The sequence below is a fragment of the Phyllopteryx taeniolatus genome, chromosome 17 (genome assembly GCF_024500385.1).
Source record: "Phyllopteryx taeniolatus isolate TA_2022b chromosome 17, UOR_Ptae_1.2, whole genome shotgun sequence".
Lineage (NCBI taxonomy): Eukaryota > Metazoa > Chordata > Actinopteri > Syngnathiformes > Syngnathidae > Phyllopteryx > Phyllopteryx taeniolatus.
This window is the reverse complement of record NC_084518.1, coordinates 20,677,379-20,730,395: the sequence shown is the minus strand read 5'-3', so window position 1 is coordinate 20,730,395 and position 53,017 is coordinate 20,677,379. Positions and strand designations below refer to the sequence as shown.

General features: G+C 42.7%; 7 protein-coding genes across 14 annotated transcripts in view; 4 read left to right on the top strand and 3 right to left on the bottom strand.

The window, feature by feature from the left end:
• Window positions 1-4,550: 4,550 nt before the first annotated feature.
• Window positions 4,551-10,109, top strand: hmgb1a (high mobility group box 1a). The gene is made up of 5 exons (XM_061750745.1): window positions 4,551-4,708; window positions 6,331-6,511; window positions 7,830-7,975; window positions 8,036-8,210; window positions 9,468-10,109. Exons 2-5 carry the CDS (start codon window positions 6,365-6,367, stop codon window positions 9,621-9,623), a joined length of 624 nt encoding a protein of 207 aa, XP_061606729.1. The 5' UTR covers window positions 4,551-4,708; window positions 6,331-6,364; the 3' UTR covers window positions 9,624-10,109.
• A 976-nt stretch (window positions 10,110-11,085) lies between these two features.
• On the top strand, window positions 11,086-20,300 carry ubl3a (ubiquitin-like 3a). Of its 2 annotated transcripts, XR_009785032.1 has the most exons (6): window positions 11,086-11,783; window positions 16,785-16,893; window positions 17,076-17,162; window positions 18,286-18,347; window positions 18,960-19,037; window positions 19,510-20,300. XR_009785032.1 is itself a non-coding variant. In XM_061750750.1 (5 exons), the coding sequence occupies exons 1-5, from the start codon at window positions 11,757-11,759 to the stop codon at window positions 19,560-19,562; spliced, it is 354 nt and encodes a 117-aa protein (XP_061606734.1). In that variant the 5' UTR covers window positions 11,349-11,756; the 3' UTR covers window positions 19,563-20,300. The 2 variants fall into 2 exon arrangements, 1 of the variants encoding a protein (XP_061606734.1); XM_061750750.1 differs by lacking the exon at window positions 18,286-18,347 and having other exon boundaries at window positions 11,349-11,783.
• A 4,282-nt stretch (window positions 20,301-24,582) lies between these two features.
• On the top strand, window positions 24,583-26,711 carry LOC133466760 (olfactory receptor 1E16-like). Its single transcript, XM_061750744.1, has 2 exons — window positions 24,583-25,002; window positions 26,051-26,711. Exons 1-2 carry the CDS (start codon window positions 24,583-24,585, stop codon window positions 26,621-26,623), a joined length of 993 nt encoding a protein of 330 aa, XP_061606728.1. The 3' UTR covers window positions 26,624-26,711.
• On the bottom strand, window positions 26,384-28,206 carry LOC133466765 (cytochrome c oxidase assembly factor 4 homolog, mitochondrial). 2 transcript variants are annotated; one of them, XM_061750752.1, is made up of 3 exons: window positions 28,023-28,206; window positions 27,442-27,762; window positions 26,384-26,521 (listed from the first exon to the last, which is right to left on the bottom strand). In XM_061750752.1, the coding sequence occupies exons 1-2, from the start codon at window positions 28,079-28,081 to the stop codon at window positions 27,483-27,485; spliced, it is 339 nt and encodes a 112-aa protein (XP_061606736.1). In that variant the 5' UTR covers window positions 28,082-28,206; the 3' UTR covers window positions 26,384-26,521; window positions 27,442-27,482. The 2 variants fall into 2 exon arrangements, with proteins under 2 accessions (XP_061606736.1, XP_061606735.1); XM_061750751.1 differs by lacking the exon at window positions 26,384-26,521 and having other exon boundaries at window positions 26,772-27,762.
• A 5,903-nt stretch (window positions 28,207-34,109) lies between these two features.
• waif2 (Wnt-activated inhibitory factor 2) lies at window positions 34,110-37,479 on the bottom strand. Its single transcript, XM_061750743.1, has one exon. It carries the CDS (start codon window positions 37,293-37,295, stop codon window positions 36,261-36,263), a length of 1,035 nt encoding a protein of 344 aa, XP_061606727.1. The 5' UTR covers window positions 37,296-37,479; the 3' UTR covers window positions 34,110-36,260.
• An 8,289-nt stretch (window positions 37,480-45,768) lies between these two features.
• On the bottom strand, window positions 45,769-51,841 carry smyd4 (SET and MYND domain containing 4). The gene is made up of 10 exons (XM_061750727.1): window positions 51,619-51,841; window positions 50,857-51,010; window positions 50,679-50,768; window positions 49,676-50,522; window positions 48,568-48,753; window positions 48,342-48,502; window positions 47,410-47,545; window positions 47,228-47,344; window positions 46,523-46,646; window positions 45,769-45,945 (listed from the first exon to the last, which is right to left on the bottom strand). The coding sequence occupies exons 1-10, from the start codon at window positions 51,750-51,752 to the stop codon at window positions 45,819-45,821; spliced, it is 2,076 nt and encodes a 691-aa protein (XP_061606711.1). The 5' UTR covers window positions 51,753-51,841; the 3' UTR covers window positions 45,769-45,818.
• Window positions 50,883-53,017, top strand: part of LOC133466750 (replication protein A 70 kDa DNA-binding subunit-like) — a 16,640-nt gene continuing 14,505 nt past the window's right edge. For 5 of the 6 annotated variants that reach the window (XR_009785029.1, XR_009785031.1, XR_009785030.1 and 2 more), the window contains exons 1-4: window positions 50,883-51,022; window positions 52,502-52,549; window positions 52,741-52,822; window positions 52,894-52,999. Coding sequence is in view for 3 of the 6 variants with exons in the window: in XM_061750726.1 (XP_061606710.1) it covers window positions 50,981-51,022; window positions 52,502-52,549; window positions 52,741-52,822; window positions 52,894-52,999 (278 nt within the window). In the remaining 3 variants the exon portion in view is untranslated. Of the gene's footprint in view, window positions 51,023-52,048; window positions 52,201-52,501; window positions 52,550-52,740; window positions 52,823-52,893; window positions 53,000-53,017 lie in introns of those variants that run through there. The other variant, XM_061750725.1, reaches the window with a different exon arrangement.

Here is a 53,017-nt window from a genome sequence, read left to right as displayed (position 1 = left end):
GATTCACCCACATTTATTAGCAATGCTCACCTCTTTTTTTATTATTATATTTAAAAACAAAGTATGAATTCTGCCATCTTACATCTTTATCTTCAGTGCTGCGCATACATTGCTTTTCTTTCTGCTTCCTTTGAAGGCATTCTAGAGCGAGGAAGAGAGAAGTCCAATTGATCTGATTGGGTTGGACGGACTGCAATGTGCATTCACGTGCTGCGGTTGTCCTGCTGGTTTTATTTCATGGAGCATTACATTTTGCTAACGCAGACCCGAGACAGCCTCTTGTAAGTTTCTCAAGTTCCAAGTAGCGTTCTTGTAGGCGGCAGTGACAACATTTTTAGGCAGACACAAATGACAGCGCATCACATCGCTCTTGTTTTCATAGTCCATCCATCCATTGTCTATACTGCTTATCCTCTCGGGTTGCAGGTGATCTGGAATTCTAGTGGTAACGTTGGATGGGTTAAACAGAGTGAAGTGACACAAGTATGTCTGACAAACCAAAATATATTTTTTAAATTATTGCCCAAGCAATAATACATATCTCAAATCCTACTTGGAGCCAATATCATCAAGCAGTTGTCTCAAATATGCAGATGTATTCAATGGCCGAGTCCTGTTCATTTTGAGCTGGACAACACAGTGGCACCTGTACAGGCATCTCCACGGAACGTCCCAGTAGCGCTCAGAAATGCCGTCAAGGCTCAGTTGGATAAACACAAGAAGGTCGGTCATATAACAACTACTGTATATCTCAACCTACTGAGTGGATCATCAACATTTGAATTGTCAAACAGCTAGAAAAGTTAAGGATTTGCATCGATCCCAAGTCCCTCAACAAAGCTTTAAAGGGGTCCAATATTATGCCCACAGTGGATCTTTACGTTTGACGATGAATGTGATGCTTTTCTACAACGTATATTGGACAGAGAAAGCAGCTACATGACAATATTTTGGTATTGATGATTGAAGCTCCCTTTCGGTGCATCTGTGGACCCAGAGGTTTATCAGTGGAGACAGCATGAACTTTTGTCTGGACTCAGTGCTGTTGAGCCAATAGCTGATGACATACTGATTGTTGGCTGCGGAGACACCGATGCAGAGGCTGACGCCGATCACGACGCTAAACCGATAGCACTGATCTGCAGATGCAGTGAGATCAAACTGAAAAAGTTCCAGTTCAAAGTCAAGGAGGCGAAGTTCCACAAGCACTTTCTGACAGCGGCCGGATCCAAAGAAGATCAGGGCAGTACAGGATAAGCCCTGCCGACGCTAAGGCAGTCCAGAGATTGATAGGATGTGTGACCTATCTTGCAAAGTTTTTGCCCCGCTTATTGGAGTTGTGCGAACCTTTGCGACGACTGCTGGACAAGGACGTGCTACGGCGTTGGCTGCCCAAACCAGACATCAAACGACTGGTCACTGCAGCACCGGTCTTGAGGTACTACGACGTGACAAAGCTGGTCACTATTCAGAATGACGCTGGCCAAAAGGGACTGGGTTGTCGCCTCCTGCAAGAGGGACAGTCAGTGGTATTTGCATCCCATGCACTGACATAGACTGAGCAGGAGTATGCACAGATTGAGAAGGATTGCTTGAGAACTGTACAGTAATTGCATGCCAACGCTTTCACTGTCACCTACCTGGGCCCGACATGCACATTAGCAACATTTTAGAGCCACTCTACATACACACCAATAGAACCGAGGTAGCATACGTTCCGTCTGCACCCTGAAGAGGGCACAAGAGATACATGTATCAGGCTATCTAAATTCACTAGCCAATGACTGACCCAGAAAAGAAAGCACACAGCTGATGACAAATGCCTACAGACAATAAAGACAGTAGTCTTACAAGGGTGGCCTGAACACAAAATATGATGCTCCCATGTGTTTCTAGTCATATACTTTGTCTGTACTATTAATTGTACTTATCATGTCTTGTTTCTTACGTATACCATATTTGCACTACGTTTCTACTGCTAAAATAGCAATGTTGCTGCTCCTGTTCATCGTCTTGTCACTCTTATTTCATACTCTGTATATATGTATATCTTTTGACATATTCCACTTGCATTCGCACTTTCTGCTCTCTTTGCACTTCCGTGTAGATGCTAAACTAGATTTTGATGTCTCAGTACTTTGTGAAACGACAATAAAATTGAATCTAATCTAACAGAATGTGCCTGTCATATGTCCATTTGAACACCAGATGGCAGTATTCAGCGTTTCAATGAGGCCTCGAGTAGTTAAACCTGCTGACGCAATGGGTTGGAAAGCCTCAGTGATTCATGGGGGCTTCACATACGGTCTAAAATCTTACACCAAACTATGTGCTGACCGCAACTCTATAAAAAAAAACAAAAAACATTACCATTCAATAAATGGTAGCCTAATGGTTTAGGGCAATTTCAAGATGACCGCTTCTTGTCTGAAATGTGTTTGCAGTATGGCATCGGTAGTGGTTTAATACTACCATTGAAATCGAATGGGATTTGGTTCAGGGCTGTTGAGCGAAACTATTCATGTTTCGGCGCACCCCCAATTTGAGAGTCCAGTGCACCAACTGCTGGGTTAAAAGCCTGAACCGCGAAATTATCAGACAGCAAGCTGTTTAATAAGGATTACAAGGAGTAACGTTTGATTGGCACAGCGCGAGCTGACATCCATTTCACTCACTCTCCCACTCTAAGCTCCAAACTATCTCCAAATTCTAGTATACAAACTATAAAATCTTTGTCTAAACCATGAGCTGATCGGAACTTTATCAAAAATAAAATTTTGAATGGAGCCAGAGGGGTTTATATTGCTGTCAAACCTCGCTGCAAAATCTGAAGGGCTTCCTGAATCAGTCACGTGGTACCATAGATATTGTATATAAGACTTGACTCACTTATCATTTATGTCTGTGGTACAGCCAGGAAGCGAGGCTTCGGACGTTTTCATTTCCGGGCCCTCCCCTAAATGAATCAATACTCGATACACACTTTGCAAAAACATCTCCTCCATTACCCGACACATGCTTCAAAGACTCGGCACATCTCTTAACATCACTACTTTTTTGTCAGTGTCAAAGCGTATGCTAGTAGTAGTAGAACATTTGAAGAAAAAATCTTCTGGTGTCCCCCAGGAGTCTGTCTTGGGCTCCCTCCTCTTTATTGCCTGCATCCTACCTCTTGGCAATATTTCCCATAAATTCAACTTACACTTTCACCGTCACTCTTCCGCCTTCCTCCCTTACTGCCTGCTTCTCTGAACTCAAACACTGGTTCTCATCCAACTCTCTACAACTCAACAGTGATAAAATTGAAATCCTACTCATTGGTAGCAAGTCCATGCTAGCCAAAACAGACAGGTGGCCTGCAGCCTCCTGTCCCAGCTGACTTTGCGCGAACTGTGGGGTGCACCCCGGACTGGTTGCCAGCCAATCGCAGGACACATATAGACAAACATTCACACTCACATTTACACGTATGGACAATGAGAGTCCTCAATGAAGAGGCAGGTTTTTAGAATGGAGGAGGAAGCCGGAATACCTGGAGGACGGGGGGGGACAAAAAACACCAAGCATGGGGAGAACGTGCAAAGTCCACACAGGGAGGCCAGAGCCTGGATTCAAACCCCCAACCTCAGAACTGCGAGACAGCTGTGTTAACGACTAGGCTCACGGTCACCATGCAATTAAATTTAGCGTAAGGGTTTTTTTGCTGCTTGAGTGTACAGACTACTGTCAATTATTATTAATATTATTATTTCGTTGTGTCAATTATTGTATATCAGGGGTCACCAACACAGTGCCCACGGGCCTGTTCTATAAAAGTAGCTCAGTAGTGATAGGATATTGTGGAAAATTTTGTGGAAATAAAGCATTACAAATTGGTATTTATCTTTTCCTACCTTAAATCATAATTGTTAGAAACCATTGACATGGTCAGTGTCTGCACATAGATGCATATCATTAATTATTAATATGTAATGAAAGGTAATTTGAGTACATTTGTTCTTTCAGAAGTGTGTATCAATTAACCAATACACAAGAAGTAGCTCTCACTTTTAAAAAGGTTGCGGACCCCTGCTAGCTGTATGCTGTGCAGTAAATGACAGTAAAAAATCCTTTTTACTTTTGTACTTAAGTGTATTTCAAGGTATTTACTTTTTTTAGTTTTAGTGAAAGGAGATGAATGGGTACTTGTACGTTTCCCCCTTTTTTAAATTACTCAAGTATTTGTACTTCTTTTAGTTAATTACACAATGTGAGTGCTGTACTTAGGCCAACTCTATTTATTTGGGGAAGGAACAGACGCTCGTCCGTGACAGGAGTGAGACCCCACGAGGGGCTCGGCTCCCGGCGGCGTCGCCTCGCCTCTTCCACTCAGCCACAGTGGATTGAAGAGTCGGGCAAACCCACACAGTGAGCGCACAGCAGCACCAGTGCGAGCAGCTCCGGCGTGCTCCGCTCCCACACAAATATTTTCATATCCACGCGCCCCCGGAAAGCCCCGTGACGTGAAACGGAGCCCACCAATGGCCACTCGTCTTCTATTAGGACAATGAAAAGGCCGCAGCCAATCGGTGGAGCGCCAGGCCGCGTGCTGACCAATCGCGTGTGAGCTCCGTCGAGAGTAATGTTAGAGAACGGAGGAGTGAAGACACTGCGTATCGCTCACACAACAGCCATTGCCGAGCATTAAAAGCCCAGCCACAGTCGTTCGGTAAGTACCACACACGGCGTCATTTCGAGTCTTTAAACACCACGACGACCGGAGCAATCCAGAAGATCTCGCGACTCTCACGTCTTTGATATCTGTTTGCTGTTTTGTCGTCTCGAAATGGCTGAAAATCCGAGAAATGCAGGCAGCTGAGGTTAAAGAGTGACTGACGAGTCGCGGTGGTAATTGTGAACAAATTCAAATATTCGCGTCGGGCAAACTCGACGGTGAACCGCGGATTTGACCAAGGCGAAAAATTTTCACTATTTTTCTGGTATTGTGTGTCCAAAATGGAATATGGATGTCAAGCGGTTACCTCGTCCAAAATCCGGGAACGACGTCTCGTCAGTGGCGACAATGGTAGCAGATTCGCCGTTAACATTAGCCCACAGCCGCCAGTCATGGCATAAAACATGACGGAAATGTGCGAAAAGTGTACAAAAAAAGGCAAGAAAGGCGTGAAAAGACACCGGGTTGTGTGTTTGTCTACTTATTTGGCCTCCAAAAATTTATTAAAAAAAAAAAAAAAAAAAAAAAAAAAAAGACGAGCCTCATAGCGAGCTGTGCTTTTAACTGTAATGGCTGACTATTCGCATTGGGAAACGAGGCAAACGGCGACGAGCAACTTTTTTCGAGCGGCTTTTCTCGCCCGCGGAGCCCGCGACGGAGGCGTCCGACGGTGTTGAACGCTAGACGAGACCCTCGCGGTCGCGACAGCGCTTCGCAGGGCTCCGTGCGGCGTTGCGGGACCGCGCTACGGGTGTCCGAAGCCGAGCGGCTCGGGCTGCACCCTGCGCCTCCAACACAAAGAGAAGGGAGCCATATCCTCCATGAAGACGAGAGCGGCCATTAGGAGCTCATAGAGAGCCGTTCAAGTGCAAGTCAATGGAAGCCAATGGTAGCCAATGGAATACGCTGCGAGGTATGGAAGAGCAGCGGGAGGACAGCGGACAGCTCGCCGGAGCTTTCGGCGGGACCCCGAAAGCTCGCAGCGGGCCTGAAGGAGCAATTTGAGGGGCACTTTCTTTCATAGCGAGGCCCTTCTCACAAAATGGAAGAAGAAATATTGTCGTCGTTGTTGTTGTGTGACCTCCTTTTCCCCGGAGCGCCTGCATGAGCACCGAACTACTCGCCGACCACTCCTCCTCCTCTTTCCAGCAACTTTACGCCGCTTTAACGGCGATATTTGAAACAATAATAATAAAAACATTTTTAGACGATTTTTGAAAAAAAAATTGTTTATTTTTTTTTTTTCGACTGGTGTGACAACGCTTTTATAATAGTGTTGTTTTGTAATAAATACAGTCCTTTATGTGTGGTTTTGTCTTTTTGTGTGTGTGATGTGCTCAACAACCGGAGCCGCATTTGTTCATGTTTTTTGATCGTAGCTTCCGACGTCAATGTAAAGAAGTTGCCAGCATCACAAAGTGTGTTTGTGTGCGCGCTTTGTCCCGCGACATAATGAACACGTCGCCCGCATTAATGAATTCATATTTACATTTATCACAGTAGTTGTGCATCAACTTTCCCCCCCCTCCCCCGCATTTCATCTTTCATTCGATCGTTCTTAAAGGTCATTTTAGTCCATATTTCCCCCACTTCTAACCCAGATTATTGGATTGCAGATATTGTTTGGCTTCAGGTGTTTTCCACGCCAGGATGAGGAAAGATCCGACAAAGCCCAGGGGCAAGATGTCCTCCTACGCCTACTTTGTGCAGACATGCCGGGAGGAGCACAAGAAGAAGCATCCCGACGCCTCGGTCAACTTTTCCGAGTTCTCCAAGAAGTGCTCCGAGAGATGGAAGGTAACCGCAGCGCCCACGCCAGCCGGGTCAAATAGACCCACGCTGGCTAAATGAGTGGTTGACATTTGTTTTGCTTTATAGTTAACCTGTCCCAACGCTTTAATGGGAACAACCATGATTTGATAGTACTTTATAATTTCTGTGATTTCAATGTCCTGTGCGCATCTATTTTTGTTTCCGATTTCTTTAGGATCAGTTTGACCCAAGACTGTTTTAGTTTTTATAAAGCCTATAGGAAGTATATTTGGGTAGTTGAAACACAAACATTTGTTGTCAATTAGAATTGTCACTTGTTGACTTTCAGTGCCACAATTAGAATTGCTCGGGTCAGTTTGATCGAGGGAGGGCTGTATATAACAAATGCGTTGAGTGCATTTTATGTAGATAACCAGCAATCAAAGTAACTTGAGACAAACTTGTGTTAAAACAATTTGTTGAGAATTACTCTCCAGAGGTTCAAATTGCTCGGGTCAAATTGACCCGCAAGGATAAAATGAGTTTCAGGTGTTCGGTGGGTTAATGTCTCTAAATTAATTGAATTTTCATACTTGATGACTTTTAGTCTGTTTAATGGGGACAACTAGGATTTGATATTTTTAGTCAGTTTAATGGGGACAGACAACTAGATTTGATATTTTAGATTTTTCTATATATTTTTTCATTGTCCTGTACTTGTGTGTTGTCATTGGTGTCAATTTGACACAATAGTTTCAGTTCTATACAAAATAATATATTTAGGGATACTTTGGCAGTCAACAAATAACCGACACATAAACTTGGATGCTTATCATTGGGAGAGGTTTAATTGTTGGGGTCAATTTCACCCAGGGCTGCCTTTAACTGGTACAACATGTAAAAAGATACAGATAGGGCAACTTTTAACCTATAGACTTGGGTATCATTATTTATTCTGCAGGTTTTAATTGCTTGGGTCATTTTGTTTAAGTTGTATGAAACATTTAAGAAAACAACTTTGGGGTTATGTATTCATTCAAAAGTGTTCTGAATTGCTCGGGTCAATTTAACCCAGGGTTGTTTTGGCTGTATTGAACTTAAATATTTAGGTAGTCAACTATGTAACCGACACAGATTTGGGTACTTTTTTTTATAAATGGATCACGTCAATTTGACCCGGGCATTTTTCCAGCTGTATTAAACCGAAAATAAATAACTATTTAGGACTACTTGGGTAACCAACACAATTTACTGAAGGATTAAATTGCCTGGGTCAATTTGACCCAGAGGATACAAGTTGTAGTTGGTAAATTTGACGGCATCAGTAGGGTTCACAAATGTTTTCCCACGCCCTACTGCGCAGACCATGTCCAACAAGGACAAGGGCAAGTTTGAGGACCTGGCCAAGCAGGATAAGGCTCGTTACGAGCATGAGATGATGAGCTACGTGCCGGCCCACGGAGGAAAGAATAAGAAGTTCAAGGACCCCAACGCTCCAAAGAGGCCCCCGTAAGTGTGCCTGCTCCCCCCAAGTCCAAGTCGACACTTAAAAAAACTGTTTTGGTGCAGGTCTGCCTTCTTCATCTTCTGCTCCGAGTACCGTCCCAAGGTGAAGGGCGAGACTCCGGGCTTGACCATCGGGGACGTGGCCAAGAAGCTCGGGGAGATGTGGAACGGAACCTCTGCCGAAAACAAGGTGCCCTTCGAGAAGAAAGCGGCCAAGCTGAAGGAGAAGTACAAGAAGGTGAGACTTCTTATTTTCCAATAATATCTATAACCTTATTTCAGAAAAAATAAAGCATTTCAATAAAAGTTTTTTTTAGTCATAAAATATTTAAAAAATAATACTTTTTTCTTGGTGGAAAAATGTGACTCTTAAACTGTACACTTTTTTTTAAAGACTTGCTTTGTAAAAGGTTTTCAGAATGATGTAAGACTTGTTCTAGGGGGGGGGGGAAGGGGGGTGGGGGTAGAGCTTGTTTTCTAGAACAAAATTAATTCCCCAAATCTACAAGTTTTTTTCCAGGTCAGAAAAATAACACATACTCTTCTTTTCCCCCTGAAACACTAGTCTTTTTAGAGATTTTCCTGAAAGTCTATTTTCTGTGGAGGAAAAATCTCATTTGAACTTTTAAGTCTTATTCTCAAAAGTAGTCATTTTAAATGGATACAATAGGACATTTTCTTTTCTTTTTTCTTTTATAATTTATTTTTTTTATTAAGTTTTTCTTCTGGAAAAAATGGTAATAGGACATAAGACTTAAAAAGAAAAAAAAATCACATGTTTTTTATGGGGGGGGGGAACTTTTTGTGACAAAAAATAAGGCTGAACAATTGGGACATTTTTTTCTTGGAAGATTTGTTTTCCTTCCTTGATGAAAGGAACAAAACAAAAGAAATCCCTGAAAATCAAGTTTAAAAAAGTGAGGTATATTCTGAAAAAGTCTTGACTTTTTTTGAAGAAGAATCATCTTTTATTGTCATGAACATGCATGCATGCACGCACATGAAATTTGTTCTCTGCATTTAACCCATCACAGTGAACACATACACATACACACTGGAGCAGGGGGCAGCTGAAGCGCCCGGGGAGCATTTCGGGGTATCGGTGTCTTGCTCAAGGACACCACAGCCGTGAGTCCGGAGGATGTTGGCGGATGGTCCAGTCGGGGTTTTGAACCTAGGTCCCCCACGGTGGCAGGCGATGATCTTAACCATTGGGCCACGGCTGCCCGTTTTACCTTGGGGGGGGGGAGGGTGAATTATTTTTTCTTTCACAAAAGCTAAAAAATTTCCTGATGTCCAACATTTGCTTTTTTTGGGGGGGGGATTCTGTAATATGTGCCTTTTTTTTTTTTTTTTTTTTTTTTTTTTTTTTTTTTTTTTCCCCCATCTCTGGCAGATAAGTGATGAAAAATGTTCCTGACAAATAAATTGGAACAAATAGCTAAACTGGATTTGAAGCCGAGCCCAACCTGACCATGTCATGTTGCGCGTTTAGGACGTGGCAGCGTACCGCACCAAGGGCAAAGCGGGCGGTGGTGGTGCCCCAGCGGCCAAAGCGGCGGCCAAGGCAGCAAAGGACGATGACGACGACGATGACGACGAGGACGAGGATGACGACGAAGATGAGGATGATGAGGACGACGACGAGTAATCGGTCCATCCCGGTCGGTCCCGGTCATGCGGCGATGGTGGTGATGTTGTTGTTTGTAAAGCATTTAAGACGCCCCGTGTACACACTTACAAAAGCAAATCCATTTAGTCGCATCTGAGGGGCGGAGGGTTGGACGGTGGTGTTAAAAAAAAAATGCAGAAAAAGGCTGTGTATATCACTTGTTTTTATGCTGTACAGTTTGTTTCTCCTTTTTGTATAGTTAACACTACACACGTCTGGTGTCCATGTCCTCCTCCTCTTACAGTATTTAGCCTAGATGTGCACAGCACATAAAAAAAAATTTGATCTTATGAGTGTTTCTCTGTTTTTCTGTTTTCATTTTATCGCTGTTGAACGTATCACTTTTATTGATCTTTACGTACCACTGTCCTAGCAACATGAGAAGAAATGATTTTAAAAAAAAAAGCCTCGTTTATTGTTGAAAGTTTAAATTGCTTCTGATGTCAATAAACATTTTTTGTAATATGTCGTGTTATTTCTGTGATGTGTGTGTATCAAGCTACGTGGCTGACAAAAGAAAAAAATGTATATTGTGGATTTTTGGGATATATAAATGTATAAATTTGCTTAAGTGATATAAAATTATACTGTACATATGTATACATATAAAAATCTATTACAAATATAATTTTCTATTTTTACACACAAATTAATACGTCGATAAATGGTAACAGCAGCCGTTTCACGTCATCGGTCTTTGGGCCACATCTAGTGGACAAACTACCAACAGTTCTGTATACCGTTATGCCGCCATCGAGTTGATCCAAGCTGGGCATTGTGAAGTGCGTCTTGTAATATCACAACCGTCCATCAGATGTTGCTGTTGTACAAAGCAAAAATGGTTGTTACGGTTGTAAGTGCGAGTCCGATGAAATCTCACGAAGACAGATGACCATGAGTGAAGAGTAATGGGTTAGGGTTGGGAAGTGAAGGAATGACGTAGTGAATGAATTAGTGAATGGCTGAAGTGAAGAAGGAAAGAAGTGAATGGTAAATGGAGTAAACTAATATGAAAAAGAAGTGAAGTCGTGAAGGAATAAACTAAAGGAGGGTGAAGTACTGGGTGGATGGACAACTGCTCCCGAAAAAAGTGCATACCTAGGACAATCGAATTACCTGTTCGGTAATGGTGAAGAAAAGAGTCAAGCAGCGCAGATAAAAATCATCTACCAGAAAGCCAAGTAGCCTTGATTTCAAAATAAAACACGTGTGATCATAACGACAATAATCCTTTACGTTCACATTACATGTATCTGTTAAATTATCAAAACAAATTTCAGCTCATTCTAGGGTTTCGACTAAACGGTTTGGAGAGGCGAATTTAGAGAAAGCGAGCAGGAACGATTTATGCTGAAAACGGAATAGGATGTGTCTCGTGTGGTCGTGCCTCGGAGCTTTGGCGTGTCGTCGATGACAGCCAACAGGCTAACAAGCTAACTCGCCAATCAAGTCACCGTCAGTCCAAGCGGTGACGTCGTCGACGATCGAGTCCGGAACGCCGAACACCTTTTTTTTCCCCTCCCGTTCGCTTTCCACGTATTTTGTCAGCCTTTTTTTCCCCTCACGTCGTTTGACTTTTCCATCCGCGGGAGAACGATTCAAAGAATGTCCTTCTGCTTGTTTTGGTTCGGCATGGCGTAGCTTTCTCTTCCTTGTTCTCATTCCTTCGTTGTCTTCTTCCCTCTTCTCACGGCGGAACGGTGTTTGAGTTTAGGGGGGGGGGGGGGCAGGGGGACGACGACGACGACCGCGACGGCGGCGGTCCCCACAGGGCAAAAGCGTCCGAAGAAGGTTGCCTTGCGAGCGGACTCTGCGACAGACATGTTGTCGACGCTTGCCTTCCTTCCGAGCTAGTTAGCAGAAATGTCGGCGCAGTAAAGGACGAACCTGGACCGAGCTGGACGTACCTGGACGGACGCAGTCTGGCTCGGTGTGCTGGTCCTGCCTGAGACTAGTCGGCGCGGACAACTTAAGATTTGTTAGCCTGCTCCCCTTCAAAAATAAACAAACAAAGAAATAGACAAAACATTCACTTGCTGACCATCTCAGGCAGTGGCCGTTTTTGACCCGAGGTACCCGAAGTTGGATGTTTGGGTTTGAACGACCTGCAAGATGACATCCAGCACGCCAGCAGACATGGTGAGCTTTATTTCTCATTAAAAAAAAACACACAAGGGTTTGCATGATTACACTGTCTAACCTAAAGTGTTAAACGTGTTTTCATCACTCAACTGAACATTAAACATCAACCACAATAAAACAAATAATACAAAATGAAATAATAAATGATTATAGTAATCCCCCTACATTCCAGACCGCAGTAAGTGAAATGCGCGGTAGACAAATATACTATTTAAATACTGTACACCCTAGGCATGCTTTTAAAGCATGTACGGCACTTACATTTTTCAAAGATTTTTAAACTCATATAAATGCATATATCGAGAGAGTGAGCAAGAGCAATGGATAACACAAAAATTGGACAACAGTGTTTTAAAATGTAATAAACACATCTGCGGTTTCACGGGGCCACAAACCTTAACTGCGATATAGCGGGGATTACTGTACCTCTTCAAAGAAATAATTACTAAATAAGTAACGAAAGAAATAAAATATTATTTTCTAATTCAACTATGCAAGATAAGCTGTCAGCGCATTGAATTGATTGCAACTGGACTGTTCTGTTTCTCTTAGGTGTTTCGCCAGGCTGCATCAATTCATTCAATAAGGCTTCGTTAGGACGCACTAGCAAGGGTTTGTGTGGAAAACTCAACTATTTATGCTCCATTTCAGGGGCAGGCCCACACCACGTATGGAATCATTCTTTTGGATTGCAAAAAAGGGGGAAAGCCATTAGGCCACCTGGCCAAGAGGCCATTCATTGTCTGTCCACAAGGATCGGTCGGTGGAAACTCCCTCATTTGCTATTCCATTCAGTTGTAAAGTGCTCGTGGAGTTACCTCATGGTCAAGGAGGCCGTTCATTCATACTGTGAATGGCAGCAGGTGGACAGGTACCTTTTGTACCTTTTGATATCAAATGGAAGAGCATTAAATTGTTCTGTCTGTAGCTATATGCCGCACATAGATGGAACAACAAATATATATTTCTGATTTAATAAAAAGGGAGTTGCGTGAATTAGCGGCACGATTTCTTGCCATGATGTCGCAGTGCGGCCTTCTGCTTCGCCGCCCTCGCCGTCCATTCGCGTCGGCGTCTTTGAGCGGCGCGGTCTCTATTGGGTCAACTCCCGCGCTCCTGCGGGTTGAAGCTGATCTTCGGGGAAAACAGCGGGTCCATTAAGCCGCGGGGAGGAAGCTAAGTGGCGAGGCGACTGCGACGTACGCACACACGCGCATACACACCCAACGCACACTTACAGTAGGTGCACACACAACTCAAGTGTCTAAAAATAGCACGACATCATGGATTATGGCTATAATCACGTGTCTTATTTCTGACCTCTAAAGTACAAGATGAATCCTCAAAGGCGTTCGTGTGTTCTGTGCGTTGTAACGGCAGCTAACGGGAAACGCCAATGTGTCTTTGATGTGTTGACCCATTCTACGAACTGAGTTGCGTGTCTTGATATTTAGGCGTGGATTTAAGGTTTGGATTCAATTTTATGAAGGGAGTTGTGTGCCTTTTGATTTGACTGTGGTACAAAGGCAGTTGTGCGTCATTGATCTTTTGGCTTAAGGCAGTTGTCTTTCTCTGTTGTTTTAACTCATGTTACGAAGGGAGTTGTGCGTCTTTGGATTTTTGACTGGCCCCCTCGCAGACTTTGATTGACACATTTCTGGGAGAGTGAAAAGAACCCGACACGAGTGGGACTTAGCCAGAAGGGTGGAGCGGGTCGCTGAATGTGTGCGTGTGTTTTCATGGCCACGCTGACATGCGCGTGACATCATCTCAACCCCGCCCAAGGGTTCATGTGCTGTCACGCGTGTGAAGTCCCACATTGACGGACAAGTACACTACACACAGTCATTGTTTGATTGCGCAACCGATTGTGTACTCTTGATCGCGTGTGATGAATAATGACATCCTGTAGTTGGACCCTTCCTCTTCACACGTCTACCAACGCTCCTGCTGTCCCTTTGGCATTCCGATTGTAACAAAACCAGCAACTTGTGGGTCTTTGTGTGTGCGTGTGTTTTTAAGTGGAAATTCTCTTGAGTGAGTGTTGGCAGGTTGTACCTCACTCGGGCGGGTCCAAAGAATGTCTGACTTGTTCATCTTTTTGGGTGGTGGGGGGGATCTGTTTTTAGAGGAAACCTGTGGTCTACTTTCTCCATTATTCTCACTCTGACCTGCCAGGATGTGCAAAAACACATTTTATTATATTTGTGTAGCGACGAGCACGGAGAATAACGGGAAATATACATGGTGCACCGTCACTGTAGGGAGTCTGAAGACGTGTGTGTGTGTTTGAGAGAATCTTGTGCGCGTGTGTGTGTCTATGTATGTATGTATGTATGTATGAAAGTGTGTTCGTGTGTATATCTTTTGTGTGTGTGTGTTCCCGAGAGTGTGTGTATTGGTGTTTATGCGTGTGTGTGAGAGAGTCTTCCTGTGTGTGCGTGCGCACATGCGTGTATGCCATCTGGTAAATTCCAGCGCAGAGGACATTTTTGCTTGCCTGCAGTCGCGCTCACACACACGCACACACACACACACACACTCTCCCACGCACACATGGTGAGCTATGTCCTTAAAAATCAGCGTTGTGGATGCAACTGTGGACTTGGGGCCTCTCTTCCTCCCTCATCTTCCTCAGTCCTCTTTCTCACTCACGTGTGCGTTTGCCCTTTAAATGTCCGCTCGGACCCCAGCGTGTGCCTTTTGGTAGCGCTGAAAAACAAAACTATGCGCGAGTGTCGAAGGCTGCGATTCGTTTGAAGTAACCAAACATTAAACTCATCATCTAGTTTGGTCTGTACTCTCTTCAAACCCCAGCTGGCACACATGTTTTCACGGTTTAATTAGTAATGTGGAGTATTTACGTCATATTTCAAATTTACATCATATTCAAACCTGTAATGTAGCAAATGTATTTGTCTGAGAAAGACTCCTCATGAGGATGCTTGTGAACAGTGTTAAAGGTCAGTGGTGCTAATCCTGCCTGCAGGCCGTCTTGGGCTCGCCGCAGACTTCCTGCAGAAAACGAGGAGGAAGGAGGCAGGGGAGGGTCTCCTGGGAGCCTGTAGGATGGGGAGGCAGCAGGAAGTGACACCGATTGAGTGAGAAGGAAGTTGTTTTTAGCATTTGAACCACCAGCTTTTGTAAGAAACAAAATACAATGTGTACTTTTCGCTTATCCAAGTGCATTACACGCTGTAAGTCACAGTGTAGCGCTTTTTACCCGAGTACTTACGGTGGTGCGACTTCACAATAAGAGTACTATGTGTAACATTTGTTACATGTTGTGTTCAGTGACACATTTGTTGCTACACAATCTCTCGCAGATGAGTAGATGCGGTGTTTTAAACATATTTTCTTAGGTAAATACTTAGTAGGTTTAAGTAAACGGCATCAAATAAAGAATATATGCACATTTACAATATTACAGGATGTTTTGACATCTATGGTTTAGTTCCCCTATATTAAGGCCATATTGCACAGCCGTAGGGTGTCTGTCAGTGTGTGTGTGTGTGTGTGTGTGAAAGGGAGCGTGTGTATTAGTGTTTATGAATTTGTGTTGTGTGTTTCTGTTCTTTTTTCAAATTAGAGTTTCACCATAAGGTTAGGGATAGCTAAGGTTACGGTTTCAAACTGCAGCTATTGTTTTAAATTAGGGATAGGGTTTCAAAGTGCGGTGTCAAGCCTATTAGGGATTCACTGCAAGATTAGGGTTTGAAAATCAGGTTGGGGTTTTCAAGGAAGGCAGATGCATGTCTACAGACACTACAGTACGTATAGTCAATGTGTCTTTAGAGTGCATGTCTCCAGGACACTACAACAGGAAGTCATTAGTGTCTCGCTCCACAGGAAGTGGTCACAGACTTTCACATCAGCCCATCTCATGGTTAATGCTTGACAAGGTCCAGCAGAGTACAGGAAGTGCGCTCGGAATTGATCTGAGGCTCATGCCCGGACTCACCAGTAGCAAACATCAATATTAGCTTTAGCTCACTGAGCAGCGGTCACGTTGTTCCGTCTTAGTGTGTCTGTGCACAATACACACGCACACAATGAAGCAGGAGGGTCAAGGTCCCTTGTTTTATACTTGTTACGTCAGTGGGTTGGCGGCGGTGTTGACATCCTCAGTGATGATGTCATCACAATTGGCCGCTGGGGGTGCGCAGCCGAGCATGCACGTGCTGTGTGTTTGCATTCACGCGTGAATGCGTGACACCCTGCAGGAGTTGACTGTTGACTCATTATTAACAGTTCGTCAAAGAAGCTAACACTAACTCATAGGAGGTAACGCAAGTTAACACAAACTGACGCAAGCACAATGTTATCGGAGCTCACACATGCTCATGGGAACTACCGCAACCTAACACAATTTTGGAGGAGCTGACAGAAGCTACCACAAGCTAACACTATCTTATAGGAGCTAACACAAGCTCCTATATGCTAGCACAAGCTAACTTTAGTGCATAGGTGCTAATACTATCTTATTGGAGCTATCACAAGCTAACAAGCTCATAGGAACTAATACAAACAACACAAACTCATAGGAATTAACGCAAGATAACACAACCACAAGATCATAGGCGCTAACACAAGTTTAGTAGCTCATCGGAGACGTCACAAGCTAACTTGATCGTAGAAGAGAGTACAAGCTAACTATCTTATAGAAGACAACACAGGTTTATAGGAGCTGACACACGCGTAACAACAGTGCATAGAATCTAATGAAGTTTATGGGAGCTAACACAAGCAACTTGAAACATTCACTTCCCAGGCGTCTCCAGTAAACACGGTTGTGCCCCAGGCCTCAATCCTGGGTCCCCTCCTCTTCATCTCAAATTACATTCCCATTGACGATTTCTTCTGCCAATACATCCACTTGTACAAAATGATGAAAATACTCAGTTTTGCCATGAAAAAATATATTTTCTAAAAAGGAATTGCCTCTCGTTGTTATTGTTGATTGTCTTTGTGTGTGTGTGTGTGTGTGTGTGCTTTCAGATTAACCTGCGACTCATCCTGGTCAGTGGGAAGACTAAAGAGTTTCTGTTCTCTCCCGACGACTCTGCGGCGGACATCGCCAAACACGTTTATGACAACTGGCCAATGGGTGAGCTGGTAACTCCGCCTTCCTTACAATACTCCTTCAGTTGTCTTTTAAAGGCAAATTATGATATTTTGCGCAAATAATGCTGTTTTTGAATTCGCTGCAATAGCATTTGATGTGGCAAAAGTTGTGTAAAAAGTCAGAGGAAAGAAAGAAATGTGCACGTGCGTGTTTGATGTTTGCAGACTGGGAGGAAGAGCAAGTCAGCAGTCCCAACATCCTCAGGCTCATCTACCAGGGACGCTTCCTGCACGGGAACGTGACGCTTGGAGGTACGCACGCACGGACGCTCTCACACTCTTATCAGACACACACTCTCACACACTCACTCTCGCCAAAGCTCACTCTTGCACGCCTTCATTCTAGTACACTTTCCACACACTCACTCTCACACTCTTCCGAGCACACACATAGTCTCCCTGACTCTTCCACACTAACTCACTTTCATTCTCACTCTTCCACACACCCTCACTCACTCGCTCTGTCACTCCCTGTCTCTCTGTCCCTCTCACACATTCCCTCACTGACTCGACACTCACACACACATCGTACTCTCTCAAACAATCTCACGCAGTCACATACTCACACTTTTACGCATTCAAACTCTCGCAATCACACTCTCAGGAAACAAACTCAGACATACTTTCTTTCATACTCACACACACACACTCACGCATACTCATTGTCTCGCACGCTTTCACCCTCTCTCACATTTACTCTCACACTTACACAAACCCTCTCACACTCAGGCACACACACACTCACACTTTCACAAACAAATGGACACTTATACACACACACACACATTCTGTCACACTCTTTCAAACAAACACAAAGGCTCACACGCACACACATGTAAGCAAGCAAGCAAGCGCACACACACAGTGTTGTTGGAAAGCTCTTTGCTGTGTGGCGTGTGTTTTTTTTCCCCCCGAGCAGCAGAACAGAGGAAGCTTAGTGCTCATGACAAGCGTCCTTTGAGCCAGACAGGAAGTGGAGCGGGGAAAAGAGAGCGCGAGTCGGGGACACGCAGTCCGGAGTTGACTTTGGGTGTCGGGGGCAGACGCTTCCTTTCTGACATTTATCCGGATCTGCACCAAAAAGTATTTATTAGTGCAATGGCAAACAAAGAGTTTTCCTGTCAGGGTTTGCCTTAAATACAATGTTTTTTGTTCATATGAAGAGTAAATATTACCTTTTAAAAAATAGTAGTTTACCATTAAATTATAATATTCCATTTTGCCTCAAAATATATTTTTCATGTAACTATATCAAAACAAAATGCAATATGTTGCCATTAAAACACTGTATAATATACCAACAGTAACCAAATAAATGCGTCACAAGCACATTCATACCACACTCTCATTGGCCAACTCCCATGTCACTCACCAGGCCGGGCCCTGTCTTTTAAAGCCACGCACATCCAAAGTCACAGCACAACAGACCTGTACAAGGTGAGGATGGCGACCCCAAGTGGACAGAAATAACAGCTGCACCTCACATGCAAATTATGTATGTATTGTATTGTCATGCAAAATAAATTTTTATACATTTACTTGAATATTCCATGGGATGATTGGTAGAATAATCGATTCTAAAAAAAATTATTCGATAGCCCCAGCCTTAATAGGAAGTGTCATAAAGCTTTAAAATATATACAAAGAAGAATATATATATATATATATGGTTGCTACTTTGCAGATTTTCATCAATAAATGAGGAACTGCTGCAGTTAGGCAAAGCAATTTTTATATTTGCCATTAAAACACTAGTAACAGCAATTTTTAATTTGTTCTCAAAAATGTAATATTTTGCCCTGAAAACAGTACACTATTTGGTCATTAATACTCAATTTTGCCTCGATTTTAGTATTTAAAAATTAGAACACTGTTCAGTCACAATATTACAATTTGCCGTTGAAAGACACAAAAATGCTCTATTTTGCCTCCCAATAGTATATTTTACCACTAAAATGCCACATTTGGTCACAAAAATGTAATATTTTTTTAATTTATGAAAACACTTTGTTGGTGTTTACCATGTTTGTGTTTGTGACTGCATGGCAGGCCTGAAGCTTCCTCTGGGCAAGACCACCGTCATGCACTTAGTGGCCAGGGAGACGCTGCCTGAGCCCAACTCCCAAGGTAAACAACTGCATATTAGTCATTTATTTAACCATAAAACTATTTACACATAAAACAATCAGATTGGTAATTATATACATAGAAAACATCATATTAGTCATTTTGGAGATTTTGTTCCCAAATCTATGGTTGTAATCCACTTTTTTTAGAGGAAAAAATCCAAGGGTCCTGTTGATGCATTCATTCAAAATCAAGAAAAGTGATCAAAACGTAATCAAATGTAATTAGTTATATTACTTTGGGTAAAGTCATTGTAATAAATACACAACAAATACATTTTCAACAGTAGCCTGTATTTGTAACCAACTACATTTCCAAAGTCATCTTCCCAACACTATCCGTGGCCCACATATATTTCATAAATTTTCTTCCGCTTATCCGAGGTCGTATTATATTAATATGTGTCACCCGTTGAGAATCACGGGTTTAAAGGGTTTCCATACTATATTGACAAGTGGGTTTCTGTGTTCAGGTCAGAGGAACCGGGAGAAGAGCGGGGAGAGTAACTGCTGTGTCATCCTGTAAATGGAACCCTTTAAAACCTCCAATTTGTCATCCGGACCCCCCGACCACCACCCTGCCTTATTGGGTCCGTCCCCACTATCTCGTGACAACAACACATCTACATTGGGCCGCTAAACTGAAGTTTGGAGTTTGTTTTGTTATTGTTTCTATTTTATTTGTTTTCCCCTCAACACTGTAAGCCTACACACACACACAGACACATTGTGTAACTGGCTGGGAGCTGGTTGCCACGGTGATGCCTTGTTTTTCCTTTTTGAATTCTAACAAGTGCACTAATATACCAAGACACACACACGCGCACACACTGGTGGCCATCTTGTTGCCAAGAAGAAGAGACGCTCCACAACAGTGTTGTCCTCAATTTGGTCTTTTCTCTTTGTGAATATTCATATTTTTCTTCTAATTATCATGAATTATTAATGACATCCATTTTGCACAACACAAGTGTGTGCTACTTAGGCACATTCGATAACAACCGTACGTATAAGTGTATGTATGTATGTTATTTGTATGTAAGAGTTGTTCTGCATGTACTGTATGTGTGCTTCGCTTCTGGCCTCATGATTGACAGATTTCTTTTGACGTGGGCTTGTTTTTTTTTTTTTTTTTTAATTATTATTGTGAATTGATCAACATGATCATTTATTGCAATCACGTGTACATGAAATCAACATTTTCAATTATAAATAGCTCCCCCCACACACACCTGTAAACTAAATAAAGCTTATTGAAGTCTCATATGACTGATGACTTGATTTGCTGATCTCAGTTCAGATTTTAAAGGCGTGTAAACCTCGTGGCTTTTACTGTGTTGGTTAAGTATGAACTCATATGTGTGTGTCGTAAGATTTAACAGGCGATGTCATATCAGGTGTTTACAGTACATGTAATGATTACACACTATGTACACTTGTCAACAATTTTCAATTCAGCAAGATGACTGATTACTGTAGCAACAGATATTAACTAGAAAGTTAGTCATTCAGTACAGTGAGAATAGATTAGTAACAGTAACGTGGGCGCTGTGCAGCATTAACAGAGTTGAATTGTAGACTACTGTCATTGAGAATTACAATAAGTAATCACTAGGGATGGGCAGGGTACCGATACCAGGCTTCGGTATGGGGCCGATACTGGCTTTATTTCAAGCTATCTGGTATGTGGCAGGGTAGGAAAGACGCACCCGGCCTCCTTCAACTAAGCAGAGTGCAACTGCGCCATACTGCAAATTGAGTAGCCAAATCATTTGGGGATTTTTAATGACTTGAAGGACAAACATAGTATAATATTACAATTTTCAGTGATTTTCTGTGGGGGGGGGGGGAATGCACAAAATGAGTTTTTGTACTGTGTTGGTTTGCTGTTCAGCAGCTTCGCGCCATCTTTGAATGGTATTTTTTTGTGAGAGAGCCCTTTGCACTGTACAAAAAAAAAACTATATTAAAAAGCAGACACGCACCCATTTTGTTCATTTTTAAAATGGCTCTTTTGTCATCCGTCTGGTCAGGAAATCTGCTGTCCTGTGTGGCCTCCTGGTAAAGCTGCAGAAAAACTGTGGCCCCCCCCCCCTCCGTTATTTAAGTTGCCTATCCCTGAACTACTTGTTACTGTTGATTGAAGATACGAGTTACTCGATGGTCACTAGTTATGATGTAAACTTTGTCGCTTCAGTAATTGCGTACTGTGAGAGTCAAATGTAGTTAACTTGAGTACAATAAGAGAAGACTTAAGTTTCAGTAACTAGATAGTTACTAGTACTTAGTTATTGTGGACTGAAATCACTCGATACTGGTAACTAGTTAGTAAAGTCTGGTAACTAGACAGGGATACAGAACTTTGTAGTCACAGTGAGTATGAGCAAGTGTGTGTGCGTGTGTTTCAAATGTCACCTAAACTGCTACAATTTGCTTATGCTGCCACCCTTTGGTCAAAACATGTAACTGCAACATAAGCAAAGGCATTTTTTGAGGTACAGTATTGAAATGACAACAGTATCCAGACAGCCGCATAGCTTTTAGGCTGTTCATGTTAGTAGCATAACTTATCCATTTTGCAAAACCAACTAACAACAGCATAGCATCATTTTCGGGATATTTCTTTGTTTGCCTTGGAGTAGACAACAGTGTTTTTGGAGGGATTTCAATGAATATGCTGACGGCCGCACAGCTTTTAGGCTGTTCACATTACTAACATGAAAAATAGCATTTTTGGTTTGCTAGTTAACAACGGCATAACATTATTTATGGATAATACAATGTTTATTATCAGACAAAGGTTGATTTTTGAAGGATGTAAATGAGTGCGTGCTGCTGCAAAGCTTTTTGGCCTGTTAGTCGCATAATGTTAGCATTTTTATTTAGCATTCTTTCAACTACAGATATCATTCGAGCTTAGAACTAGTTTTCGCCGCGACAAGTTGAAGGTTTGTCACTTCACTATGGTGTGAATATTTCAAAATAAACAGTGTGACTGTGTGTGACTGTGTGTGTGTGTGTCACCAGAGGCTCAATTAGTGAAGTCGCGAAAACCCGGAGGGAGCACAGGTGGAAAAACAAGCCACCGTCTCTGGAGTGACTCTCTGACACATTTGTTTGTCTACTTTAATGACTCCCTTCTTCACCAAAATATGTTTTTTTTTTTGGTTTTTTTTCTAAATATTGTTGATGACATATCAAGTCAGCAGCAGCTGCTTATTAATCTTTAAAATAAGTCTTTAAGTTGCAATTGATTTATAATTCATTTATAATATAATCTAATAATTATTTAAATTCGGGGGGGAAAATATATTGTATGTAAACATATTTTTCAAAAAAAAAATCAATCCACCAATTTTGTTTGTGTGAAATAAATAAAAATGATTTACTGTATGTGTAAAATTGTTTATTTTACAAATATATTTTTATTGTTATAACAAATTAATGATCCACTTATTCAACAAAAATAAATACAAAATGTTCAATATACAAAACTGTAAGCATACAAAATATTTCAGTAATAGTTTTAGTTTCCAATTTATAATAAATCCATTTACAAATTATTCAATAAGTGTAGTAAAACGTGTAATGTTTCTTATTCGTGCACCTTTCTCACAAATATTTGCATTTAAATGTTTTACAAATTAACCCATTATTTCCCAAATGTTCCATATACTGTTTATGTATAGAAATAATTAACAAATATTTTTAGTTTTCAATTTACAATAAGGCGGCACAGTGAACGACCGGTTAGCACATCTGCCTCGCAGTTCCGAGGAACCGGGTTCAAATCCAAATTAATTGAAGACTCTAAATTGCCTGTATGTGTGAATGGTTGTTTGTGCCCTGTGATTGGCTGACATTTCTATGATATTTATCTATCCAAACAACAAAGGTTCAACAGTTATCATTTGTGAATTTGAGTTATAAAAATCCACATTTTCATATCTGTTTGAATATAAATGTAACAAGTTTCAATTCATTTTCTATAATACAATGAGACTATAATACAACCAAAATAAAAAAATATAATGAACTAAAACACTAGATGGTCACTTCATTAGGTACGCCATCCAAACATGAATCATTTTCACTTCTGATGGAAGATGTTTATTATGGTGCCTGCCGTTTCTAATATTAGTGTTTGGAGCGTGTCACAATATTACTAACAGCTCACAGTGCACTTGCAAATCTCTCTGGGAAAGCTAATTATTAATGATAACTCCTAATAATAAGTCCCGTGGCATCACAGGCAAGTTTGCTGTCTCGGGTGACCTTTTAAGTGAATTGACAGCATTAAGTGTCACAATTACAAGAAACATTTTGGGCCATTCCACTGAATCGCTGCCATTTGAGTCCCCAGGAAATAAAGTGTGTAAATGCACAATAAAATTAACTGTAAAATGTCCTGCACATTGCTCGGATTTCATATTTAATAACTACAATTTACAAGATGAATTTAAACTACCTTGAACACTAGAGGAAAAAAAACAAATAATAATAATAATTTAAATCCTTTAGAATTTCTTTTTTTTTTTTTTTTTTTTTACAATATTGTGTTACTCCTTATGACAACTATACCTTGAGTTTATTATATTTAAAAAGAACAATTTAATTTAAATTAACATTTTGGTCATATCAATGGGTTTTTACTCAGTAAACACATTACCCCCTCTGAAAAATGTGGAATATTCCGCAAGTCACATGGTCCACAGGAAGTCATTCAATTCCTCTGCAGTCCAAAAGTAAATTCACTTATTTACTTTTCTGTATTGATTATATTTTAAGTATGACTGGGATTGTTAAACTCTTATCACAGTCCTGTTACCTAAAATATGTTTGGGATGTAATTGGTTCATTCTTAAAATAGTTTTTTTTGTTTTTGTTGAATTGTTGTAATGTCCTTTGTGTCAACAAGCTATTAGCATAAATGCTATATGGCTATATTTCCTGCAATGTACTTTTTAAAAAAATAAGTTGCCTGAGTTTAGCCATTTTGAGTGTGGTTATGATCAGACTTTGAGTTGAAAAACGACAGAAATGTGAGTTTATTTTGGGAGCGTTACAAGAGGCAAATGGCACCAATTCAGTGGAATGGCGCAATTATTTGTGAGAAAATGTGCTAAATCCTGCATTCTTCAGGTAGAGTAAATATTAATACAGTACAACGTTCCTTTGATTGCTGCTAGGATGAAGCAACAATCTGTCTGTCTGTGCGACCGTCCGTCTGTCTGCCAGCCCCACTAGGATTCGGTGGTTAAGTTTAGCGTTAGCGTTAGTGTACGATTTGGAGTTTAGGGATATGCTCGCTACAACTTGAGGGCTCGTTGTTGTCGCTTTGTTTTTCTCGTCAAGACACTCAAACATGTTTGTTGTAAAATGGTCGCCAAGGTTACGGCGGCAGATCTCGCTGTGGGATTAAAAAACTTGTTTTTGTTGTTTTGAACTAAAGGGGGTGGGGGGTGGGGGGGAATCGGGGCTCCGCCGTCCTCTCTTATAGGCCGCGCTCCAGAGTCAAGATCCAGTCGGGCTCGGAGTCCGGGACCATGAACCTGTTCAATCCGGCAGAGGACGAGAACGTGTCCATGGTGCACCCCGAGTACTTCATCATCAGCGGCCTGTCCGGGGTCCCTCACATCAAGCTTTACTACGTCTTCCTGTTCCTGGTCTACACGGTGTCCGTGCTGGCCAACGGCACCGTGATGACCGTCATCTGCCTGGACCGGCGGCTGCAGACCCCCAAGTATGTGGCGGTCTTCAACCTGGCCTTCGCGGACCTGTTCGGGAGCTCGGCCCTGGTTCCCAAGCTCCTGGACGTGTTCCTGTTCGGCCACCGCCGCGTCCCCTTCCGCAGCTGCCTCACTTTCCTGTTCTTCTGCTACACCTGCTTGTCGATGCAGTCCTTCAACTTGGTCGCGCTGGCCTACGACCGGCTCCTGGCCATCATCTTCCCGCTGCACTACCAGGTGAGGAGCAGGAAACAGCGCTTCATCTTCTATTACCACAAAACCTAATAAACTGCAACCCTAACATCTAACCGTTCTAATCCTAGTCCCAACAGTGCACTACGAGGCTGAGGTTTTTTTTGGGGGGTTTTTTCCCCCCCCCCACATTGTGACAGTAGCATGTATCAGATTTTAAGTTTCATTCAACAATGACAAATTGAGTAACGACACACAAGCGTATTTGAAGTGCCTTGTGATATTGCACTATTATCACATGTGGCCTGAGTCAACTCGATGAAGGGACCTTTGACTTATTGAAAAAAATGTTTGCAGCCCTTTAGGGTTTGTATTTGAGGACCCTTGCCCTCGGACTGACCAAACTGCAACACTAACCCTCGTTCAAAGCCTATACTCACCTTTCCCTACAGATGGGAATCAAAAACCCGTTCATTTCTAGAACCCGTTCCCAATAATTCAATTCCTAGGAATCATTTGTTAGCTCGCCTGAAGACTCCGCTTATCGATTCCAAAGAAACAGCGTTGGTTAATTGACAAGGGGTTGGCCGCTGGTGAGGCCGCTTAAAGCACCGCGATCTGGGTCACGTCGCAGAGAGAATAAGGAGGAAAAAATGTTGAGAAGTGTTGGGTGTTAGTTCCCAAAGTGTCATATATAAGGGAAACTATTCAAGTAGAAAAAATAAAATCTAAATCTGGACGTGGTTGGTTCAAAGAGATGATATCCTGGCAGGAATGTTGAAAGTTAAAAGCTTTCTTTTGAGTGTTCTCAGTCTCGGTGTTTAAAGTTGTTGTATCAGTTGGGCTGGAAAAAAAAACAAAAAAAAAATTTTTTTTCATTTTTCTCCAGACTAAGAAGAGTGGACCTGGACAATTAGTTAATTGTTCAAGTGTTCTAGAAATAAAGTTGAGTTGAGAATTTCGCAAGGTGCTCTGATATCTTGAAAGGTACGCAAAAAACTGCATTGAGTTTTTTGGTTTCTTGACATACTTTAATCGTGTAACGGTCCTGAAAAAGCACAACGAAATGACGAGGTCGCTGCCGCTCGACCAGGTGAGGATGACGCACCGCTTCATGTTGTCGCTGATCCTGAGCTTCTGGCTGCTGGTGGCGGTCCTGGTGGCGGTGGCCACGGGCCTGCTGACCCGACTGTCCTTCTGCAAGTCGGTGGTGATCAACAGCTACTTCTGCGACCACGGCCAGATCTACCGGCTGGCCTGCAACAGCCACTACCCCAACTACGTGGTGAGCTGCGTGTACCCGGTGGTGATCTTCTGGCTGCCGCTGGCCTTCATCCTGCTCAGCTACGCGGCCATCGGCTGCACCCTGGCCAAGGTGGCCCCCGTCCGGGAGCGCCTCAAGGCCTTCCGCACCTGCGTCGCCCACCTCTCGCTGGTGGCCATCTACTTCATCCCGCTGCTCATCACCTTCACGCTGATGGAGAACATCCACCCGGACGGCCGCATCGTCAACCTGTCGCTCACCTCCGTCTTCCCGCCCGTGCTCAACCCCGTCATATACACGCTGCAGACGCAAGAGATTAAAGAGTCGCTGAGCAGGCTCATCAGGAGCACGCGACACGGCAAACACGTCAGACCCTCAAAAGTGTGGACGGTGCTCCAATAGGACGTGCAGTCACAACTCCACTTACGAGCGACCCGACTCACGAGTTTTCCGAGATGCGGAGCGTCGCTCGGCCGATTCTTTGCGATACGCGCGCTACACGGCGGCGACTCAACTCAATTTGGGAGAAAGTGAACAATTCTTCGAAAAAGAAGCTTGAAGCTGTTTATTGCCACTCCCAGTCAAAATACACTGTCAAACAAAACAAAAATAGAGATTTACACATTGTGTGTTTAATGCCTGAAAGTCCGCTAGCTTAATGCTAACACACAATGAAAAAAGCCATAGACGGGCTAACCAAACTAGCGTGGATGTTGCGGTAGTTATAATGCTTCAAGTTTAAGCAATGCATATTTGAACACAAATGGTAGCAACACTTGTAGACAGACAACATAATATTCACAGGCATTTATTCTTTATCCTCTGTGAAGAATGACTAATATTACTGCAATCTTACTGAGCAGTTGTGTGAGCATCTTCTTTGTTTATATCTGGATGTATATTACTACTGCATGAATTTCAGAAATTATCCAGTTTAAACATTTGTTGTTGGTACATTGAACATGTATCTACACTGATAACATGAAATCAGATTTGTTGATTGTGTTTGTGGTATGTTCAGACATACGTACATATCTGTCAGATCTTCATTTAATCTTCTATTCGAAGTGTTTTCAGGGTTAGAAGGTGCACAACCAAGTATGGTTCAGAGCTGATCCAGATTACGCATTTATACACAGTGAGCATTTTTTCGACATTGATAATTTTGATTGTGTTTGCAGGCTCTGAAGGTGTCGCGTAAAATTAAGTTTAATACAGACCTGATCCTCTGGTCAAGATCTGTTGTCGGGTGGGTGTGATCTTAGGTGGACGTGGTCTTGCTCGTCCGCCGGCCCTGGCTTAAGTGTTCCTGCCGTGCCTTGTGGTAGTCGCTCATGCATTTTTTGAAGGCCCCCACGTGGCTCTGGCACGCTCGCCAGTCCTGATGCTCGGCCATGCAGTCCTGCAGCGCCTCGTGCAGATCAGCGCAGCCCGTGCGAGAGATCATTTGCTCCACAGGGTCTTCGGCTTCTCCGTCGTCATCGCTGGCGCCCGGCATCTTCTTCTTTGCGCTTCGGTCGTGAGGAGAGGGTGATGTCATTCTGTGCAGAAATGTCACATGTTGAATATTTCTTTCAGTTTAATAATGCCATTTATGTCTAACTTCCTCTTGTGTTAGTTATTTAATGTCATCCATGATTATATGGTTAACTGTTAACAATTTATCATAAAATGTGTTCGTGTTCCAAATATGGTGAACAATAACTGCTGAGGTGATTGATTGACGTAACTTGATTGATTGACTTTTAGAAGTCACCTTACGTCCGCCATGTGTTTGTTCGTTAAATTCATATTTCCGTACCTGTTATCTTTTCCCTGATTGGCTCCGTCTTTCCAGTAATCGAAGGGGGAAAAAAACATAAACACACAATCGTGAACCTTTAATTAGAATAACATACATTAAAAACCAGAAGAGAAAAGAATGGAATATGGTTTCTGGGTTACAGGGGGACACATTTAAGCGTAGGACCGGGTGTAACAGTCAAATCTTTCCTACGTGCGTGTGCATACTCAGTAAAATGCTCATAATATCAAAATATGCAGTGTTGTGATTTCGGCTGGACATAATGCATTGATAATATAGTTCATATTATTTGAGTTAAATAAAGGTGTTTTCTGGGTTGTCTTTGTGAAGAAACAAGTTCGAGACCTGGTGCAGCAGTCAAATAGTTCCCCTAAAGCACGGCCGCTTCCTTCAATGCGAATTACAATTTTACAGGCACTATACTATAGACAAGAGTTAACAAGAGCTCATAATATAATAGTATTAGTTCGGTATGGAGAAGCCGAGGCTTTCTGAAGCAATGAATCACTCTTATTGGCCTAAAATCATTCGCTGCTTTTAGCATTTGACGCACTCAAAAAGCGCGCCATCTGTTGGCTAAACCTGCGTATTGCTTTTCAAGGGAAAGCTTTTTTTCATGCCTTTCATGTGTCTCATTACGTGTTCAATAAATACTATCTGTTCAATCATTGTATTCTTCTGTAGCTAAATGTTCTAAAGTGATAAGTATATAGTTATATCGAGTGTTGCTACTATTGCATGTATGTTTGGTACGCTACTACCCTGTGACAAACACTGTAAACTTACGTATCCTTAAGTTTTTTATTTTTCCAGTTCACTATTTATGGCTAATGAATATTATCCCAAGTCCTTTTGACCACTGAATGTTCTTTCTGTAGAAGTAGTCTTTCTATGCAATGTTGTCTTGTGAATTGTGAAATAACTTAGAATACAAGTTAATACTACCTTGTGTCGACTAAATCGTTGTCTGTTCCACAATGCTATGCTCTGATAACCTGCAGAAATTAAGGTGGGCTACCTCTGTAAATATGTTCAAATCTCGACCTAAGATTTATTTTTGCACTTTGCATTTAGTTATTACCCCCGCCATCTGGAATTTGGCCTGTTTTACTGCCGTTTCTGCCCCCTGCCCTCCTGCTTGGAGAGGGCCAAACCCTGACTTTTGCTTAAACCCCTTTAATCTCATTTTGTGTTAAAATTAAGAGCAGAGGGCAGCAAACGTGCTGATTAAAAGTCGCTGGTGTCAAAAAAAACAAGAATTCCACTGGATGACATCTTAAAAGTGGATGTGTTGTACCTAATGAGGTGTCCAGCGAGTGTTGTGTTGTATGCAAATGTCCACCTGGGGGCAGCACTCAGCTATTGAGAAACGTGCAAAGGAAAAGTGCGTGTGCATGCAGACTTGAGGTCATCAATGATTCATAGTGCCCAACATCCTTAAAAAAAAAACTATCTGTATCTGAAATCAATCATAACAATTATTGATCCTCATTAGCAGGAAAGATTGCGTTATAAAAATCGATCTTCCCAGACATGATGCTAATGCGGCTCGCTAATTAGCCTGCAGTGTGTGCATCACTGGACACTTGATTAGGTACAACAACTGCATTAGTCTTGTGATAATTTTTTTCTGTGTGTGATGGCGGCTCTCATTGGGCGACCCTTGTAAACTCAAATGAAGTCTTAATGAAGTACGATGATAATCCAGGACAAATGTAGAAAGGATTAAGAAGACAAAAGAAGCTCCCAAGAGGCTTGCATGGAAAAAAAACAAAACAAATCCACCAGGTCACCTACAAAACTGCGACTCCTCAGCCCAAATTGAGACAGAATGAAAATTCCATCCAAAGTCACAGAAAAACTTTAAAGTCAATGTTGGTAAGGTTTGACCTGAGGTATGTTCTTCTTTGCATTTCAAATGTTTTCAATTTATTAGCTCATTCACTGCCGTGGATGTTTATATTCAACTGGAATCCAAGCGTTTACTGCCACCGACGTATATATTTGTAATATTTGTTTCAATGGGTGGGTGTGGAATAGCGTCTCTCCCATCTTGTCTGTGAAATTCAGGTTCGTGAAACACTGTAATGATTAACAGATTCCCGTAGATGGCGGCGTTGTATCGCTTTGGATTTGAGATCAGCACAGCTTTTGAGTAGAAGCTAAAGATGAGGCAGTGAATCGCTCCTTCGTTGTATATCTGTAGATAAATGATAATTGTGCCTTCAAAAGTCCTTTTCTTCAAGTGCCACATAAACCAAAAGTGTCACTGTTATGCTTGACAAAAAGCTTGCTTTTGCTGCTTTTTGATCAGAAACGCTCTTTCTTGTGAAAGAAGAAGCGAGTCGATTGTTTCTTTTGGTAGGTGGGTTGCTTATATTGTCACACAACACAATATACTATTGTGTGGATCTTGAAAAGTCAGTCCAAATAGTCTAAAACTGTTGGCAATATTGGGAACGCTGCTTTGAAAATGGCTCCCAGTGATCATGTTTACGTACATGAATTTTTTTTTACATTTATTCTCACATTATCGGTTAAAAAAAAAAAAGCAATCTATTTTATTATTATATTTTATTTTAGGCCACATGGTCCGCAATTTAACTCATTTTGATTCCCAATGTTCGATAACGACCATGCGTGCTCTTGGTTTAACTCGTTTCCTCCATGACACCAACAACTTTTTAATCAGCACATTTGCTGCCCTCCGCTCTTAATTACAGCATAAAGATGAGATTAACGAGGCTTAAGCGTGAACCGGAGCTTTCGTTGGTTTGTACACAAGGTCAGACGGCTCCACGTCGGCTCTCTCGTTCGCTACGAGCACAAACAGACTGAAAGATAGTGTACCCGATGATGTCAGGAGAACCGCAGAAGAGGAAGAAGATGATGGCACACTAAATGTCGAAGATGGGCATCGGGGACTACGTGAATAGCATCAAACTCGCCAACGATGTGAGAAACAGAACAGGGATCGCGATCAATCTTGATCGCAAATTCAATTTAATTCGCTAGGCTGGTCCTTTTAGTGGAAAAGACCCTGGGGACCACAAAGCAAAGACTTTGGCAACGGACCTCAAATTCTGCAAATAGGTCCAAAAGTAGAAAAAGGGGCCAAATAGGACTTTTTGGGGGCTAGCTGCTACTGTTTGACAAACCCGTCCGTCATTTATGTATCAGTGATTCATTCTTAAATACAAATTAATAGAAATATGTAAAATGATCAATTCTAACAAAATACGAATATTAAAATGATAATTTTGAATTAAAAAATACATGAAAAATGATATGGGAAAATTATGATCAGTTATCAATATTACACATGATCCATTTTAAAATATGGAGGCGACTGGTTAGAGCGTCTGCCTCACAGTTCTGAGGACCCGGGTTCAAATCCGACTTCGCCTGTGTGGAGTTTGCATGTTCTCCCCGTGCCTGCGTGGCTTTTTTCCGGGCACTCCGGTTTCCGCCCACATCCCAAAAACATGCGTGCTAGGTTGATTGACAACTCTAAATTGCCCGTAGGTGTGAATGTGTGTTACGAATGGTTGTTTGTTTGTATGTGCCCTGCGATTGGCTGGCAACCAGCTCAGGGTGTACCCCGTCTCATGCCCGATGATAGCTGGGATAGGCTCCAGCACGCCCGCGACCCAGAAAATGGATGGATGGAATATAAAATTATAGGATTAGCTATTGCAAAATATGAGAAATGATCAGTTATAAAAATACAAATATTCAAATGGATCATTATAGCAAATATAAATATTAAAAACATGAATATTGAAAGGAAACTTGGGGAATAATATATATATATTTTTTTAACCGAGGGCAAACATTTTAAAATATCAGTTCAAATTTGTACCTTATTCATGGATTGGTAGATTTGATATTTTTAAATGTAATTTTTGTTTTAAATGTTAGAATTTAATTGTTACTTACTCCACCTAAAGTTGAAATTAATAATAATAATATTTTTTTTTAAAAGTAGTGACCACATGTCCTTTAAAGGAGTCGTCCATCTGAAGTTGAAATCAAGAAATAACACTTGCTGGCACCACACGAATTTTGATCGAAGTCGCCATTTTCCTCGATGGCGTGCTTGAGCGTCAATGTCATCTTTGCGGACCTGGAAGGCGGCGGCGGAGCTCCAATTAAAATATGCAAATGACTTCGTGCACGTGTGTGTGTTAAGTCCATTAGTTCACGTGCGAGGGTGCGTGTATGAGCGTGAGCGTGTGTATCCTTCGCTGAGATGAAGGTTACACCATCATCGTCGTCGTCGTCATGGGAAACACGTCAGCAACTGTAAAGAGTGCATCGATTGCACACACACATACACGCACACACTACTGAAATGCTCTCACAACATACTGAAATATGTTTATCAGTAGTGTGCGTGAGTGTGTGTGTGTAAGTTTCAGCCATTTCAGTACTACGTAAGTGTGAGAGCATTACAATTTTGATCGCATCTGTTTGAGAGCGTTTCAGTATTGTGCAAGACTGTTTCAGTTGTCCACGTGTGAGAGTGTTTCAGTAGTGTCCAAGAGTGTTTCAGTTGTCCATGTCTGAGAGCGTTTCAGAAGTGTGTATGTGTGTTTCAGTAGTGTGCAAGAGTGTTTCAGTTGTCCATGTCTGAGAGCGTTACAGTAGTGTGTGTGTATTAGTGTTTCAGTAGTGTGTGTGTTTCAGTCGTGTGCAAGAATGTTTCAGTTGTCCATGTGTGAGAGTGTTTCAGTAGTGTGCAAGAGTGTTTCAGTTGTCCATGCCTGATAGCGTTACAGTAGTGTGTGTGTATTAGTGTTTCAGTAGTGTGTGTGTTTCAGTCGTGTGCAAGAATGTTTCAGTTGTCCATGTGTGAGAGTGTTTCAGTAGTGTGCAAGAGTGTTTCAGTTGTCCATGCCTGATAGCGTTACAGTAGTGTGTGTGTATTAGTGTTTCAGTAGTGTGTGTGTTTCAGTCGTGTGCAAGAGTGTTTCAGTTGTCCATGTCTGAGCGTTTCAGTAGTGTGTGTATTAGTGTTTCAGTAGTGTGCAAGAATGTTTCAGTTGCACACGTGTGAGAGTGTTTCAGTAGTGTTTGTGTGTTTCAGTAGTGTGCAAGTGTTTCAGTTGTCCACATGTGAGCGTTTCAGTAGTGCGTGTGTATTAGTGTTTCAGTAGCGTGTGTGTTTCAGTTACACATATGTGAGAGAGTTTCAGTAGTGTTCATGTGCGTGTGTTTCAGTAGTGTGAAAGAGCGTTTCAGTTGTCCATGTGTGAGAGCGTTTCAGTGTGTTTCAGTAGTGTGCAAGAATGTTTCATTTGCACATGTGTGAGAGTGTTTCAGTAGTTTGTGTGTGTGTGTGTTTCAGTTGAACATGCGTGAGAGCGTTTAAGTCGCGTTCTCACGAGAGTGTTTTAGGCGTGTGTGCGATACCGCATTTGAGTAGTTTTGGTGCGTAGTGTTTCAGTCGTGTATGTGAGATGTTATAAGTGTGTGTGATCGTGTGTGTGTGTGTGTGAGCGTTTCATTCGCGTGCACGAGTGTTGGAGGCAATATTTTGCTGGAATCTAATTTTGCTTGAGCCTAATTTAAAATGAGCAACAGTGCCACCCAGTGGCACATACAAAATGTGTGTTCACGTGATACGACGTGCGTGCCGGCTCATGAACGTGATCGATTACTTGATTGGAACAGGTGCGTTTGTTCGAAGGGAAAGTTTGGAGAGGAAACATTAGTCAGGGGTGGTTAGTTTGTTTGATTTTTGACACTTGTATTTTGAAGAAGTACTTTGAGTTTGGGCGAACTTATGCATGCACGCGCACAACAATCAATCACTGCAGAGAGCGTGGACCCGTGGAAAGAAAGGGACTTCTAAAGAGTAAGTCAAACGTTTTTATGTCTACGTGAGCGCGTTGGCATTGATTCTTAAGGAATGTTGAATGTGGATATCGTCGGCATTTATTAGTTAGGAAGGAAAGACTAACAAAGCGTTTCTGTTGTGTTTGAGAGCATTTCAGTCGTGTTTATGTAAACATTTTGGTCGTGTGTGTGTGTGTGAGAGTGTAATGATGAATGTGTGCTGTGTTAGCATTTAGCACTTTTATTACTTGAGTGGTGTCATCACCTGTTAATGGAAGAAAACAAGCCTTTTCACTCTCGTTTAGCCTCCTGAGAGCACTTAGACGTGACACTTTAAAAAAAAAAAATAATAATTTTTTTTTTTAATGTGAGAACCAGTAAAAAGGGGTTATGCTAAGCGGCTAATGCTAACACTGAGTTCCCATTGAATTTGAATGTGAAAACGCCCGTGATGTGCACACTGCAAAATTTTGTACTCGATCATCTCGTTAAGGTCGATTTTTGACGCGAACATCACTTTAATGGCATATTTACAAAGCATGTTTACAAACGAGCATGCGTGAGTAAAAGTCCACTTGTCTTGTTTTTTTGTCACATGCTAATTGTTTCTCTCTAGAAAGCATAACTATTGCCATGTTCATAATTGTTGATGTTGTAGGTCAGGCTGTACAAACGTGATGGATTTGTTGGCTTTTGATCTTCAATATATTTGCAACTTACATCTTAGCTTCTGTGCTACAGACAAAGCCTGACAAAGCAAGGTTATTATTATTATTAATACACATCACGGGAGGAGTGGGAGGGGCTTAATTGCAGCTACATTAGACAGATTTATTAACGTGCACACAAAATGCTAATTTGTGGCCACAAAACACTCATTCGTGCCAATGAATTAGGAACAGTGCAACCCAGGACAGAGCCCTCCCGCAAGTAACCGGAACGAAGCTCCTCCCCTCGCTTCAACTTAGTTCCTTGACACCAGGATGCCACAACATTGCGTCAAAGCAATACTTTAGAATTCTTCGGCCTGAACCCAAAGTCAGTGAATAGGCAAATTAGTTTTGAGCAAATAATGGAGGATAGGTTGCAAAATACAAAATAAAAAAATCTGTCAATAGGCAGTGTCGGGAATAATAAATCGTATTCCGTGCGCATAATATCATCATCATCATTCCTAGACTGCTGGGTCAGCAAATCAAGTGCACCTTCTTTGAACATTGCCGTTTGTTATGCTCCATTTGCTGACCCAGACCGCCAAGTTGGTCATTGCTACGATATTTTTGCGGCCTCAATTTGTCGCATTATTGACACCATTTTGTGTTTTGTGGCCACAAATAAGTATTCTGTGAGCATGTTATACTTATTTTGTGCCCTCAAAAATGTATATTGTGGCCACAAATTACAATTTTGTGTACAATGTGATGCCTGTTTCATGGCTAGAAATTTGTATTTCATTCGCACATTCTACCTATTTTGTGCCCTCAAAATGGTCTGTCACCATTATTTGTTATATTGTGGCCTTAAATGACAGATTTGTGACCACGATTGCATTTCCTACGCATGCCATAGCAATTTTGTGACCACAAATGAGTATATTGTGGCCACAAAATACACATTTGAAGCCAGAAATGAATATTTTGTGGCCACAATTATTTCGAAACGGACGTTAAACCCATTTTGTGGCCACAAACTGGTATATTGTGACCAAGATTTAGTACTGTAATCTCGTTTATCCCGGGGGCTAGGTGCCACACCACCCCGCAATAGGTGAAATGTGGAAGTAGCGACCACATTTTAAAAAAAAAAAATGTATACAAATTTTATAGCCGTTATGAACCTCCCCAGATAAATTAATCTTGCCCACTCCTCTTATAAACACTTTCTGTACTCTTACCTTTTAATCTCTTTAACATACAGTAGTACATTATGTACATTTTATTCCTTATGGTTTAAGTATTTCTTTTTTTTTTTTTTTACAGTTTTAGGCTAGGAAGCGTTTATTTTACTGTTAAAAATGACAACATATACTCAATTTCATTATATGGCAGCATATGTGTGATTATATGGGGAAAAAAAATAAAATAATCTGCAATGCACTAAATCCGAACATTAGCTGCACTGTATTTTGTGGGTTCAAATTTGTATTTTGTTGCCACAATTTAGTCTTTTGTGGAGACAATTTGTATTGTTAGCATGTTGTACCTATTTGATGGTCACAATTAGCATTTCATGCACACATATTGTCATTTTGTGGCCCCAATTTAGTATTTTGTTTGCATGTTACAGTATACGCATTTCATGGCCACAAATTATAGTACAGTAGTATAAAGTATTAGTGAAGACTGTCAGTCTTCAGTCTTTGGCTGTGCGAGAAGGTTTTTGCGGTTTTGGCACTCAGACGGCCACATTGGCGAGCCGCGGGTCCGAGTCCTGCTCGTAGCGGTAGTGGTAGATCTCCATCTGGTCCCGGCAGGCCTCGCGGATGTTTGTGACCCAGCGCTTGATACCGCCGCGGTTCAGGTACAGTACCATGAGGAACACCAGTCCGATCAGGGCCAGCACAATGCCCAGGAACACGTAGGAGACCGCCTCCAGGTTCTCGTTCAGGCAGTCCACGTCTTCGGCGCGCAGCCGCTCCACCGGGACCCCGCGCCGGGCCTCGGGTTCGGCGCAGCGCAGCAGCGAGGCGTCGGCGCACTGCGAGCCGTTCTTCAGCCACCAGTAGAACACCTCTAGCTCGCACGTGCAGCGGAACGGGTTCTGCGCCAAGTAGACCCGGGCGCGCCTGTGTTGCTCCAGGCTGCTCGTGTTCTCCCGGCCCAGACTCTGGATGGAGTTGTTGACCAGAACCAGCTGGTGCAGGTGCCTGAACGCGTCCAGCCCGGCCAGGGGGACGCTCCTGAGCCGGTTCCCCGCCAGCTCCAGCCGGTGGAGGCTGCGCAGGTCGCCGGCGGCGAGCGCGGCGGAGAGCTGCGAGGCCGCCTCGGGCACGATGGACTCGTTGAGACACAGAGTGCGGAGTTCCCACAGGCCCTTGAACGCACCGTCGGACATGCGCTCCACGCGGTTGTGGCTCAGGTCGAGCACGCGCAGGTGCGGGAATCCCGCGAAGGCGTCCGACTGGACCGCGCGGATCATGTTGGCGGAGAGAGACAGCGTGGCCGCCGCGTCCAACGCGCTGCCGTTGGCCGTGAACGCACCGCGCCGCAGCGTCGTCACGTTCCTGCCGTGCAGGATCAGCGTGGACGTCCACGCCGGGACGCGCGCCGGCACACCCGACGCTGCGCTGTCACCGTCGCGGCCGCAGCTCACCGTGCCGGAGTCCCGAGTGCACGCGCACGCCGGCGGGCACGAGTCTTCCGCGCACGCCACGAAGGCTGCCCAGCCGCACCACCACCACCACCGCCGCACGCAGGCGCGCGTCCGCATCTCTGCTCTCGTGTGAGGGTTCGCGCGCCGAGCGGCGGCACTTATCTGCTCACTCGTGCACGCGCACCCCGCCACCGCAGCTCCTCATCAGCGCGTGCGTGTCGCCTTCACGGGGGCACCGCACACGGGAGACACGCACGCGCGTGCCCACAGCAGGACTTGTAGACTGCGCGCCCGACCTCATTTTCAGGTTAGCTTGCAAAATACGGGGCTGTTTGTTGCTCAAAGTTGCCAAACGACGTCGCAGCGCGTGTGCTGACGTCGCGGAGTAATTACGTAGAACAAATCGTAAATCACTCTTGTTGACAACAAATGTTCCTTTTGTCAAACTGAACCGAAAAGTGCCTCGTTTGTTTTATGGCTGCTCGATTAGTGCTCCATTCTGGGAAGAACTAAGTGCCTTGCAAAACCAAAAGGATTATTACATCTGTTGAGGGGGGAAAAATGTCACTCTTTGAGTCAAAAGATAAAAAAAAACTAACACAAAAAGTTATTCACTTTTATATTTTGTTTGGGAAGTTTCACAATCCCAAATCAAAGTTTGCCTTAATTTGTGTTTTAAAAAATTCATTTATTAGTTTTAAATAAAGCTATTGGTCAGTTTCCGATTTTATATTGTTTATTTGAGCTCTGATGGGGGAGGGGGGAAAAATTAAAATAAATCATGGATTACTCACAAGTTGCTCAGTACTTGAGTAATTTCACTTATTCATTCTTGAGTAATTATTTGGACTACTTTTACTTGAGTCATAGTATTCTAAAGTAACAGTTTTTGGCTACTCTACCCACCTCTGGTAAGTAAGAATTATATTTAGATTAAATTGTTGATCATGACATGTTTCAATTTGTAAACCTGAAACTCTATTAAGGTTTGTTTTATTCATATTTTAACTGCAGTGCATCACCTGTGGGATGTTCCAAACCGGTGTTAGATGACCATCCCTCAACTTTCTCAGTCTTTTTCTTCTTCTTTTTAGATAACGAACGATGCTGACGAAAATCATCGTTCATTACCCAAAAATTTGACACCCTTAACAAAGACGTTGTAACGCTTAATGCCACCTGAAACGTTGCCTGAACAGATTTGAGCATTTGTATGTCGTCTGTGTCGTCCGATGGCAAAACTTGAGATCCGAGAAGCTTTTCTACCTTGGAGCTTTACTGTCGTATTCACGAGAGGACGGAAGGAACAACAAGCTTCGGATGACTTTTGAATTTATTTACCTTGTTGCTGCACAGATTCCACAAAGATTAGCATCCAATTATTGTCTGACAACAACCACAACCATTTCTTTATCTTTGTGAGGCCCCCCTCCCCCCCAAAAACAAAGAGACAAAAAAAGGTGAAATGACACCTGAATTTGTTAGGACAATCGGCAAGTACATTGTCTACACACCCCTGTTTGAACGCCAGGACCATAACAGGATGTTCAAAATCCACGGGGGATAAAGTTTTATACTATACTGGTCTTTTAATAAAAAAAAAAAATAAAATGGGGGGGGTGGGGCTTGGTTTGCTGTCTATAATTTTGAACAGTTCCAAATGTCACTAAGTTGATTTATTAAAAAAAAAAAAAACCTTCAGACCTCTGTGAGAAAGCTAAAACTGTCAGGAAAAGCCTACTGGAACATCTGAACTTGATTTGGGCTTAATCGGAGGCACTTTAAATGGTGGCAGGACTCCCATTTAAAGTTACTGTAATTGTGATATAGCGAGCAGGGGTTCTCAAAGTGTGGTGTGCTTCCTCTTGTGGTACACAGATGGATCACTGCCTCAGTACACTTCAGTTGTATTTAAATTTGCTTTTAATCTTTAGGAAATGTGTAACTTTTATTTTGGCACAACTTACTGTTATGTGCAATACTCTTTAAATGTATTATTTTTTTATACTTTTTAAAATTGTTCCTAATATTTAAAAACAGTGTTAATATTAATGATGAAAACATTTTTGAGTAATAAAACCTCACAGGCCAACTGCGCTACTTTATTTTGATGTTGGTCATGACTGGGATACTTGGAGTATTTTTTTGTGTATTTGACAACCACTGTTACGGACAATTGTATTTTATGTGGCAATAGAATTATTATATATATATATTTTTTTTTGTGCATGTACGGGGTGGATGTAGTGTTGGCGTGGGGTCTCGCTCCACTGTACACACACACAAGGTCGTGTGGAGTAAGATAAGGACGTGCGTTGGTGTGTCTGGATGCTTGTGATAAGCGCCATAAAACACCATCGAGCGCCGTAAAGCCTGTGGCGTGACAGCACCTCGTTGTGCCGTGTCCAAACACACAAGGACCACCTCTCGGGGTCTCAGCTGATTTAGTAGCCCCCGCCCGCCTCATCACTGTGGCCTGCAACTTGACGCTCAGCCGCTTCATTGATTTCCTCCGCAAAGGCTGCCGGGTAACAGCCGTGACCTTGGCCGTGATGTCTGGAGGCGTTGCTCCGCTTTTGCTGGCTAAGCGCCATATTCTCACGTTTGCGTGCAAGTCGTTTATCGCGTGCTTTTCGTTGACGTGTATTCTCCCGTCGAGACTTCTGATACATCCACCTAAACTGAGAATGAACGCAGAAACTGCAAAGAGGTGTGATTATGGAAATTAGGATTTTTTTTTTTTTTTTTTCTTTTTTTTTGCCATTGAAGTCTTTGCAAAAGATAAAACTTTACACTCCCACTTTAAAACCCTTGCCGCCATTTTACGGCATCTATCGACAATTACAAACATTTTGGTGGGCGTCAATTACGCACAAATTTGTGGCAGCGTTCGGTCCCTATCGCTGTATACCTTTTCATAATTCTACTTTATAATCCGTGGTATACCTGTATCGTTATTCCCTATATTTATTACCATACTCTATATTATTACGATATCTCGTTATACTTCAGAGCATTATTCTTTATTTATAGGTAGGTCATATTACCGTACATAATTATACCTTATATTCATTACATACATTGCTTATTATACCTTATCATGATCATTAGTATACCATATATCATGAGTATACTGTACCTTCAAATCATTATTAAGCCTTAAGTATTATTACTGCTTCATTATCTCATATAATTAAATCTTTTATTAACTTTATAGTAATTTTGCCTTAGATCATTATACCCTATCCTTATTTTATATAATTTGAAATATTCCATGGGATATTTTATTTATTGGGCACTGATGATGAAGTTAATTTTAGCTCCACATCTTTAGAAAAAAAAAAAAAAAAGTGTCATGCTAATAAATTGTAGATCTGCTTCTCCTCGTCGATCTCCGCAAATGTTCCTTCACTAATGGCCGAGTATTTTCAGCAACGTGAACGATGCGCTGCCCGTCGTACTTCATCACACTATACAGGCCTGCGACATTGCCGGCGTCGGCGCGGGGCGTTCAAGGACACTCGACGCGGCTGATGGTGTCACATCTAAACACGTTCCTGTATGCCACCGCCACGTTGCGGGACAATGACAAGTACCGCTGAGTTCAGCCTAATGACGAGCGGAGCGCCGACTAGGTATTGATTGACACGTCACATTAGCATTTAATCATGGTTAGCCTTTAGCATCGTTTAGCATAAATGAACTAGTCAATCAATCAGTGACATCAGAAACAAGCTAACAACCATTCGCTGTGTATAGGGCTCTATACATGTATATTCAGCCCGATTATAGCGTTTTGCATTACATTATGGCATTAAGCTAGTTGACTTAAAGTGAAATTAAATGGTTTGGAACATTTTGGTGTTTCAATATGCAATGTTTAATTATTTTTCGTTTGTCAGTTTTATAGTAAACTTCCACTGGGAGTGACAAATGTGGTGGCAATTTATATGGTCTCAATCTCTCCGATTTTTGCTTACTGCCGGTGGGTGTGGAACATATAAACGGGGGTTCACCGTCCATCCATATTAGTCAGCGCTAGTAAATAAAACAAAGCGTTTTCTTGCTACTGCCCGGTGCGACGCAGTTGGAGTGGAAGGAAAAATCCTCGCTCAATCTACACTTTGGAACTCGATCCGGTTCCAGGCGTCGTCTAAAAGCGATCGGCCGCCGTCTCCGGTCTCGCGCTGACTGGGCCGCGTGTCACCGATACGTTTGTGCAACCCCGCCGCCGCATCGACGTTTTGTCATAAGAGCCGCTGAGAGAAACTAAGGGCGAAGAGGGCACCCCAGAATGGAGGACTTTGTACAGGAAGCAACAAAAATGTGACATCTCCATTTTTTTTGTATGAATGTTTTTTTAAGTTAATTAGTGGTTCCACGTTGAAGCTAATAAAGTGGTGATTTGAGATACGAATTTAATTGTAATTTAAAACACTCAAATCGTAATTCACCTTTCCCCATTGAATGGAAATATTAAGCCTTCTCCCCAAAAATAGCAAAAATTTCATTTATTTTAATGAAGAAAAATCGTACTCCATAATATTGTACTTTATAAAAAAAAAATATACAGTAAGGTCATTAAACGGTTAAAAAGAACTGAACAGTTGTCCCATTTCAATTGAGTGCTGCTGTTTCTGGTGTGTGCCCGCCTTGACAACCTTAGGATAGTATAAGACAGACAGACACAGATGGATTGAGATGTCCAGCACCTCAGTACGGCACTTATATTAGTCATTCTACGCGGAGGATAAAGAATATGCGACTGAGAGTAGTGTCATCATGCCTTTCTGCGTCTTGCTACACTGTTTGTGTCATTAGTCGGTCTCTAGTTGGTTTTTGAAATAAAACCTTCATTTTTTGCTGAGATTGATGCAGTCATTGTTTGGTTTTGCAGACTTAGGAAATGTAACATCGAACAACGCCGTTTGTCAAAATGGCGCACGACACCTTTTGTGTTTGAACTCTTCAGTTGCTCGGTCGTCTCCAGAACTTTCAAGTCTGCAAAGCGTATGGGGAGGATTTAAAAAGAATCTTCAAGACTTATGAAGCCTCAACGTGACGCGGATCTTCATAAACATTCTTCATCCCGCCTCGTGAGATGGGATTTTAACTTTTTATGACGTTCGGAATATTTTCAGCCGAGAAAGATGGAAAATGGAATATTAGATGACGGTCACGTCATTATGTATGGAGGCATTATTAAACCATAGGACAGGACAATAGAGACATGCATGAAGCTTCTGGAATTTTGGGGTCATTGTTGGCAAAATGTTTTGATGGACGACTCCAAGTGGGCATTTGCTAAGCGCTATTGGCCGCGTTTGCACCGGCGTCCACCCAGATGACTTATTGATGGTGGACGGACAGGCGACACCGTCTCCTGCAGATCCATTTCGAATCCCCGCAAACGAATCCCCCCCCCCCACCCATCCTCCATCTTCCTTTCCTTCACCCGCCTTCTCCCGGGAGGCGGTGACAGGTCGTCCGCGTGGTCGTCCGCTCATGCCTTATTCATGCCATATGTTAAGAAGAAGCTGCCGGTGGATACGCGGGGCAGTCGGCTTGAACAAATGGGTCGGTGGGACGCGATCATCTGTATGATGACGACAAATATCAAATAATCATCATTGCGTGAGCTTTTTGCAAAATCCCAATGGCTGCCGTACAAACATGCAATTGTTTACCTCTGTGGAAACACAATTATTTACATCATGATCACAAATCTCCCAATTGTTTACCTCTGTGATCACAAGCATACCGTTGTTGATCTTGTGGTCACACGCATACAATTGTTACTCAATAATTCAATTATCTCATTATTGCAAACATGCAGTCGTTACATAATTATACACTTTGCAATCACATACCTTTGTCTACCTTGTGAACGAGCACAATTGTTTACCTCGTGATCGGACATTTCTCAAAGTATTGAAAATATACCTTTTTTTTAACAAAGATGCTACTTTTTTCGAGAAAATATTGTTTTCAATTATCCAACATTTCTGGAAAATGTAGTTTTATCTTAAGTATCCATCTTTAAAAAAAATATATAAAAATCAACTTCTTTGAGAATATCATGTAAAAAATATACTTTCCCCAAAATATAGATTTTTTTCCCCTTTATGAATGAAAATTTTATGTAAATATTCCAAGAAATGTCTGCCAAAATATAACCCCCACCCCTGTCAAATAGACACCACAGGACTGCTGATGGTGCACATTTAATAGAAAAAGAAACAAACATCCCCCAGGGCACTTTTCTTCTCCGTATTTATTTATTTTTTCTTGTCAGAGGGTCACCTTTTGTTATTGTTTTTTCCTCCCTGCAGGGAGCATTAGCGACAATATCTTTCCTGGTGTGGAGCCCAGCAATAAGCGTAAATGGAGCAGCGGTGAGTGCACGCGTGTCAAAATGAAAAAGATTTGCTGAGTCACAAGGTGAGCGCCCGAGGCCCAGCTGGACCAGTCGCCGTCAGTCACGTGTAGCCAATCACGCGCCGGCGACGTAAGTGCGTCTATTGTCCTATTCGCCCAAGAGGAAGAAACATTTTGTGAAGCGTGTGTCACATTTTTTGGACGCTGTTAAACACGCAATTCTTTAGTTGGTTGAAACCGTGTAGGAGAATAACCTTGAGCCACATGCTGCTTCACCTCTGCTACCTGACCGCATGTAGCAGCCTACAAACGAAAGGCTTGTCAAAGTCAAATGATGAAGTGTACGTAGTGTGAGCATGTGTAGCATCCGTTTGCGTGCGTGTGTGCGGTCTTTCCTCGCGTTTTCATCACAATGATAGACGAGCGTGTCAGTTAGTCCTGGGCCGTCCGTCACGTCAGTGCGTTCACGCCCGACATCCATCAGGAGATTCTGGAGCGTGTTGGGAAGGAAGGTCGTCACCTTTTCAAAAATTTGCGGGATTAATGTTTAAAAAAAAAAAAAAGGAAGAGACTACATTTAAATGGAAAATTCATCAAGCTCAAAGCTTTTTTGGATGCGAAAAACCACATTAATTATCCTCGAAGATGATGAATGTGGAGGTTAAAGGATATATTATGTTTTTGGACCAGAAAACACAAATTTCAAGGCCAGGATGTCAGTATAAAAACTTGTTCGCTATGATTTTGAGCACTTGATTCAAAATTCGGACCCATTAAAAACCCTTGAAATAGAAGAATGTAAAGGTTTGTTTAAAAAAAAAAAAAAAAAAAAAAAAAGTGAAAACTTGGAGACCACATTAAGAATTAAAATTCCTCAATATTGAAGCTTTATTGGAAGAGAAAAACTAATTCTAAAGCCGGGATGTTAGTATAAATCGTGTTCGCTATGATTTTAAGCACTTAATCAAAAATTCCGACCCATTAAAAACCCTTAAATGAGGAATTTGAAGGTTTAATAAAAGAGGTCTGAGACATTTTTGATAGAAAATTACTTGAGCTCATAGCTTAATTGACACACACTTGCATATTTTAATCAGTCATCCAAATCTTAGGAAACTTTTATTCTCATTAACGGATGCTGGAATGTTTCCTAACGGGACCATCTTCCTCCTCAAAGAGCAAGAAGCATTTGAGAGGGAAGCTGGCGAAAAACGGGAAGCTGCCCGGTGACGCATCCGCCAGGAGTCATTCCCGCTCTCAAGCGTGTAATTACACACTGCTTTTGGAGGTCGACTGCTGCCACCTAAAGGTCACGCGACCATCGTTACGCAGAGGCTTGACGCCGGGCGACGGGCGCCAGGAAGCTGTCGGCCGAGTGGCAAATTGGAATTATTCGTGGAGAAAGTATGAAGCCCGTGGGTCATATGCTAATGCGAGTGTGTGTTGGGGGGGTTAAAAAAAAAAAAAAAAAAAATTAAAAAACTTCGGCTCAGCTTTTTAGTAACAAAATCATTGTTTTATTTCGAAAACTAAACTGGAAAGACTGCAACTTGGTCCAGTCCTTGAGGATTTATGGCACTGACGAGTGCAGAAGAGACCCGGCCGGGATTCTACCTGCGGCCAACGTACGGTGAGGGATTCTGCTTAAAGTAAGCCATTTTCAACTCAAATGAAAAACCTTTCTATACGGCGATGTATAGTCTCTAACCGGTTCAATAGATAGTTTTTAAAATAAGTTGGATTTTTTTTATTTATTTGTTGGACTAGTACAAGCAGTAACCATTCGATGGTCATTCGTTACGGTCAATACGAATAGCGATCGGGGTTTTAGGATGCAAGTCTGACCACTAGCGTAAACAATCCTCCAGAGAGAGAGGTTTTTTTAAGTCACATTTATGAAATATTTTTTTTGCAATTTTTAAGAAATTTGGTTGAACTGCCCACAAAATGTATATTTTTGTAAGAATTTTTTTTAATTTATTTTTTTTTTGCAAGAAAAAATTTTATTAAAGTACACTTAAGACAAAATTTGATTTAAAAAAAAAAAAAAAAAATAATAATAATAAATTTGACTGAGGAAAAATATTTTTTTACTTTCAAGGAAAACTCGTATTGAGATTTTTTTGGTGGGGAGGGTGGAATTATTTTTTTTTTGGGGCAATAAATTATATATCTAAAGAAAAGCTGTGACGCTCACGTGTCAAGCAGCTGGTCATGTGTAATACAAAGACATTTTAGTCATCTTTTTATTGACAAAATCAATTATGAATTATGTAAACAATCCTCCATGGCCTGCAGCTCCTGCACTTCAGGGCAGAGGGCGCCGCAGTGCAGGCTCAGAAGGCGTCGGGCCTCGGGGATGACGGACAGGGCCGATGCTCTCGAGCCGCTGCGGGAAGCATACAAAAAAAAATTAAATACACATTTGCTTTGTATGGAGAAATGACAAGGGCCAGACTGAAAATACATTTTGCTAGGAAAACGGAAACATTTTGAAAGCATTTTTCAAACATTTTCACATTTATTTCCAAAAAACTGTATTTTTCCAAGTTTTGTTTTTGTCAAGATTTTGTTTAAAAGGGTGTTGTTCCAAGGAAAGATCACATATTTTTGAAAGGGAAAAAAAGTTGCGGTTGTTAGATTTTAAAGATTTGTTTTAGAGGGGTGGGGGGGCTTCTTCCCGAGTCTCCTTTTTTTGAAAGTATTTTTCAAAGAAAAAAAATATTCATAAAAAGTCATGTTTTTAAAAGAAAAAAATCCACATTTTTCACAGATAAAAAAACTGACTGTTACAGCGGCTTACAATAATATGAAATATACCTTTGCGGAATAAAACCTCTGCCTCATTTTCCTAATGAACACGTAGGCCTACTAGCTACTGTATTTTAGTATTGGTCACGACGATGGTACTTGTAGAGTTAAGTATTTTTGGGTGGTACTTGTCGTCCTCGTGTGACGTGACTCACGCGTTGAAGTGCAGCTGCGCCAACTTTGCCAGCTGTCGCGCCATCTCCACGCTGTCTGCGCCAAAGCGGGCGGCTACGGCGGCACTGCTGCGCTCCAAGTGCAAGGCCGCACGCGACCAATTGCCTGCGCGGAACAAACGAACAGTGTGTGAGAATCAAGCCGACAAACCTTTTGAGGGGCTCAAGGGCAGCATTAGAGTTTTCAAAGGAAATGAAGGAGAAACTGTCCAAAATTTGGACTTGTGGTGCAAAATACCAATACTTCTGTATTCTAAGTAGTATTCTTTAATTATTAATGCTTATTTAAAAAATATTAATTGTTGTATTATTGATTTGGAATATATATATTTTATGTAACAAATATAAATTGTCATTGTTTAATATTATTACCAATTATTTCGTACTTTTTTTTTTTTTTAAGTAAATGGATAAAATAGGTCATGCTTATGTTTGAATTTTATTAATTTTGAATATAGTAATTTAGTTTGTATATTTTATAAAATACAATCTCTAATAAAATAAGGCTAATTTTCTATTTAATTGTTTAATTTGTATAATTACCAATAGATTGGTAATTTTGGAGGTGAGGTATTTGAGTAGATTTTGCTTATTTCGATATACCACTGAGATAAAAGAAACAAAACAAATCCATGAAAATGAAGCAATCATTTGGAATGAAGCAATTTCGGGAAAGACGCCCCCCACCGTTGGTCGCGTGCGCTCTGGCCAAAGTGTCGTCCATGCGGCCCTGGAGCTGGTGCGTGTGCGGCAGCGTCACGCCCGCGAGACACCCGCTTCTCTCCAGCAGGGCGAGGGTCTCTCCTGACAAAATGGGGAAAACGCTTTTGACGTCAGGATCGGACGCAGGAAGACGAGCGCTCACTCACCGGGTTCGCCTTTCTCCAGGAGATCCACGGCCTCGTCCAAGTCTCTGCGGACGTCCTGTAGCCTCTCGGTCAGATCGCCACAGGACAACGCGAAACCGCACGATCGGCACTCCAGATCGCCTCCGCCGGAGGACGCCTTGACACGACAGACGACAAGTCCGTTGGTGGGCGAAATGTTCGAGGTTTAATGTTAAAGGGCGCTGGAATCCGACGCTCTACCTCGGCAATATCTTTTGTATTTCACGAGGACCGACTGTCCGTGTCAATCATTTAACGAGAGTCAGTGGGAAATTGTTGATGCGGCCTAAACTGAAAGTTGTCAAAATGAGACAACCAGCGATAAACTAATTATAAGCATCATTAACTGTATACTATATATCCTATTTGTCTAAAATATGGATATACGTATAATTTGTCAGTTATGTATTTCATGATTTCCCGTTTGTCCTTTTCAAGGTTGACTCACCAGTGGCGGGGCGGGACCCTAGCGCCCTCTGTTGACCAGCTGCCACAAAATATGACGATGTGATGAAACATGAATATAACGGCCCCCCCACAGTGTCTTAACTCATTCAGTGCTCATTGTTGGTTAACAGTTAACATGGATATTTGACTTCTAAAGCTGTCAGTGGCACTGAATGTGTCTAACATCACTTACAGATGCTCTTCTGTCGTTTTTGGCAAAGTTTAACAGTGGCCCAGCACTGCAATAAATGTCAAGTGTGAAACATTGGTTCCGGTGGCGCAAATGTGGTTCAGGACGGAACTTTTTTTTTTGGGGGGGGGGGGGGGGTACCCGGCAGCAGTTCGAGGCAGAAATTTTGCATCGACTTATTTTTGAAGTCAACTTAGCAGTTATTTGAATCTTTTTTTTTTTTTTTTTTTTTTTTTCCCCTTTCCCCCCCCCCCCCCCCAAGCCCTACATCACTTACGAGGGAAGTGTCGCACTCTGCGCAGAGCAGTCCAGATGCACCATCTCTGCTACTTCCCGGCGCCCGCTCTTCCTCGCAGGCTTCGCATTGACACAGGAAGAAGTACTGCTCCTGCAGGAGGTGCCTGCGCTCCGCGGCGGCCATGCTGCTGTTGTGAGGACCTGAAAGAAAACCGGCCGTGACGTTGACGTCCATCGTCCCCCAGCCGGGAATCGATCTGTCTCACCGTAGCAGTGCAGGACCTCTCGCCCGGCGTTCACGCTGCGGGACGCCCGCACCGTGACGATGCCGCCGCCGCCGAACATCAGGCTGGTGTTGGGTCGGCACGAGTGGTTGAAGAGACTCAGCGTCGGGAAGATGGCCGTTGCGACCCGTCTTTCCTGACTGGACAGCACGAGGGCGTCTGACAAACCTATTGCACAAAACATCGATTGGCGACCAATCTAGCGTTCGACCTAGGACTGGGCGATTCATCGGAATTTAAACTTGATTTCGATTTTGGCTTCTCACGATCATTAAAAACATAATCGAAGGAAAACTAATTACACCCCAGTTGTAGTTTACTGTAAAACTTAAATGCGTATACAACACACTTCGTTTCAGAAAAGATCGTCAGCTTAATGTTAACACTTAATGGAAAATACTATTGACGAGCTAGCTAAAATTAGCATTAGTTCACAGGAGGGATTTAGCTTCAAGTAATGAATATTCATACACAAACGCTGTAGGAACACATACAGACGGGTAGTATAACAATACTCACAGGCATATAATCTTCCTAGTCTGTGACAAACATGTTAAATTGTTAGTTCTTCAACTCAACTTCTGCATTTTTATTTTTTAAGCTTCCATGCATGTACCGCATCACAGTGCCCCTAAGAGGCCAAGGCAAGCATCGCAGGGACAACAGATCCAGTTGTGGCTACAAACACCGGTACCTCACCGTATATAAAGACACCTGCTTTTTCCCCTCATTGTCAGACATGAAATCAGAATAAACTTTTCCTGTTTCAGGTCGGCTAGGATTAGAATGAGATTTATTTTTTTTTAAACAACAAATACACAGTATAATAGACAATGTTTTCAGCCATGACTGTGTTTTTGCTAGATTTTATTTTAATGTATTTTACTTGTAGCTAATTTATTTTGTAGTTTAAAAGTTGTTTTGGGAGTTGAATAAATACAAAGTTTTAAAATGAATAATTGTAATTTTAATAATCAAATAGTCGTAATTATTTTTCCATAATCGCCCAGCCCTAGTGTTCATCAATGGTAACCACCCCAGTGTGGCGATGTGCCCTCGATCGACTGGCATCCAGTCGGTTGGTCGTCACCTTGGTCTTCCAGCATGACGACGGCCTGCGCGTTGCACCGCAGCTGCAGCAGATGCCTCAGCGCCGCGCCGGCCAGCAGCCGCCACCCCTGATCCTCGGCGACGGGGTCCCGCACGAAGGCGACCTGTCGTCCCGCGGGCGGCGGTCCCGTTCCGCTGAGCTCCAGGCACAGCGTCGCCATGGTGACCGCACACAGGAAGCGCATGCTGGCGCTCTGCCGGTCCAAGTGGTGTAGCAGGCAGGAGACGCCCTCATACGCGGCGCCCGAAGGATCCGCTGGGGGCTCGGCGGCGGCTCCGGAGGCCTGGCGGATGTTCTTCAGGCCGGCTTTGAGCGCCACTCTCAGAGCCAACTGCGACAAGATGCCCAAAGCTGTCACGTGGGCGCCCAGTGGGCACTCCTGGCAGTGGTACTCCTCCCAGGCGCGGTCCCTGCAGCTGGCGGCGCAGTAGCGGGCATATGAGCACCCGCCGCACGGGACCGGTCGCCACGTCGGGTTCAAACACGCATGGCAGCGCCGGTGCTCCGACCCGAACGCGCCGCCGCTGCTCGGAACCAGGACGAAGCTGTACGGCCTCTCGCTCAGGATCACCTCACCAGCTTCGATCGTCTCTGACGCCACCACGTGGCGACCTTTCTCAAGGCTGACGCGAACGGTCACTTTAGGAGACACCCCCGACTGGACACCTTTAGGAGACACCCCCGACCGGACACCTTCCTCTTGGTCTGCACGGAGCTCCGAGGAAGAGAGGCGTGCCAGGCATTGTGCGCGACGCTTCTCCAGCTTGTGGGAGAGACCGGACGGGTAGTTGGTCCTCTCGGCTTCTGCCGCGTCGTCAAGAGCTTCCTGACGGGACAAACAATACTGTCTCAACTGCAAAGCGTAAAAACTAGGATCGCTTGAAAAATTTTCAGACCAAATGATCTTGTAAACCCGATAAAAGGACATAAAAACCATGCTGCACTTGAGCTGTAACCTAAAACCAAAATATAATGCCCTTACCTGGTAGCGCTGCAGGTGGAAGAGTGCCGCAGAGCGGTTGGCGTAGCACAACGGCAGTTGCTCAGAACCTTGGGGGGCCAAACAAACTCCCTGTTGTGGTGTGAGATGATTAATGCACATGAAACTGTGTGTATGCAATTAACCTTTTTTTTTTTTCTTTAAGGTAGAAAAGAGTGACCTGTGAGTAGTGCAGGGCTGCCTCGGTGTACCTCCTGCCTTTGAAGCTGGCGTTGCCTCGTTCCCTGCATGCGGCCGCCGACTCTGCATCCTTTCGTGTGTGATGATGAGGTCTTCCGGCAGAGATGCTGTGCAAGCACTTCACGTCATCCTGCCTGGAAACACAAGTAAAGTAAAACAAAACAAAACAGTCCATAGTAGGGTTGCTCTATGTACCGCTAATAAGAGTCGCAGCACTAGATGGTGGCGGTAAACTCCACAACAAGCAGCAGTTTGGCAGATAACGCCAAAGAGTTTACTGTAACTACTGGTTGAAACTTGTCAAATTAAACATAAAACAAAGATTTATACTTTGTGTATGGAACAAAACCACATACTTTCGCCAAAAGTCAGCTAGCTTAATGCTAGCATATGGGAAACGTCATAGATGGGGTAATGAAACTAGCATCACAGTGCCTTTAAACAACTTGTATTTGAACACAAACATGCAACACATGCAATGTATAAAAATCACATCCATATATATTTATTCTCTGAGGAAAAACGACATGACTGCAGCTTAGTTGCCATGTTCTGTCTCCTCACTATCAAATCTATGTGTACGTAGTGTGCATGTGTGATACTCCCCCCTGGTGGACCAGGCACGTATAACAAAAGGTGCAGCACAAAGAAGTAAAGCATGCAATCATGATGCACAAACACCATTTACACTATTAATGAAGCACCGATTCATATCTTAAGGAGGCGACAGCAAGCTACTCACGTTGTCAGACTCAGGGCGCTTTCAATGACATCTTTTATTTCAAGCATGGACTTAAAACGCTCCCTGAGCTCGGGTTCGAGTCCGGCCCATTTCCGAGCAACGTGCTCTTGCCACGGGACGCACGGAAGATCCATTTGGGAAATTAAAAGCTTGTTTTCATGCAGCAAAAGCCAGCGAGCAGCGTAGTCACGGGACGCTTCCGGGTAAGACGAACCCTTCAAAGTAATACACATCCGGCCTTGTTCGGAGTCAGAGCTATAATGTGGTTGCTTTACATGCGTAAATAAAATACGTCAATATGTATGTAGTTTAAATGTCATTGAACTTGTTAGTCATACTTCCGCTATATTGTGGTGGTTGTTTGTTTGAAAGCAAAATTCGGCATGTGCGGTCTGCTCATTGCTATACTTTGCAATTTCGCAGTTTCTCTCGATTGTCTTTGTTTTGAAAGCATATTACGCAATATCCGGTCCATGTCACAACAACTCCCCGACATTTTTAAAGCAAACTGAAGTCTTGAGGTATTTTGGAACACTTTTACGCAAAGACATGAGCGTTAACCTCACGGCAGGGGCGATTGAGGTAAGAATGAGTGCGAATATTTATACGCCATAATCGGTAGCTCAACCGGTAACGGGACCATTTTAGCCTCAAACTGCTAACACGCTTTTAGGCAAAATTTACGCGACGACTGGAATTATCTTCCATTGACATTCTACTTTTGTGTACAAGTGATGTTAATCAGGTTATACGATAGGCGTGGCACCCAAAACAAAACACGGACCACTAATGTTTTGGCTTGAACTTGACATGCACGCTAGAACTTCTAGTGATTTGGCCGTGTGACGTCACCCCTCTGATCCTTTTATTTATTTTGTGCTAGGCCCTGTTTAACGAGTGTCCGGTCATAAATCCAGTTCTGCAGGTTATGGTGAGTCAATCCTATTAAATTCTATAATGATACTGTATATTTAAAGGGGTCATATTAGGAAAATTTGACTAATGTATACAAGTATTGTAGTTGTCAATAAGTGCGCCTCCTTTAACTCTCAATGGGACCTCCCCAGAAAGTATTTCTGTCTTTTTCATCAACTCAAGGGTTCTCTTTCTCCTCCCTACCAGTACATCCGTGAGTACCCACCCGGGAAACAAGTACACACCAGGTACCGCCTGAACCTGAGCGACGGCGTGCGCAGTTTGTCCTGTGAGTGTCGTCGCGCACGCGTGTCGTCGTTAAACGTCATGAGTTAGCGGTGAGCGTGTTTGTTTGCGTAGGCTTCCTGCTGGCGTCACGGTTGAACCACCTGAAGGAAGCGGAGCTGCTGGTGCCTAACTGCGTGTGCATGCTCAAGAAGATCAGCCCCTTGCCTTTGTTCCACAAGTAGGTGTTTGTGTAATA

Bases quoted from the DNA above. Each gene is read 5' to 3' on its own strand.
- LOC133466760 (XM_061750744.1), top strand. From the start codon at position 24,583: ATGAACCTGTTCAATCCGGCAGAGGACGAGAACGTGTCCATGGTGCAC. The intron at 25,003-26,050 runs GTGAGGAGCAGG...CCGCTCGACCAG, and splicing joins TCTTCCCGCTGCACTACCAG to GTGAGGATGACGCACCGCTT.
- hmgb1a (XM_061750745.1), top strand. From the start codon at position 6,365: ATGAGGAAAGATCCGACAAAGCCCAGGGGCAAGATGTCCTCCTACGCC. The intron at 6,512-7,829 runs GTAACCGCAGCG...CCTACTGCGCAG, and splicing joins AGTGCTCCGAGAGATGGAAG to ACCATGTCCAACAAGGACAA. The intron at 8,211-9,467 runs GTGAGACTTCTT...TTGCGCGTTTAG, and splicing joins TGAAGGAGAAGTACAAGAAG to GACGTGGCAGCGTACCGCAC.
- LOC133466765 (XM_061750752.1), bottom strand. From the start codon at position 28,081: ATGTTTTTTTCCCCCTTCGATTACTGGAAAGACGGAGCCAATCAGGGA. The intron at 27,763-28,022 runs GTACGGAAATAT...ATTTCTGCACAG, and splicing joins AATCAGGGAAAAGATAACAG to AATGACATCACCCTCTCCTC.
- ubl3a (XM_061750750.1), top strand. From the start codon at position 11,757: ATGACATCCAGCACGCCAGCAGACATG. The intron at 11,784-16,784 runs GTGAGCTTTATT...GTGTGCTTTCAG, and splicing joins CCAGCACGCCAGCAGACATG to ATTAACCTGCGACTCATCCT. The intron at 19,038-19,509 runs GTAAACAACTGC...TTCTGTGTTCAG, and splicing joins GCCTGAGCCCAACTCCCAAG to GTCAGAGGAACCGGGAGAAG.
- smyd4 (XM_061750727.1), bottom strand. From the start codon at position 51,752: ATGGATCTTCCGTGCGTCCCGTGGCAAGAGCACGTTGCTCGGAAATGG. The intron at 50,769-50,856 runs GTCACTCTTTTC...ACACCACAACAG, and splicing joins CAGCCCTGCACTACTCACAG to GGAGTTTGTTTGGCCCCCCA. The intron at 46,647-47,227 runs GTGGGGGGCGTC...TGTTCCGCGCAG, and splicing joins CAGAGCGCACGCGACCAACG to GCAATTGGTCGCGTGCGGCC.
- waif2 (XM_061750743.1), bottom strand. From the start codon at position 37,295: ATGCGGACGCGCGCCTGCGTGCGGCGGTGGTGGTGGTGGTGCGGCTGG.